This window comes from Dendropsophus ebraccatus, chromosome 15, assembly GCF_027789765.1.
Source record: "Dendropsophus ebraccatus isolate aDenEbr1 chromosome 15, aDenEbr1.pat, whole genome shotgun sequence".
NCBI classification, from domain to species: domain Eukaryota; kingdom Metazoa; phylum Chordata; class Amphibia; order Anura; family Hylidae; genus Dendropsophus; species Dendropsophus ebraccatus.
Genome location: NC_091468.1, coordinates 66,988,258 through 67,060,346, shown reverse-complemented (window position 1 = coordinate 67,060,346; position 72,089 = coordinate 66,988,258). Strand labels below are relative to the sequence as shown.

Sequence of the window (72,089 nt, the reverse complement as noted above, 5' to 3'; positions counted from 1 at the left end):
ACGTACAGGATCTGCAGCAGATTTGATGGTCCAGAATTGATTTGCTTTGAATCTGCGCCATCAAATCTGCTGCAGATCCTGTACGTGTGAACGCACCCTAACTGTGTTTGTTTCTAGTTTTATCGGAAGCAAAGGGTTAATGTTTGCACTTACATGCATGCGCATATTTAACTTTACTTTACTTTAGATTTGCCACTCTACATAGAGGAAAAAGAGGTTGCGTGCAGGGAGACTCTATCTCCAAGGGCGTAACTACCACTGTGGCAGCCATAGCAGCTGCTGTGGGGCCCTTGGCATCCGGGTGCCCCCTGGCCTGCTCCCTGAGCTGTCATCATTTGCAGCATCAGGTGGCTGAGCGGCCTCCTGGGATCTGCAAATACGCCTTTAGCTGAAAGCACTTCTGACTAGGACTTGCAGTGCAGTTATGACTAACTGCTTAGTGATCAGTCGCGAAGGGGGATGACATAAGTTTGCTATTGGGCCCGGCAATTTCTAGTTACACCCCACTATCTCTATCTCTCTGTGATGTGAAGAGTTAATCTTAGACCTAGGATCCAGGTTGTTCTGGCTCCTGTGAAGAACCAAATCCTGGTGCTCATCTCATCCTGGTCCTTCCTAAGAGCTAAAAAGAAAGTGAGATGGAATAGATAAAGGAGAAAGAGTCGCAGCCTGTAGGGAGAAGGTGTATAAGAGCCCAGAGCAGCACCCTAGGACCTAACAGGGCTTCAGGCTGGGCCTAGCATCAAGATACATAACCTCAGGAACCTACAGTTGGGATGTCCCGGTGGGATCCTGGAGCCCTTAGGAAATTTGCGCATGTCCACAAGTCTTCTATATCTCTCAGTTCCAATGACGTCATTGCCCTACTGGCGTTGCCCGCTCAGCACATGAAAGCAGTGACTGGCACCAGTACATATAGCTGTGAGAAGTGCCTGCTGTACTCTCTGGCTTGGCCTTCAGTCCATCTGTTGGTAAGAGACAGGCTCCCTTATAAGTCTATGGAGCCCAAACCCTGCCATCAGATGGACTAAGTGCTGCCACATGCGTCTCCTGGCTATAGCTAAAGATTGTGGCGGCCTCAGCACTGCCACCACAACCGACATATGGAAGTTTTTTGTTTTTTTAATGACCGTAACGTTTCTCAAAACAAACAGCTTCAGGGGCTGCAGTCAAACAGGTCTTGCCTGAGATCCAAAGGTTCACTGCCTTGGGGTTATGTATGACCCCTGACCCGCCCTTCATTCTTCACATACAATCCCTTTCACGTTCTTGTCCCCTGCATCTAAATAACATCTCTAAAGTCTGTCTCTTCCTGACTGTTGAATGAGCTAAAACTCATTGTTGCCCTGATTTATTCTTGTCTTGACAACTGCAATTCCCTACTGATCGGCCTCCCTTCTCTAAACTCTCCCCTTTCCAATCCATTCTTAATGGAGGAGCCAGGCTGATCTCCCTGACAGTCACTACACTGATGTCTCCTCCTCCCCCTGTACCAGTCACTACACTGATGTCTCCTCCTCCTCCTGTACCAGTCACTACACTGATGTCTCCTCCTCCTGTACCAGTCACTACACTGACGTCTCCTCCTGTACAGTCACTACACTGATGTCTCCTCCCCCTGTACCAGTCACTACACTGATGTCTCCTCCTCCTCCTGTACCAGTCACTACACTGATGTCTCCTCCTCCTCCTGTACCAGTCACTACACTGATGCCTCCTCCTGTACCAGTCACTACACTGATGTCTCCTCCTCCTGTACCAGTCACTACACTGATGTCTCCTCCTCCTCCTGTACCAGTCACTACACTGATGTCTCCTCCTCCTGTACCAGTCACTACACTGATGTCTCCTCCTGTACCAGTCACTACACTGATGTCTCCTCCTTCTCCTGTACCAGTCACTACACTGATGTCTCCTCCTGTACCAGTCACTACACTGATGTCTCCTCCTCCTCCTGTACCAGTCACTACACTGATGTCTCCTCCTCCTGTACCAGTCACTACACTAATGTCTCCTCCTCCTGTACCAGTCACTACACTGATGTCTCCTCCTCCTGTACCAGTCACTACACTGATGTCTCCTCCTCCTGTACCAGTCACTACACTGATGTCTCCTCCTGTACCAGTCACTACACTGATGTCTCCTCCTCCTGTACCAGTCACTACACTGATGTCTCCTCCTCCTGTACCAGTCACTACACTGATGTCTCCTCCTCCTGTACCAGTCACTACACTGATGTCTCCTCCTGTACCAGTCACTACACTGATGCCTCCTCCTCCTCCTGTACCAGTCACTACACTGATGTCTCCTCCTGTACCAGTCACTACACTGATGTCTCCTCCTCCTGTACCAGTCACTACACTGATGTCTCCTCCTGTACCAGTCACTACACACTGATGTCTCCTCCTCCTGTACCAGTCACTACACTGATGTCTCCTCCTCCCCCTGTACCAGTCACTACACTGATGTCTCCTCCTCCTGTACCAGTCACTACACTGATGTCTCCTCCTGTACCAGTCACTACACTGATGTCTCCTCCTCCTCCTGTACCAGTCACTACACTGATGTCTCCTCCTGTACCAGTCACTACACTGATGTCTCCTCCTCCTCCTGTACCAGTCACTACACTGATGTCTCCTCCTGTACCAGTCACTACACTGATGTCTCCTCCTCCTGTACCAGTCACTACACTGATGTCTCCTCCTCCTGTACCAGTCACTACACTGATGTCTCCTTCTCCCCCTGTACCAGTCACTACACTGATGTCTCCTCCTCCTGTACCAGTCACTACACTGATGTCTCCTCCTCCTCCTGTACCAGTCACTACACTGATGTCTCCTCCTGTACCAGTCACTACACTGATGTCTCCTCCTCCTGTACCAGTCACTACACTGATGTCTCCTCCTCCTGTACCAGTCACTATACTGATGTCTCCTCCTCCTGTACCAGTCACTACACTGACACCTCCTCCTGTACCAGTCACTACACTGATGTCTCCTCCTGTACCAGTCACTACACTGATGTCTCCTCCTCCTCCTGTACCAGTCACTACACTGATGTCTCCTCCTCCTGTACCAGTCACTACACTGATGTCTCCTCCTCCTGTACCAGTCACTACACTGATGTCTCCTCCTGTACCAGTCACTACACTGATGTCTCCTCCTCCTGTACCAGTCACTACACTGATGTCTCCTCCTCCTGTACCAGTCACTACACTGATGTCTCCTCCCCCTGTACCAGTCACTACACTGATGTCTCCTCCCCCTGTACCAGTCACTACACTGATGTCTCCTCCTCCTCCTGTACCAGTCACTACACTGATGTCTCCTCCTCCTGTACCAGTCACTACACTGATGTCTCCTCCTCCTGTACCAGTCACTACACTGATGTCTCCTCCTCCTGTACCAGTCACTACACTGATGTCTCCTCCTCCTGTACCAGTCACTACACTGATGTCTCCTCCTGTACCAGTCACTACACTGATGTCTCCTCCTCCTGTACCAGTCACTACACTGATGTCTCCTCCTCCTGTACCAGTCACTACACTGATGTCTCCTCCCCCTGTACCAGTCACTACACTGATGTCTCCTCCTCCTCCTGTACCAGTCACTACACTGATGTCTCCTCCTGTACCAGTCACTACACTGATGTCTCCTCCTCCTCCTGTACCAGTCACTACACTGATGTCTCCTCCCCCTGTACCAGTCACTACACTGATGTCTCCTCCTCCTCCTGTACCAGTCACTTTTTATAAATGAATAAAAAAATAATAACAACAACAACAATAATAAAAACAATAATAACAACAACAACAACAACTATACCAACAATTATAACAACAATAATAACAACAATTATAACAACAATTATTACAACTATTATTATTATTATTATTATTATTATTATATAAATACCTCAAACTTATTTGGAGCTTTAAATTCAATCAGTGGGACAATGGATGCCGGCGGCTTTTTGTAAGCTGCATAAACAATGCTGTGTAACAGTAACAAAGTCCAGTTGCAACCTGTAAAAAATAAAATAATAATTAATAATAATAATAATAATAATAATAATAATAATATAACAGATAACTAAATCATCTTTTCACAATTATTGCAAGCAGACAAGACATTTTAGACTTATACTTTACTTTCATTCACATGATGTTCTGGATCTCTGCCGCTAGTATACATCAAGATAATGTCGGCATGGTAGGCTTCAATAACCCAAATACTCTACTAGTGATTACATTACATACAGCATATGTTTCATTTGCAGGACACAAAATAGTCATCTATGTCGGAGTAGGAGTCACAGCGCCACCAACTGGAAACTACCACACTGCACCATGAGTACCACATTGCCCCACAGACTGCTGTGATTTTTTTTTTTTCTTTTTTTTTTTCCACTGAGGAATCTCTAAAACAGTACAAACACATTGGAATTTTTTCCCCCCAGATACTGAAATCTCCCAATGTGCATTTTTCTTGCAGTATTAGGCCATGTTCACATGGTGTAAGACACCGGCCGTTCTGTGACCCAGCCGAGTCACAGAACGGCCAGTGCAAGAGAAGTTCATCCCGGCCGGTACTGCGGTATTGGCCGGATGATCATCACTTTTGATGAATTGTGATGTGTGCGCCCGCATCTCAATTCCCCGCTGCACACAATGGAGCATGCGGCCAGAACCGCACGCTCCATTGTATGAACTGACAGGTTCTCTGCTGCCTATATTCAATGAAAAGCGGTCGCAGAAAACTGATGTTATTTTTTTTTTACGTGGCCCTTAGCCATCCTGGCCGGAGTGGATACTACGTGTATACACTCCGGCCGGGATTCCATTCATTGCAATAAAACGTATGTTGTGTATGAAAGACGGCAGTTGTTGCAAATTGCAACAATGGTCGTGATTTATACACAGTATACGTTGTGTGAACATGGCTCTACAATACATAAAGTCTCTTACAACAGGAAAGGCTACTTCTCCATTGTTATTAGACCACTAATAATGTAACCACTATTCATAAATAAATAGTATAAATAAATAAATAATAATAATAATAATAATAATAGTTGGATACATCTAGATTGGTAGGTGTTGATGATGTATGATCTCATTGACCTCTCGCCCATAGCTTCCCATAGTACTCACCACATTTGGGATATGAGACCATCATTAAATCCTCTTCACGCGCTTCAAAGGTTTCAATGGTTTTAAACGTTTCGACATCACAGTTTGCGTGTGGATACGTCACTCCTTTGTAGGTGAACATCAGGGCCTCTTTCGGCACCTTCTTGGCTCCCTCTATAGCTTGTTCAAATTCTTCAAGGACTTTTGAGTTGGCCATTGTGATATGAAGTAGGACTGCACAGGCTGCAGAGAACAGTCTACTGTGTGTATGTCCTATACGTTACACTCCTATACAGGTTACAGGCGGGGGATGAACCAAGGAGGGAAGGTATTTAGGAGGCTGTTCTGCTTTTGCTGCAGCTTTTAACCTCTTACACTCAGGTATATTATGATTACATAACTGCTGGAGCCAAATCATGGTTCAACCCAGATCATCTTTATAGGCAGGAACAACTATAGCGGTCACATCTACAGTGGGGGGTAATAAGTATTTGATACGTTGCCGATTTGGCAAATTTTCTCCCCTATAAAGAATGGAGAGGTGTGTAATATTTATCATAGGTTCAATTCACCAGTGAGGGACAGAATCTATAGCAAAAAAATTCCGTAAATCACATTGTATGATTTTAAATATTTATTTTGCAATTTATTGCATTAAATAAGGATTTGATACAAATGGAAAAACAGGACTTGATATTTGGTGCAGAAACCTTTGTTTGCAGTCACAGAGGTCGGACGTTTCCTGGAGGTCCTGACCAGGTTTGCAGACACTGCAGCAGGGATTGTGTCCCCCTCCTCCACACACATCTTCTCAAGATCTTTCAGGTTTCGGGGCTGTCACTGGGCGACATTGAGTTTCAACTCCCTCCAAAGATTTTCTATTCGGTTCAGGTGTGGAGACTGGCGGCCGCTCCAGGATCTTCTAATGCTTCTTACACAGCCGCTCCTTAGTTGTCCCGGCTGTAAGTATCCTCCTTAGTTGTCCCGGCTGTCTGTCTCCTCCTTAGTTGTCCCGGCTGTGGGTTTCCTCTTTAGTTGTCCCGGCTGTGTGTTTCCTCCTTAGTCGTCCCGGCTGTGGGTTTCCTCCTTAGTTGTCCCGGCTGTAAGTATCCTCCTTAGTTGTCCCGGCTGCGTGTTTCTTCCTTAGTTGTCCCGGCTGCGTGTTTCTTCCTTAGTTGTCCCGGCTGAGTGTTTCCTCCTTAGTTGTCCCGGCTGTGGGTTTCCCCCTTAGTTGTCCCGGCTGTGGGTTTCCTCCTTAGTTGTCTACCCTACCCGTGCCCTACGCTCCTCTAATGACTTACGATTAACATCCACCTTGATCCGCACCTCTCACTCCCGTCTCCAGGACTTCACCCGAGCTGCACCAGTTCTATGGAATACATTACCCAAGACTGTCAGGCTCACCACCAATACACAAAGCTTCAAACGTGCCCTCAAAACACATCTGTTCAAACAGGCTTACCAGGTTCCCTAATTTTGACTCAACCCTCAACCCCCCCTCCACACACACACACACACACACACACACAGACACATACATACACGCGCACACACACACCAAGCATTTAAGCACTTAGACCTGTGCATGCAGGCATTGGCTGGTGACAGGTTCACCCCCCCTTACCCGCACTGCCTTATTCATAAAGATGGCCGGACCATAAGAACAATGATGCACTTTGCCCCTCTGCCATTTTGTCTCGCACCCCCTCCTGATAGTGTGTAAGCTCATGCATGCGAGCAGGGACCTCACTCCTCATGTATGGATAATTATATGTATCTCTGTAATGTCGATTTTTTGTCTATGTATGTACCCCCAGAATTGTAAAGTGCTGCGGAATCTGTTGGCGCTATATAAATAAAAATTATTATTATTATTATTATTATTATTATTAGTTGTCCCGGCTGTGGGTTCCCTCCTTAGTTGTCCCGGCTGTGTATTTCCTCCTTAGTTGTCCCGGCTGTGGGTCTCCTCCTTAGTTGTCCCGGCTGTGTGTCTCCTCCTTAGTTGTCCCGGATGTGGGTCTCCTCCTTAGTTGTCCCGGCTGTGTGTCTGCTCCTTAGTTGTCCCGGCTGTGTGTTTCCTCCTTAGTTGTCCCGGCTGTGGGTTTCCTCCTTAGTTGTCCCGGCTGTAAGTATCCTCCTTAGTTGTCCCGGCTGTGTGTCTCCTCCTTAGTTGTCCCGGCCGGGGGTTTCCTCCTTAGTTGTCCCGGCTGGGGGTTTCCTCCTTAGTTGTTCCGGCTGTGGGTTTCCTCCTTAGTTGTCCCGGCTGGGGGTTTCCTCCTTAGTTGTTCCGGCTCTCGGTTTCCTCCTTAGTTGTCCCAGCTGTGTGTTTCCTCCTTAGTTGTCCCGGCTGTGTGTCTCCTCCTTAGTTGTCCCGGCTGGGGGTTTCCTCCTTAGTTGTTCCGGCTGTGGGTTTCCTCCTTAGTTGTCCCGGCTGTGGGTTTCCTCCTTAGTTGTCCCGGCTGTGGGTTTCCTCCTTAGTTGTTCCGGCTCTGGGTTTTCTCCTTAGTTGTCCCGGCTGTTGGTTTCTTCCTTAGTTGTCCCAGCTGTGGGTTTCCTCCTTAGTTGTCCCGGCTGTGTGTCTCCTCCTTAGTTGTCCCGGCTGTGGGTTTCCTCCTTAGTTGTCCCGGCTGGGGGTTTCCTCCTTAGTTGTTCCGGCTGTGGGTTTCCTCCTTAGTTGTCCCGGCTGGGGGTTTCCTCCTTAGTTGTCCCGGCTGTGGGTTTCCTCCTTAGTTGTCCCGCCTGTGTGTTTCCTCCTTAGTTGTCCCGGCTGGGGGTTTCCTCCTTAGTTGTCCTGGCTGTGGGTTTCCTCCTTAGTTGTTCCGGCAGGGGTTTCCTCCTTAGTTGTTCCGGCTGTGGGTTTCCTCCTTAGTTGTTCCGGATGTGGGTTTCCTCCTTAGTTGTCCCTGCTGTGTGTTTCCTCCTTAGTTGTCCCGGCTGTGGATTTTCTCCTTAGTTGTCCCGGCTGTGTGTCTCCTCCTTAGTTGTTCTGGCTGTGTGTTTCCTCCTTAGTTGTTCCGGCTGGGGTTTCCTCCTTAGTTGTCCCGGCTGTGTGTTTCCTCCTTAGTTGTTCCGGCTGTGTGTTTCCTCCTTAGTTGTCCCGGCTGTGTGTTTCCTCCTTAGTTGTTCCGGCTGTGGGTTTCCTCCTTAGTTGTCCCGGCTGTGGGTTTCCTCCTTAGTTGTTCTGGCTGTGTGTTTCCTCTTTAGCTATCCCGGCTGTGGGCCTTCTCCTTAGTTGTCCCGGCTGTGTGTCTCCTCCTTAGTTGTTCCGGCTGTGTGTTTCCTCCTTAGTTGTCCCGGCTGTGTGTTTCCTCCTTAGTTGTCCCGGCTGTGTGTTTCCTCCTTAGTTGTTCCGGCTGTGGGTTTCCTCCTTAGTTGTCCCGGCTGTGGGTTTCCTCCTTAGTTGTTCTGGCTGTGTGTTTCCTCTTTAGCTATCGCGGCTGTGGGTCTTCTCCTTAGTTGTCCCGGCTGTGTGTATCCTCCTTAGTTTTTCCTCCTTAATACCAAAAAGTTCTACTTTGGTCTCATTTGAGCACATGACCTCCTTTGTCTTCTCTGCATCATACAGAAGGTCATTGGTGAACTTCAGACGGGTCTGTACATGTGCTGGTGTAGGCAGGGGGATCTTGCGTGCTCTGCAGGATTTTAATCCATGACGGCGTAGTGTATTACTGTGGTCCCAGCTCCCTTTAAGTCATTGACTCTGGCCTCTTGTATCATTCTGGGCTGATTCCTGATCTTTTTCAGACTCACCCTAAGGGCCCTATTCCACAGTAACGATAATCGGCCGAATCGGCCCCATTCGGCCCGATTCGGCCGATTATTGCTCGGTGAAATAGAGAGAACGATCAGCCGATGATCGTGTCATCGGCTGATCGTTCATTTAGGGCCAGACCTAAAATCATCGTTCCACCACCGCACATCGCTACGGTTGAATAGCGGTGTGCGGCGGGCGACCGACGATTTGAGAAGCAGCAGCAGCATCATCATACATTACCTGTAAGGTCTTCTGCTCCGCTCTGTCTTCCTCTCCGGATCCCTCGCGCTCTATCTTCAGAATAGCCTGTCAGCTGACGGTGCGCTCAGCCAATCACAGGCCGGGACCCCCACGGCCTGTGATTGGCTGAGTGGCCTGTCAGCTGACAGGCCATTCTGAAGATAGAGCTTGCGGGACCCGGAGAGGAAGACAGAGCGGAGCAGAAGACCTGAAAGGTAATGTATGATGCTGCAAGAGCTGCAAGGACATCGGTAACGATGTCCCTGCAGCCCTCGCTCAACGATCATCGAGCCGTGGAATAGGCCCAGTAAACGAGCGGCGATCTAGCAGATCGGCGCTCGTTTACATCGTTGATCGGGCCCTCCTCGGCCCGTGGAATAGGACCCTTACCCCATGAGGTAAGATCTTGCACAGAGCCCCAGACTGAGGAAGTTTGACAGTCATCTTGTCTTTCTTTCATTTTCTAATAATTGCACCAACAGTTGTTGTCTTCTCGCCAAGCTGCTTGCCTATTTTTCTGGCAGCAGCTTGATAAATTCTGCAGAAAGATATACAACGTGCTCAAAAACACCAAAATAATGATTCAAAAAGAATGATACATATCTCCCTGAATTGTTTCATAAACGTGTATCTGCTGAATGCATTCATTTTTTAATCTTTGTTATTTATGAGTAGAAAACTTTTCCCATCTTCCACATTCCACAATATCCCTTCTTCCCCCTTTCCATATATCATCACTACTTCCGATCCTCTTTCCTAACATATACATTTTTAACATGCTTTTCTGTGCAACAACATAGTCATTGTGAAGAATTTACAAAAATTTTTTATACATTCAGAAACAGATATATACAGAAATATACATATACTGGACAGTTTGTAGTGTAATCCTTTGTCTGGTAAGGCCATTTGGAGCACTGGGGGCGGGGCTTACAGCCATCCCGCCGGGGGCGGACAGGTGCTAAGGGGGCGGTAGCCCTGCTCCGGGTAATCCAAAAGGACCTTACCAGCCACAGGATTATACTAAAAACTGCATGGAAATGTCGCCAAGGATGAGGGTAATAGACCTCCATTCTCAGCGCCCCATCTTACATTCTTCACCAGACCTTTTAAATCTAATCTTTCTTTATTCCTTCATGTATACCTGTGTATACTATAGTGTACCGCAGAGCTTTATTACTTCTGATCCTTCCTTTTACTTCTGATCCTTATACATTTCTCAGTCCTGTTAAATCTTCATGCACCAGAAATGTCGGGATTCATGGCCGGAATTTTTATTTTCTTCCCCATTTCCCCTGAGTCCAGAAATGTTGATGTTCTTAAGGGGCCCAAACATTACTGTGTCTAGTATTTCACACTCGCCCTGCTTCAAGGGGAAACGGAATGCCCAAGTCAGGAAGGAAAAATGTGGAAGCTTTAAATCGCACACTATTCTGAGGCATTCTATGTAATGTGACGTGTTTTTTTCTCAGTTAATGCCCTAAATATGATCAATGTAAATGTAGAATACTTCCCCCCCCCCCCCATTGACATTTTGAAAAAATTCTAGAACAACCACCATATAGACTAGGTCAGTGTTCCCATAGGTGTAGAACAAGTGAGGTCTCCTTCAGAGGTGTTCCCTGGACAAACCCACAGTAAGACCCCCAGCTCTATATAATGCTTCAAGCTTTACTTGTCATCAAAAAAAAAAAAAAAATTAAAAACCCACTGGTGAATCCGGCGCATTTAAGACTGTTAATCGCTTTTAATCATGGCCTAAAAAGTTTATGCGGTTTATACACAGAGCCCATTCCCTTCATGGTCTCAGACATGCCTAAATAGACCTGCGGTGGGGACTGATATTCACACGGATTGGCTTCTGTTTTTTCCCTGTGTATATACTGCATGAGCTGAAATGTGTCGGCCCGTCCGGTGATGTTTTTTAGATTGACTAATAAAGATTGAAAGTGATTTATGGAGCTGAGAGTCTTCTGCGTCAAAAGTTATTTCAAATGCCAGTAACACTTTAAAAGGCTTCTTAAAGGAGCCAACAATTGACTGAAAAGGAAGCTTCCTCCAGTAGATGGCACCAGAGAGCTATTTTGCAAATCCTTTCCAGTTTAACCTCTTAACTCCATATCCACTTTTGGCGTTGAGGAGAAAGGCCCATTTCTCCCAATGTCACCTGTTTCATTTTATGTGCTATAACTTTGTGAAACTTTTAACTTATTTAAAAGATTATGAGATTTTTTGTGACAAAATAAACTTCATGTTAGTAGTAAGTTTAGTGAAACAAGAAGTATTTTTTAGTGAAAAACCCTAAAATTTCATAGCAAAATGTAAAATTATAATTTTCCTAGGTTTAAAATTATCTGCTTGTAACAAGGATAGTCACACAGCACAAATAAGATAATTATTCAAGATTTATAAAATGTCTACTCTGTGTTGGCATCATTTGGTAAAGGTCCTTTTACTTTTTAGGATGTTATAAGGCTTTAGAAGTTAGAATTAGGCTGAGTTCACACTACGCTTTTGCGATGGAAAAACAGATGCAATTGTGTGCATCCATTTTGATCCATTTTTCCACTGACTTACATTTTAGAAAAAAAAAAAGGATCAAATTGCATCCTTTTTTAACATACACGAAAACATACTTGACCTGATTTTTCTGTACGTTAAAATGGAAGCTTTTATAATGAAAGTCAATGGGAAAAAAAACAGATGAAAACGGATGCACACAAAACGGATTGCATAAATGGATTGCAAAAACGTAGTTTGAAACCAGCCTTAGCAATTTTAAAAATTCACATACAGTAACAGCAGCAACAATCAGGTACAGCAACAAGGGCAAGAATTAGGTGCACTTACTGGCAACAATCAGGTGCGCTAATGGGCGGCAATGAATTACACTAACTGGTGGTGATAATCAGGTACTGCAACAGAGGAAAGGGAGGACAATCAGAGACAGCAACACAGGACAGGGAGGACAATAAGGTACAGCAACAGAGAACAGGGATGACAATCATGTACAGCAACAGAGGACAGGGATGACAATCAGGTACGGTAACAAGGGCAACAATCAGGTGCACTAATGGGCGGCGATGAAATACACTAGCTGGTGGCGACAATCAGGTACAACAACAGAGGAAAGGGAGGACAATCAGAGACAGCAACAGAGGACACTGTGGACAATCAGGTACAGCAACAGATGACAGGGAGGAAAATCAGGTACAGCAACAGAGGACAGAGATGACAATCTGGAACAGTAACAGAAGACAGGGATGACAACCATGTACAGCAACAGAGGACAGGGATGACAATCGGGTACAGCAACATAGGACAGGGATGACAATCAGAGACAGCGACAGAGGACAGGGAGAACAATCAGGTAAAACAACGGAAGGAAGGAAGGGCAATCATGTACAGCAACAGAGGACAGGGATAACAATCAGATACAGCAACAGAAGACAGGGACAACAATTGGGTAGAGCAAAAGGGCACAAAGGCAACAAGTAAATACAGCAACAGGGCACATAGGCAGCAAGTAGATACAGAAACAGAGGCCAGGGAGGACAATCAGGTACAGCAACAAAGGACAGGGAGGGGACAATCAGATACAGAAACAGGACAGGGATGACAATCAGGTGCAGCAACATCGGACAGGGAGGACAATAAGGTGCAGCAACTGGGCACAGAGGCAAAAAGTAGATACAGCAACAGGGGCAACAATCAGGTACAAGGGGTTAATTTGTAATGATAGACTAATCACAGCGATCCCCGCTTGAGGCCAGCAGTAATAGTCATTTAACTTATTCCTGTACATGTACATGGGTTTGCGCCAAAGTGGAGCAACCCCAGTTACACATATATCCTTTACTTCTGTATGTGACTTAAGAAAAGAGTTGTTCAAACAAATTTTACAATCGTTAGTAATTGCTAGCTGATTTTAAGGAAATTATAGCTTTACTGTAATTAAAAAATAATAAAAATAAAAAATATATATTGTTTAAAAAGATTATTTAGATGACAGGAAGAGTTTGTATTCAGGGCTTTAGCTATAGGGATCACAGTCACACCTGGCATTACTGCTGACTGTACCCAATTGTCCTTCTACCACATGGTTATAGGATACTAGTACAGATCTTATGGGCTCTGGTGCACTGGTAGACATGTCGGCAGAATGTTATTGAGAAAAGCAAAATAATCCTAATGAAGAGAACTCGGAGCTCTGTGAGTATAACATCTTGTGCTCTTATACATCAGGGTTAACACTGCTCAATACTTTTCTCCTCTTTCCTCTTGCTTTGGATTAGGAGCATAATACGTTCCGGGGCGGCGCTTGTAATCCAAATCCACTCTTAAACCAAAGCAAATTTTTCCTTAAGAAATCATAGAAATGCCGACAATTGGTTCCACACCCCAAAAATAATGATTTATTATTCAGAATAACATGTAAAACAGATGAAACAAACATTCAGATACAGCAGAATCTGTGATATTATAAGTTACTGTCCAGTAATGGAGAGGATGGGAAACACAAGGGCGGACAGAGACTGCAGGGAGCATGAAGGAATGAGCAGGGAGATGTGGGCACATACATGCAGCGCTCTCTGTGCAGGGAGAGAGGGGTTACAGCTATGGAGAGATTACCACCACAGTCCTGTCCCCTGATGTAAGCCCCAGCCTGATGTGGATCTGCTTTGATTTGGAAGGTGAGGGAGACTTCCTGGGTCAGAGTACAGGGCTGTAGACCCGCTATGCAGACCATGCCCCTCCCCCACTCCCCCTCCCACCCAGCACAGGGAGCTCTTACACCAAAGCAATGCTCTTACACCAAGTCACAATTTTGAAAAACTCTGAGCTCTTAAACCAAAACGCTCTTAAACCAAGTTACTCTTAAACCGAGGTACCACTGTATATGCCTGTACAACAGAGGAAAATAGTTACAGTGTGCCATGCAAGGTCATGATGTGAAACTAACCTTCTATTATAACCAGTACAACTGTATTGCATCATACAGTAAATGACACACCAGCTGCAATATGTCTGTAATAATGTCCAGTAAGGAATAAAAACTTCCCAGTCTGATGTAATATACCAGAAATAATCGCTAACAATGGCAGATGGAGCGGCCACAGCCTCATAGTATGGATCTACAGTTACATGGTGTGCCGCTGCCCACTGTTCTGCCTTCTGCATGTAGACGATGGGGCATTCACGTATCACATGTGCACGGACAGTATTCTGCAGACCAGACCTCAGAGCTCACGGCATCACAATTCATTACTATGCCGGGAGTGAAGTCCGGAGCTCTTCTTCCACATTTGGGTTGTTAGAAGGGAAATTTGTGAAGTTACTAAAGTGAATCTCATTGCTGTAATTCATATTCAAAACTGCTGACACTATGAGATTGTTGTTTGGCCATGGAGAAAAATGGTACCTATCCTATCATATACAGGACCATATTTACAACCTGTGCTGCCCTAGGCACTCGGACTTAAAGGGGTTGTCCAGCAAAACTCTTTTTCTTTCAAATCAACTGGTGTCAGAAAGTTATAAAGATTTGTAATTTACTTCTATTAAAAAATCTCAAGTCTTCCCATACTTATCAGCTGCTATATGTCCTGCAGGAAATGTTGTTTAATTTTTAGTCTGACACAGTGCTCTCTGCTGACATCTCTGGCCGAGACAGGAACTGTCCAGAGCAGGAGAGGTTTTCTATGGGGATTCCTATAAAACCGAGACAGAGTCTCGGCCAGAGATGTCAGCAGAGAGCACTGGGCCAGACTGAAAATAAAACAACATTTCATGCAGGACATACAGCAGCTGATAAGTATGGGAAGACGTGAGATTTTTTTATAGAAGTAAATTACAAATCTATATAACTTTCTGACACAAGTTGATTTGAAAGAAAAAAAAACCTTTAATACACCCCATTATGGTGATTTCACAAGCGTCAAAATGTTTTCATGCAGATCTGTTACAGCAAAACATGTTATGTGTGGATTTGGGCAGATTGTGGATGTCATCACAATACAAAGAAAATGGTAAAATTTACCATAAATCCACAACTAATGGACATGCTGCAGTGCAAATCTGCAGGGAAAGGTTTTTTTTTATTATTTTAAACTCACTGCTGTGCTGCCCCCTTAAAACCGCCGCCCTGGGCACAGGACCACTGGTGCCTAATAGCAAATACAGCCCTGATCATACATCTGTCTGTGCTTCCAGAATGTCGGAAAACATTATTATCAGTTTGGACGGCGAATTGCAGCAGACAGGTTCCCTTTAAAAAGATTGCAGGGCTTTCCGCAGCAGAGTGAGCTTTGAGACATGCAGGGAAGATGTGACCTGTGTCTATACAGATCAACGGTAAAACGGGTCTAATGTTACAGGAAAGGTGCTCACTGCTCACCTGTGTGTCTATGGTAAAGAGAAAAAAATAAACAAACAAAAAATAAATAAGTAAGTAAATAAATAAATAAATAAATAAATAGAGTTAACAGTAAACAAATAATAAAATGATATAACTAATAAAAATGTAACAATTAAAATGTAAAAAATAAAATAAAAAAACAAGCCCCCCCTTTTTCCAAAAAAAGTGCACAACTGACCAACCACACATATATATATATATATATATATATGTATATACACACACATATATACACACACACACACACACACGATGAATGAACAACCTTTGGCTGTGCTCACACAACGTATGTTGTCGTAAAAGTACGTCCGTTGTTGCTGATTACAACGGCAGTGATTAATACAAAGATATACGTTGTGTTGCCGTCTATGGAATCCCTAGCGGCGTCGCGAAAAAACTGACATATCAGTTTTCTGCAGCCGCTATTTATAATAGCGGCTGCAGAAAACCCTGTCAGTGCACACAATGGAGCATGCGGCTCCGGCCGCACGCTCTATAGTGTGCAGTGGGGAGTTCTTAAGCAGGCGCGTGCATAAGAACTCTGCGGCGCTAAATATCATCTGTCCGGTACTGCGGGATGATCTTTTCTGAGGCTGTTCCGTGACCTGGCCAGGTGATGGAACGGTCGGTCTCATACTACGTGCCCTAAAACATAGACATTTTTATTACCTTAAAAAAAATAAGAATAAGAATAAAATAATTAGGGAGCCCGCGTGTCTCTCAATAATGAAGACCAACAAATTGAGGCTGTCTAAAAAAATAAAATGCTGTTAGAAAACAATATTTTTCCTTTGGTCCCAAAGGCCCCAAATAACCCCGGTCATGAGAGGTTACAGGGTTAAAGGGTTACAGTCTTTCCTGTCACTAATTCATTTTCTACTCTGGATCATACGCTGCGACCTTTGCACACTCTAGTTCAAGCAGTGATGTAACAGGAAGATTAGACGTGCGAGAACTTTGTCATGCTAAGTCACAGTGAGAAGACAAATAATGGCCGTCTTTGTGCGCTCGTTTACTGTGCGGCTTCATTCATCATACAGGAAAGGACTGGTGTTAGTGCACATGATAGTGTTTATGTACATAGGTGTGTTACTTTATGACTCCTTTAGCCCAGTAGCTGACAGACTAGTGCAATGTTTCAAGGAGAGAATATCAGACCTAATGCGCCTGACGGAACGTGTAGTAAGGAATCCAGAAAAATAAAAGCTCTGTATCCTCCAGTTAATAATTGGTTCCCCATACCCAGCAGGACTATAATTCAGATGTCGCTTATATATCCCGTCCGCCGCGCCTCCTCTCCATATCCAGGAATGTTCAGCACGGCCAAGCTTTCCTGTATTCTCTATGGGAGGGGTAAGCTGCAGTGAGAGAATTTTTGCTGCGGCTTATCTCTCTCTGAACAAAGGGGTCAGCAGTGATTTTTCATCATGGCCCCTATCCCCACTGACATCATCGTTAGCTGTGGTTGCAGATGGCCCCTTCTGCTCTGTACCCACAATCTGTCCCCCCCCCAAAAACGTTTATACTGTCAGCTGCTTTTAATCCGAGATCTGTCCTGGGGTCCGTTCGGCAGGTGATGCAGTTATTGTCCTAAGAAACAACTTTTAAACTTGCAGCCCTGTGTCAAATTGGTGTTGCCTAGAGTGTCTGTGCCCTAGGCCTGCACCGCCTTTCCGTCCCTCCTCCCTGTCCTCCTCAGGGATTTTTCCTAATCATCATCTGAACACTGCACGCACGTGTGCCTTAAAGGGGAAGTCCACCCGAGAGCTAAAAAAAATTAAATTCTTCCAAACCTAGCTGGTCTTACTCACCAAGCTCCCCTGAGTATTTTGAGCCGTCTCCAGTCTTTCTAGCTGCCACCATTCCTGAGTTACAAGTTTTTCTAAAAATTGGTCTATATCCAAGATGGTGCCGGCCAGGAAACTACATTTCCCAGCGTGCAGTGCGCCTCAGAGCCAACTGCCAAGTATCTGTCTCATCTTGTAGTCAATCAGTCAATCACAGACTCAATCTGCTTCAGCTTCACACTGTAAACAAAATACTGTATATATCAATCTATCCGTATCCACAGCCACTCGTATGTGGGCTATTGTGAGTTCTTTGAGATTTAGACGCAGTGGGGGAAGGGGGGGCTAGGTGCTCACTGATTGGTGTGATGTCAGTGGTGGGCGGGGTTAGAAATGAGGTGTTACAGCTTGCCTGGCTACAGAAGAGACCAAGTTTATGTGACTTTGGTCTAAGAAGGGAGGGGGGGGGGGGCGGACAGAGGAGCCGAGACCATGTGGACCTTGTGCAGTGTTCAGACAAGTGGTGATTAGGAGAAATCCTGTCTGGGGCATTTCTAATGGTGAGAGGGCGGGATTAGGGACGGAGAGGCGGCCTACTCCTCTAGCTAGTTTTCACTCTGCCACCATGTTACTCACTGAAAACTCTTACACACTTACTGCAGTATTAGACAGCCCAAGCCACAGTGTAAATTGGCGCTGATCTGCTAAAGCCTCTTAAATGGCTCGAAACCGCCCGAAAAGGACCTATTATAATCCACTACTGCCCAGTACTGTCCCTGCCCTAGACTTCCCCCGGTACACCTCCCCCAGTAGTGTACCTACCCTAGACTTTCCCCAGCACACCTCCCCCAGTACTGTCCTTACCCTAAACTTCCCCCAGTACTGTCCCTACCCTAGACTTCCCTCGGTACACCTCCCCCAGTAGTATCCCTGCCCTAGACTTCCCCCGATACACCTCCCCCAGTAGTGTCCCTACCCTAGACTTCCCCCGTTACACCTCCCCCAGTAGTGTCCCTGCCCTAGACTTTCCCCAGCACACCTCCCCCAGTACTGTCCTTACCCTAAACGTCCCCCAGTACTGTCCCTACCCTAGACTTCCCTCAGTACACCTTCCCCAGTAGTGTCCCTGCCCTAGACTTCCCCCGGTACACCTCCCCCAGTAGTGTCCCTGCCCTAGACTTCCCCCGGTACACCTCCCCCAGTAGTGTACCTACCCTAGACTTCCCCCGGTACACCTCCCCCAGTAGTGTCCCTACCCTAGACTTCCCCCGGTACACCTCCCCCAGTAGTGTACCTACCCTAGACTTCCCCCGGTACACCTCCCCCAGTAGTGTCCCTACCCTAGACTTCCCCCGGTACACCTCCCCCAGTAGTGTCCCTGCCCTAGACTTTCCCCAACACACCTCCCCCAGTACTGTCCCTACCCTAGACTTCCCCCCGCACACCTCCCCCCGAGCAGACATGGGCAGCATTACCCTGCCACTATAGTTAGCTCTATCTTCAGGGAAGGGTGGGGTTAAACTATGCAATTCCAGCCTGTTCATAGGGAGGGGACCCTGCCCCCACCCGTCTCATGACTCTGTCAGCAGGTTTATGGTGTCCTATCTCAGGGTAGCATACACTAGTGACTTTATCACTTACATTGTTCTGTGCAGCTGATCCAGAGATCTCCCGTATAACATGGACAATAAGTAGTCCTTTCCATTATGTGTGTGTGCTCAGTAGTTCTGGATATTTATTAGCACCAGCTCCCTCTGCCCACCGACCGCTGATTGGCAGTTTTTATCTATACTAAGGATATATACTGTGTATATAAAAACAACTGTCAATCAGCAGCTGGAGGGAGGGGGGAGGGGTGTGAAAGAATCCTATTCTCCTGCATATTAGGAGAACGGCTGGACCGAATGCTGTAAGTAATACACCGATCTGTTCAGAATTTCTGTCACTAGTTTATGCTGTCCTCATTTAAAGGCCCTATTACACGGAAAGATTTTCCGCCGTATTTGGCAGATAACGGCCATTACGGCTGATAATCGTCCTGTGTAATAGAAGGCAATGATCAGCTGACAAGAACAATGTCGGCTGATCGTTGCTGTCGTTTGTCTATCAACATGTTGAAAGACAAATGACAATGATAGCAGCGATATGCTACCATCGCACCGAGGAACAGGAGCGACGGCAGCAGATTGCCCCTCTTCTCTATGGGCCGCCTGGATGATCTAGCGATCACCCGGGCAGCCCCCCCCCCCCCCCTTGTACGTCTTTACGTCTTTAAGGCACCATACACATAGTGACAGATTCCCTTTGAAATATCCTCCAAGTGCCAGTAATCCAATGAACAAAAAAAAAACACAACAATATAGCTGTAAAACTAATGAATTTTATTAAAACACTCACAGATTATGGGGATATAAAACATGAAGATTTTGGTTAATATGTACAATATTTCAGGTAGTTTATCTTCTCTCCGATTTTGGTTCCTGCAAGAAACTCCTCGAACTTGGCGTCTACCTCTTTGCTCTGTTCTTCAGTGAAAAGACTCTTCCAGTCCCCAATTTCTCCTTAGGAAAAAAAAAATAATAATAGTAGTCAGTTCATCAAATGATGCGGCTAACGGAACAGAAAAATACATCACACGTCAACGGTGGAATCATCCAGGAGCACAATTTGTTTATATAGAATTATTTATTTATATATTTGATCCTATTTTTTATGATGAAATATAACATAAATATATATATATATATATATATATATATATGACAATTATCTCCAGTTACAGTAAGAAGCAGTAAAACAGTAGAGGTCTGGGTGACAAGTATTTGGTGTAATTATATCTTTGCACAGTTTGGCAGATATTCCACCATTATGCTGATAAGGTAATCTCCAAGCCGAGTACACACCTGAGTCAATAGGAGCAGGAACTTTACCTAAGTAGCTGGCGCCACAGATATTAAGAGCAGTGCCCGGTATATCTAGATATTAGGACTCTATTTAGCTTCTCTAGTCCCAGGTTCAGTACTATACATCTTACCTGAACCTAGAGGCACCTTTCCAAATTTGTTGATCGAGACCATTGGAGGCGATTTATCAATTATCATAACTTTTTTTGTGTGTGTTTGTGTAGGCTTTAGCATAAAATAGTCACAAATGTTAGAGCAATTGCTTATTTTTTAAAAAAAAATATGCAATTTTCCCTGTGTCTTGTGCAATAAATTGAGAACATTGTGCACATACTGACGGTGTTGAGCTCAAACACTTTTTATACTAATCTTCTGGTTAAAGTTTTGACAGATTTTTCCCTTTATTTCAAAGGTAAAAAAAAAAAAAATCTGCATACATATGGCACCATCTTACTATCTATATTGGAAAATAATCCTAAAATATTACAGTTTTCATTCTTACCTTTAGGCCTAAAACTAGAGATGAGGAAATTTAGGGCCCTAATTACACGGGACGATTATTCTACGGAAAACCGCTATATCATTCAAATTTAAATGACAGTAAAGTAATACAGTAATATTACAGTAATAACTAGGGATGGTCCGAACCTGCCGAGGTTCGGGTTTGTATGAACCCCAACGCTCGGCATCAGATTCCCGCTGGGAACCATTTCCGAAGGTTCGGGTTCGTACAAACCCGACCCGAACCAGATTCGGACCATCTGTCCGGCCGCAGAACTCTGATGCGGGCGCATCAGCGTGCGCCCACATCAGAGCTTCCCATAGCCCAGAGTGAAGCAAGCGTCCGGAGCCGCTCACTTTACTGTGTGAACTGACAGGTCTTTCTGCGGCCGGAATTCATTGACATGTCAGTTTTTTGCGGCCCCGCATGGGCTCCCGGCCAGAGCGTATACAATGTGTGTACGCTCCGGCCGGGATCCCATTCATCAATAGGCATTGTTCCGTAGTTGTACGTTGTGTGAACATAGCCTTACAGTGATAGGTGACACTGGTAGAAAGAGAAAACAATGTTGAAGAAGGTGGCATGGATACAACCACTACATTGTTGCACTCATGGATGGTAAGATCAACTGAAGAAGAATATCTGGTCTATATTCACACAGGGTGAGTGCCGGGACCTATATTTTCTTCTAAGTAATACATTTCCTTTAAAGTCAATGGGCACTTGTGTATAAGTGGGGAGAGTATGGGCCCGTTATAAGGAGCGAGCGAGCGTCGACCTGTAAGATCAGTGGTCGCTTGCTCTTTGTTCCCTGCTTGTTGTCAGTGCTTACACAAGGGCGAGTGAGGGGGGGCAGGGAGCTGTGGGACCATCTTTAAATCATCCAGTAAGTCCACAGGAGATAATGGCGATAATGGCGGTCTGCTGCTGCCACTGTTCCTATTACACAGAGTGACGGCCAGCAGATAATTGCTATCGTTATCGTTATATTTTAGGTCATGCTTTAAATCAACGATCAGCCAACATTTGTGCCAACATGACCTATCACAAAAAACGATTATCAGCCGGAACGGCTGGTAATTGGCCAAGTATGGCCGATAATCACTTTGTGTAATAGTACCCTATCTTTGTATGTATGATGACGGAACATCTCAACGATAATGTGACGGAATGGTAAAAAGGCAAAATAAATGCCCCTCCCCCACTCCCCTCCCACCCAGTACAGGGAGCTCTTACACCAAAGCAATGCTCTTACAGCAAGTCACAATTTTGAAAAACTGTGAGCTCTAAAACTAAATGCTCTTAAACCAAGTTACTCTTACACCAAGGTACCACTGTACTTATAATACAACTCCTTATAATCCATATAACTACTTACCCTTTCGGAAAAAAACATTGCCAAGATTTCCATGCGTAGCTCCGGATTTTTCTTTCATGGACTTAAAAGTTGTTTTTTCCTCAACTTGCAGGATTTGCTCATCTGTCAGATTTATCCCATAGAAGTCACAGATTTTTCTTATGTTTGCAGGGAGATCCTTTAAAATGAATAAGCAGCACAATGACTTTAGAAGAAACAACTCAATCGAGTAAGGGTGCGTTTACACAGACAGATTTATCTGACAAATTTTGGAAGCCAAAGCCAGGAATGGATTTGTAAAGAGGATAGATCCCAGTCTGATCTCTGTTTACAGTCTGTTCCTGGCTTCGGCTTCAAAGATCTGTCAGATAAATCTGTCTGTGTAAACGCACCATAAGTCCCTAAAATATTCCTATATGGCAGAGCAAAAAATCTCACGATGCTTCTGACCGACCACTGTGGCAATTTGGTTAAGTTAATAAAATTTAAGTGACTCTGTACCCACAATCTGACCCCCCTCCCCCCCCAAACCACTTCAGATATCTGCTTTTACTCCAAGATCTGTCCTGGGGTCCGTTCGGCAGGTGATGCAGTTATTGTCCTAAAAAACAACTTTTAAACTTCCAGCCCCGTGCCCTACGGCCGCGGCTTAGAATATCTGTGCCCTAACTTTGCACCACCCCTCCGTCCCTCCTCCCCACCCTCTTCATCATTAGGAATGCCACTGGAACATTTTCTCCATGCTGAACATTTTCACAGGTGTCTTAATGATCCAGCCCATGTGCCGTGCTGACACAGCTGACAAATAGTAGGCAATCTGCCTGGAGCATTCCTAATGATGAGGAGGGCGGGGAGGAGGGACAGAGAGGGTGTGCCAGCCTAATGCATAGACAATCTAGGCCACTCTCGTTGGGCACGGGGCTGCCAGTTTAAAAGTAGTTTTTTAGGACAATAACTGCATCACCTGCCGAACGGACCCCAGGACAGATCTTGGATTAAAGGTAGCTATCTGAAGGTACAAGTGTTTTTTTTTTTTTTTGGGGGGGGGGTCAGATTGTGGGTACAGAGTCTCTTTAGCTAGAGAAACGGCCATTACATTTTGTGTTGGTTGGGTTTTCTGGGTTATAGTGAATTCTGGGCCGTCCTCAGGATAGGCCATCAGTATGTGACCGGTGGGGTGCGGACAGACCCTTGTCTCCATACATTGTGTTGTGGCCTTGCAGGGTTACTTCAGCTCAGCTACCATTGATGGGAATGGGAGTAGTTACGGCTTGATTGCATAGAAGCAAACTGTGTTTTCTTATGAATTTGCAGGTTTGCATGGTACAACAAGAGCCACAGGCACCTTAATTTACAATGTGAACAAGCTTTACAGGGGAACAAATCTAACCTGCTGATATGTCCCTATTGCAATTAGCCGTGTAATCCTCAGTCCAGTGAGACCGTTAGGAGCACTGCCCGCCCCCATAGCGCTGACCCACCCACAGTCAGACCACCCCTTTTTATTGATAATGAATGGAGCGGGCCAGCAGGGGTGGATGAAGGTAATAGACATACTATAAGAGACATACCATAAGAGACATACTATAAGAGACATACCATAAGAGACATACCATAAGAGACATACTATAAGAGACATACCATAAGAGACATACTATAAGAGACATACCATAAGAGACATACCATAAGAGACATACCATAAGAGACATACTATAAGAGACATACTATAAGAGACATACTATAAGAGACATACTATAAGAGACATACTATAAGAGACATACCATAAGAGATATAGCTTCCTCCTCGGTGTCTCTTGTGCAATAGGGACATATCAGCAGACTAGATTCATCCAACCTGCTGATTGTTCCCCTCTAATTTGAGTGACATCTACAACATCTTGTTTCTCAGCAATTATTGTAGGCTGTTTTTAATATTAGGGGTAAAGACAACCCAGAATAGTCTCTTCAAGGTAGAACTGATGAACATAAACTCTTATTTCTGATACTGGCTTAGTATTAGGCTATGATGACGCACTGTAAAATCATACCAAAATACAGCTGTAATTTTGAGGTGCAAATACGGCCGTATTTTCAGCGTTATAATGCGCTATTGAAATCAATGGGAAATTGTCGGGCTACAGGACCTGCAGTGCGGCTACTGTCAACAGAGATTAGAACTTATCCACGCTGAGGGGCTATTCTCTTCTAAGAACCCTGCAACTTCAATGAGCCAGCAGATAAGAAAGAGACTTCAACCAGCAAAAGCTGGATACAGGTATTTCTTCTATCAAGTATACACCAGGGACTACCTACCTAACAGACGTGTGCCTGGGACCCAGGGAGGGCATATACTACTCTGAGCCCCGTGACAAGTGCCACAGCGGTAATGCACAACCTGCCCTTGGAAACAACAGCTAGGGTTACCACCACACTCTGTATAGAATAACGGCCATAATTGATTTCGACAGTCAAAATAAAGTACAAGTTCATTAAATACCACATATACCAACGGCTTTTGAAAAAAAAAAAAAATAATTTCTAAAATAAAATTTTTAGCTATTTACATTGTTTTGATTTCACTCAATGTATTTTGCATTTATTTTACTGTGTGTGAACATTGCCGCGTATCAAACACTCTACTCACCAGTTTCATCTCCTCGAATGTTAAGAAAAGGACATTTTTATCGTCACAGAATTTTTCCCAGCCAAGAGCGTGATCAAAGTACGAACCGTAGATTACTAAGAGAACAAACAGATCGTCATTTACTAAAGTACACAATCCTGCAGCGTGAGCAGAATGCACATAACATCACACACAAGGCTATGCTCACACAGTGTATCCTAGCCTAGCCTTATGTATAGCAGTATATGGTATATGCTCACACAGTGTATCCTAGCCTTATGTATAGCAGTATATGGTATATGGCCACACAGTGTATCCTAGCCTTATGTATAGCAGTATATGCTCACATAGTGTATCCTAGGCTAGCCTTATGTATAGCAGTATATGGTATATGCTCACACGGTGTATCCTAGCCTTATGTATAGCAGTATATGGTATATGGCCACACAGTGTATCCTAGGCTAGCCTTATGTATAGCAGTATATGGTATATGGCCACACAGTGTATCCTAGGCTAGCCTTATGTATAGCAGTATATGGTATATGGCCACACAGTGTATCCTAGGCTAGCCTTATGTATAGCAGTATATGGTATATGCTCACACATACAATTTCCGTCAGTCTTTTTTCAACCAAAATAAGGAGTGGACCTGACATTGCAAAATTAGGCTATGTTCACACAATGTATCTTTCTATAAAAGTACGGCTGTTGTTGCAATCGGCAACAACGGCAGTACTTTTTATGAAAAGATAAGTTGCCTAGTCTTGTATGGGATTCCGGCCGGAGCGTATACACATAGTATACACTCCGGCCGGGATGCCTAGCGGCGCTGTAGAAAACTGACATGTCAGGATTAGTGAATAGCGGCCGCAGAAAACCCTGTCAGTGCACACTATGGAGCAAGCGGCTCTGGCCATGCGCTCCATAGCGTGCAATGGAGAATTCTGATGCGGGTGCGCACGGATGCGCCCGCATCAGAACTCTGTGGCTGCAAAGATCATCCGGCCGGTACTGCAGTTTCGGTTGGGATGATCTTTTCAGAGACCGGCCGTTCTGTGACCCGGCAGGTCTCTTACGATGTGTGAAGTAATTTTTGGCTGTTTGACTGACGTTTTTTTGGACGGCTGTGATTGTTAGCCCAAATAGTGGCCATTATTACAGCTTATAATGATGGCCATTAAAAAAAATGGCCGTCAGATGGCCAAAAGAGGATATTGTGTGGTGGTGGCCTGCGTCTCAACAGGGATTTACTAACCAGCAAAATAGTAAACGAAACAAGAAAATGCAGAATGCAGTCAGCATCTGGGCCAATCAGCAAACAATAGTACATTTATGTGCATGATATCATACATTACTCTTATTCATTATTAGTTCCATTGACCACAATAGTAAAATTGCACACACAAGTTAATATTACAGCAGCAGTTTTTATGGCTGTGAAATTAAGTGGCATGTCCTTTTTGGCAGTTTTATGTGTTCAGCCATCTAAATATACCCATTCAATCCAGTTTTCTCGTAGTATTAAATCAATGTACAAGCCCCTTTTTTGTACAGAACCTGAGACTATTTCCCCCTTTTTCCTGTTCATGTCACTTTTTACAAAATATACATTGTGAATTATAGTAGGGATCTACTCCAGCTCCCACCAGTAGTAGGCTAGGTTCATTCTATGTAAAAATGGCGTCCGTCTTTCATAAGGCAATGTCCGTGATTGTGCAAATCCTGTCTGCTATTTAAAAAATGATGGAGGTTATCTGCGGAATGAAGAGCGTTATTATGAAAGACGGCCGTCATTGTGCGAACCTAGCCGTATCTTTTTAGAAAAGGAAAGGCTTTCTATAGGAATCCCTATAGAAAACCACTCCTGCTCTGGGCGGTTCCTGTCTTGGCCAGAGATGTCAGCAGAGAGCACTGTGTCAGAATGAAAATAAAACATTTCCTGCAGGACATACAGCAGCTGATAAGTATGGGAAGACTTGAGATTTTTTAGTAGAAGTAAATTCCAAACCTACATAACTTTCTGACACCAGTTGATTTGGAAGAAAATTTTTTCCGCTGGGGTGCCCCTTTAGGACTGGTATGTGACATGCTAGCCTTTAATAAATTCCCTCCCAAGAGTCTATCTGTGTAGTTACATAGTACATTTATTATTACCATCTCCTGTAATAAAAGCCTTGAAAAATGCATCCCAGGAGCTGTATGTGGGGAGCACTGGGTTGTTTTGTGAAAAATGGAAATAAGAGACAGCGGTATCTTTTGGATTCCGAAGAATTATCAAGATCTGCAATGAGAACACACAGTATTATGTCATGTTATTATCAATGTCTACTTAAATAATATCATTAAAGGCGAAAATTTTTATTAAAGTATTGTATTGCCCCCCAAAAGTTATACATATTACCAATATACACATATTACAGGAAAGGCTTATAAAGTGCTTTTTCCCTGCACTTACTACTGCATCAAGGCTTCACTTCCTGGATAACATGGTGATGTCACTTCCTGGATAACATGGTGATGTCACTTCCTGGATAACATGGTGATGTCACTTCCTGGATAACATGGTGATATCATGACCAGACTCCCAGAGCTGTGCCTGATGGAGAGGATGATGGCAGGGGGACACTGACGGACACAGGGCACTGGAGGGACACTAAGCATCCCTCTGCCATCATCCTGTCCAGCAGCCACAGCCCGCACAGCTCTGGGAGTCGGGTTATGACATCACCATGTTATCCAGGAAGTGACATCACCATGTTATCCAGGAAGTGACATCACCATGTTATCCAGGAGGTGACATCACCATGTTATCCAGGAAGTGACATCACCATGTTATCCAAGAAGTGACATCACCATGTTATCCAAGAAGTGACATCACCATGTTATCCAGGAAGTGACATCACCATGTTATCCAGGAAGTGACATCACCATGTTATCCAGGAAGTGACATCACCATGTTATCCAGGAAGTGACATCACCATGTTATCCAGGAGGTGACATCACCATGTTATCCAGGAAGTGACATCACCATGTTATCCAGGAAGTGACATCACCATGTTATCCAAGAAGTGACATCACCATGTTATCCAAGAAGTGACATCACCATGTTATCCAGGAAGTGACATCACCATGTTATCCAGGAAGTGACATCACCATGTTATCCAGGAAGTGACATCACCATGTTATCCAGGAAGTGACATCACCATGTTATCCAGGAAGTGAAGCCTTGATGCTGTAGTAAGTGCAGGGAAAAAAGCACTTTATAAGCATTTCCCATGATAAGTGTATATTAGGGGTTTGTAAAACTTTTGGGGGGGGGCAATACAATACTTTAATACAAATTTTCGCCGGACTACTCCTTTTATCTTTACATCCACAACTATTATAGATGTAATATTAGAGTGTAGTAACTTAGGGACGTTTTCCCATTAAAAGCGTCTGACTTCAGTCCAATTGAGGAAAAAATGGTGTAAAAAAAGATGTAAAACGGCTAAAAAAAATACAGTTCAAAAAGTATGTGTGCGAATATCCTTATTCTATCTGTAATATCTCATATATTAACTTATCATCTAAACCTGAAACGTGTGGAAGCAGAAGTGTGAGAACACCAGTGTGTCACCAGTTTATATCACATGTTAAATAAATCTTCTGTAAAACTTGAAAAATTTTCAATAAAATTTTCAATAAAAACTTATTTCACCTCAGGTGTGCACAGTGTTGGCTAGGATAACTTATATTCACTATTGTGGAGTTTTCCTAAAAGGTCATTTTAGAAGAAACATATTTTAAGTTATTTGTGTCCATGGAGAAGGGGATTGTGATTGATAGTTCTTCAAGAGGAAATACTCGGTTACTCCCCGACATAAAGCGTCCGGACTATCGAGATAGGAACTAGAAGGAGGATAAGGAAAATATACGCGTATGTGCAATTTGGACTTCACTTGTAAAATAAATAAACACATAATACTGTAGAGTCTATAGGCACATACAGCACACCCAGTTGTTATACATTTAGGGGTTAAACCATGAAAACAATGCAAAACCAATTTTCATGTATTTTTATATAATTTGCAGTATGTAATGTTTTTCTTAAAATAACTTAATTATACTAATGAAATGTGATTGGACGATACTCTGTAAGGGCGGTGAAAGTTTTCTTATAAATAAACAGAGCTTTCCGGAACCCCTCCGAGAGAGACTCCATAATACACCAATCTGTGGCTCTGTGTTTCCCTCTCCCCAGTGTTCCCAGTCTAGATTTGTGGTCAAGAAGCCTACCTACGAAGTACAATAACAAATGTGTAAGGGGAATTTTTAACGTTGATGTTACTGCAAGTGGATGAAAATTCCAGTGCATATGGCGGCCAATGGTCCCATGTAGTCCCGACACCATCACACGGCCATGGACAACCACATGCTAGTATGTAGTAGCTGCAACATTTATAACCTACCCATAGCAGCCTAGAATTGCTACCACAAAGACCCAGGTCATTAATATTTGACCCGCCATACAAAGTATCGGATGTTCCATAAAGATACTAACTATATAGAATCAGCTACTATACCTTTGTCTTTTCAAAGAAAGTTTTCGGGGTATTCTCATAAGTCAGATGTGAGGACATCACCCTTGGGGAAGGTTGCTGATTCAAGTACTGGAAAAAAAATCAGGAGACATTAGTAGACGGCTAAGGCTATGTTCACACACTGTAAAATCAATGAAAAATATGGTCAGAATTCTCAGGTCAAAATACAGCTGTATTTATAATATAAAGATGCACTCTATTGTAATTAGGAGGAAATTACTGGCAGTGCACACAGCTGTAACAGTTGTAAATTTTACTCAATATAATTTAGATTTTCTTTTACTGTATGTGAACCTAGCCTAAGGATGCATATGTAGTGTGGAAGAGCTACCATACAGGCAGACCACACAGCTGCTACGGGGTCTGTGCTCTAAGGGGGCCTACAGGCCTCTGGCCCTTTAACTGAGAGGGTTCATGATAAACGCTCACAGTTAAATGCTGCAGAACTGTGACTGACAGAGCAAGGCACCATTAACTTCCGCCCTGAGAGCCTTTCTTGTTGTCGGAGGCAGCATTGCACCTCCAGCCACAAGAGGCCGCTCTCTGTCCAAGCTCCTCGGCACAAGAGGGACGCCACTCGTGAGCTTCAGACCTGGGAGAAAGAAAGTCTGTGCCGAGTCAGGTGAGTATGTGAATGGGGGTATATACAAGGTTACAGTAAGAGAAGGATCACGTGTGTTTGTGCACTGTGAATTTTTTACAGAACATTTTTGTGTAGAAATATTTTTCCATGGTTTTTTTTTCAGTTTACATAGCACCAAATATGCAACTCACGCATGGCTTTAACAATTGTATACCACTTTACATAATGTATTTACTGTACCTAATATATCTTTATTGAAAAAAATATATAATTTCCTATTTAAATAGCATTCTAAGGTGAGTGACAACATTAGGGGGCAACACGGGTCTCTCTGCTGCCACCAATGTTTGTACTGGGAACTGCAGGGTTGCTTAACTGATAGCAATCACTGCTCATTTTGCAAAGGCTACCACATACACAGTGCAACTGACATACAGCCTCCCCCTGTACTGTACTGTATATAGTTCTATGTAAGAATATATAGTGCACAGGATGGGGCAGAGCTTCATCTGAGAGGGACAGCCCTCCGCCCTGCAGTTCCCGACGCAAATGTTGGTGGCAGCAAAGAGGTCCATGTCACTCCTTAGCACTCAATGTCACACACAGGGACAGTGCACATTAGTCCTAATCCCGCAGGTCACACCCAGGGTCTAACATTCAATGACAAAATAATCTCATAGAATGTAACAAACCTTGTATTTTTCTGGTTTTCCAAACTCAAACATGGCCTGGTCCAGCGTAGGTTCTTTGTCGTGAAGCTGAAAAAGCATTTCATGAAGTATCTGTATTGTCCAGTTTGTTCCTGAAACGCAGATATGCGTCATTGTTTTAAATATAAAAATGGATAGAATACACAATGTATACAATGTTTCCTTCAGTCAGGGTATTGTGTGCTCCAATAGGAGATATCCGGAGAGCAGGCGGAGTGCTGGGGAGGAGGAAAGAAGTACTATGCTCTCACCTCCCCCGCTCCAGTGCTGGTGCCGGGATCCCGCAGCTCTGGTCCCCCAGCCCTGGCCATTTCTAGGTCTTAGTGGGGACCTGGGATGTGACGTGTTAGGCCCGCTCAGCCAGTCAGGGGCCAAGGCGGGACCCCGCTACATCAACAAGTCATGTCCCAAGTCCCCACTCAGACCCAGAAGTAGCCAGGACCAGGGACACCAGAGCCATGGGATACCGGCACCAGCACTCCAACCCAAAGTACTCCTTTAACCATTTATTTTCTAGTGCAGCAGGGTGTGGTAGAAACAAAACATAGAAGTTCAGCCTGGATTTAGCCTAGGTCACAGGCCAAGGTCATAAACATGGATTCAGCCTAGGTCATAGGCATAGGTCATAAACATGGATTCAGCCTAGGTCATAAGCATAGGTCATAAACATGGATTCAGCCTAGGTCATAGGCTGAATCCATGTTTTCTAGGTGGTAATTGAGCTTTATACATCTTCTCCACAGAGCGTAAAGACAGCGGGATTCAACTGCCCGAACCTCGTCCAGCTCGCTCATCTTTAATACTTAGTTTTGCTCTTACAGCCTCTGCAGCTAAATGTGTGAGCTTTATTTTCTCTCTATAGTTATACACAGGCTATACGATTCTCCAATACAAACCACCTCTTGTTCCCCAGACTGAGTGAGCTGTCCTCTAAGAATTCTCTCCTCCCATTCACTCTCTGAACTGGTGTGTACATCACTCCCTCTCTTTGCCGAACCTGAACCTCGTCCGGCTCGCTCATTTCTACTAAGTATTTTTATGTATTTTAAATATTTTTATTGCACCATAACAAACAACAGGCAAAAATGAAAACTGAAAAAAAAAAAAGTTTTTCAAATGTGTCCATAGCCTTTATATATATTTTGTGTTAACATTTTTATTAAAATTTGTGAAAGTTACAAGGAACAAAGGTCTGGGCGCAATGTATTTACCTTTGGAAACTGTATTTATGCAGCTTTTTCCGACACACAGGGATGTAAATAGTGGAGAAAAGTCACGGTCCAACCTTCATTGTTTACTTTGATAAAGCCAGCAACTCTTTGAAACTACACGGTACAATGTTTTATAACTACTACAATCAAGATTTCCATATCAAACGGCATTCCTCAGAAGGTAATGCTTAACTCAACCAGGTTAACCAGGGTTACATATACTGTAATCCACATAAAAATGTAAAAAACTTGGGAATATAGTATTTTATTATATGGCTATGTCTCCACTCCATATCGGTGAAGGCGGCCATCTTGTTAGAGCATGATCATTATTAGCATCCGTCTGTTTAACAAGATGGCCATCTTTCAGCTGTATTATTATTATTTGTTTGTTTTTGAAAACTGGGTAAACAGACTGTAAAATAAAAATAAATAAAGACCTAATAATAGGTATAAAAAGCCATTGTTCTCTAAATCTACTAATGTGTTCTATTAAAGTCTATGGAAAAGTGGCCGTCAGTGCAAACATTGTGTAAAAGCTGTTTTCATTTCACATTTCTACAATTCTCCTATTCTCCTATTGATCTGATGGGACTCGCAGAATGACCTGTTCCTGCTCCCTCAGATGAATGTAACTACTTTACATTGTTTACAACAAATCTGCCACATGTGATTTTCGCTGAGCTCCCATAATGTAGGAGAAGACGTAAATCAGATTACTCTGCCTGATGGAAAAGTTATAGTTTTCAGAATTTTTTCAGATTTTTGCGGAATTATACACGGATTTATGTTTTGTAAATTGGAACCTTTACTTAAGAAATAAAATATTTTATGAGCATCTAGTTACAGTCTATGGTTACACAAGCCAAGTGTTACACAAGTCAGAAGTGGATATTATGGGAAAAATTCACCATTGGTCACTGGACAAGTTTTTTTGTTATTACTAGAAATTGGTGAAGTGAATTCAGCAAGTTTGCAAAAATTTTCTTTGTTGACTTTTTGGAAGCTTTGTCAAAATTTGTGATTAAAAAATTATATACTCACCAGTTTGTGCTCCCCCGAAGAGTGACAGCCAGCTCAGCCAATCACAGGCCGTGGCTCTGTCTCATCTCAGTCCATATTTGGCTGAGTGGGCTGGAGGCGGCTGAAGACACCGTACACACAATGGAGGACACCGGGGGGAGCATAGAAGGGTAAGTATTGTAGTGTGAACAGTAGAACTGCACCAAAACAATTTTGCTGATTTGTTGCAGTTCCTTAAATTTTGTTTTGCAAGTTTGCAAATTTTACTCCAAAAATTTATGAAACTGGCAAACTGATTTTTTTAAAACTTCAGTCATCTGTGGTTTTTACACATTATTTTTGGCACATGTTATGACTAGAGATGAGCGAACTTGCCGGATTTCTGGTTCGTATGAATCAGAAATCTTGGCGTCTGATTCCCGCTGTCTGCCGGCTCCGTGCAGCGGGTGGATACAGCGTAAGAAACGCCTGGAAAACTGGATGAAATCCGGCAGGTTCGCTCATCTCTAGTTATGACCCACATGTTTACTATCATCATGCATCTAAAAATCCGACTATTTGACCTCACAATGACGGACATCCAAAAAGACGGCCATCGAATGGCCAAAAAAGACTTTGTGTGATCCTAGCCTTTCTGTGTTTTTTTTCTATTTAAAAAACTCCAGTACTTATCAGCTGCTGAATGTCCTACAGCATGGGTCTCCAAACTGTGGCCCTCCAGCTGTTGCGAAACCACAACTCCCATCATGCCTGGACAGCTTTGGATTTGGCTATCCAGGCATGATGGGAAATGTAGTTTTGCAACAGCTGGAGGGCTACAGTTTGGAGACCCATGTCTTACAGGAAAAGGGGTTTTCTTTCCAGTCTGACACAGTGCTCTCTGCTGCCACCTCTGTCCATGTCAGGAACTGTCCAGAGCAGGAGAGGTTTTCTATGGGCATTTGCTCCTGCTCTGGGCAGTTCCTGACATGGACAGAGGTGGCAGCAGAGAGCACTATGTCAGACTGGAAAGAATACACCACTTCCTGCAGGACATACAGCAGCTGATAAGTACTGGAAGACTGGAGATTTTTAAATAGAAGTTTACAAATTTGTCTGACACCAGCTGATTTGAAAACCAACTTTACCCCTTTAAGGCTATATTCCCACTATGGCATAACATTGTGGAAAGGCAGATGCCTCATAATATTGATAGCCGCAAATAATGATCATCATTTACTTTCTGAAACCAGTTGATTTGAAAGAAAAACAGTTTTGCTGGATAACCCCTTTAAGATATAAAGTCTGAGCTGTCATAACCAGGCAGTTTTATGTGTCCCCTCCACTGTGTGAATAAAGCCACAGATCTGTTGTAGCAGTAAGGAGGCTGCAGAAGCCCTGAGGCCGTGTTACGGATAGCAGACTGGTATGTGTGCTGCTACTTCATTGAGATTCCTGTACTCCCTCCCGGCACTCACCGCACTTGGGATAGGTTACAATGAATACATCATCTTCTCTGGCTTCAAACCCCCCCATCGCCTGGAAAGTGGCCTCGCTGCACATGACGGAGGGGTACAGAATCCCCTTATAAGTAAACTGCAGCTCCTCCGGGGTCATGCTCTTGGCCTTCTCCACCGTCCTCTTCATTTCTTCTCGGAATTTCTCCCGGTTGGTTTTGTTGTGGTCCTCGGATTCCGACATCTTTCTGCTGTGTAAGAGGGATATGAATGAGCTGCTCTCATAGACACTCCCTTCTTATGTGAGGCACTAGCAGGGAGAGTTCACACAGACTGTGCACGCACACCCACTGAGCTCAGGTTATTGCATCCAGCACAGAGGTCAAATGAGAAGTGGGTTTTATATTGATTTATGGATTATGGACGTATTCAGCTTATATCTTACTGTATGTGAACCTTTCCCAAAAATATATAACCACCTGTTCAGCCCTTCAGGCTCTATAACCTGATGATAATTAATGAGACAGTACTTTCATGGTGACAAGTTCCCTTTAAATAACAGTAACACTTTAGATACTTCATAGACTCATGTCAAAGGCCCCCCACTGATGACTAGAGGCTGAGACCCCCACTGATGACTAGAGGCTGAGACCCCCACTGATAACTAGAGGCTGAGACCCCCACTGATGACTAGAGGCTAAGACCCCCCACTGATAACTAGAGGCTGAGACCCCCACTGATGACTAGAGGCTGAGACCCCCACTGATAACTAGAGGCTGAGACCCCCACTGATGACTAGAGGCTGAGACCCCCACTGATCACTAGAGGCTGAGACCCCCACTGATGACTAGAGGCTGAGACCCCCCACTGATGACTAGAGGATGAGACCCCCACTGATGACTAGAGGCTGAGACCCCCACCAATCAGAAGTTGAGACCCCCACTGTTCACTGGAGGCTGAGACCCCCACTGATCACTATACGTTGAGACCCCCACTGATACTAGAGGCTGAGACCCCCACTGATACTAGAGGCTGAGACCCCCACCAATCAGAAGTTGAGACCCCAACTGTTCACTAAAGGCTCAAACCCCCACTAGTCACTAGAACGAGCAGGAAATAGAGAGATGGAGGGGGAAGCATTTCCCAGCTGTGCACATATCTCTGCTCATTCCAGTGGTTGGGGGTGGGGGGAGCTCATTTTGTATTTTCCAGGCTGAATAGTGTATATTTAGGATGCAGAAAATTACATTTTGATTACTATGTCACAAAAAAGTTATTCAAATTTATTCAGTTATATAAACGCCGAATGGCAACTTTTAAAAATTCAACTTGTCCCGCAAAAAACAAACCCTCAAATGTTCATAAAAAAATATCTCACAAATGGAGATGAGTGAAGCAGTCAGAAATTTGTTTTGCAAGATTCGTGAAAGAGTAATGTTTTGTACAACAGCTATTGCTGTGACAGTGCCAAAAGTGACAAATGTAAAATGTAAAAAAATGATAACAAAACATCACGAACCGTAAGAAAAGAGTAAAACCGTTGCATCCCCACACTCCACTAACAACCAATAAAGTTATATCTACAATGTGTCATACATTTATTTTATCTAATACTTATGCTGCGTTTACACGTAACGATTATCGTGCGAATTTGCGCGATAATGATCAAATTCGAACGATAATCGTACGTGTAAACGCAGCAAACGATCAAACGACGAACAAGAAATCGTTCGTTTTGATCTTTCAACATGTCATCAAATTGTTGTTCGTCATCCGCAAAAAATTTGCCGATAGTTCCGTGTAAACAGTCGTCGCGCGCCCCCCGCGCCGGCTCGATCGCCACCCTCGCCCCGCCGCAGCTGCTCTGATCGCCACCCCAGCCACTGATTGGCTGAAGAGGGGAGCCAGGAATTTCAAACGGCAGGTAACGTATGCTTGCGGGCCGGCGGGGGCGATCGGAGCAGCGGCGGTGGCGGGGGGGGGGGGGGGGGTGGCGACCAGAGCGGCGGCGGCAGGGCAACTGGAGCGGTGGCGGGGGGCGATCAGAGCAGCGGGGGCGGCGATCAGAGCGGCGGTGGGGGTGGCGATCGAGCCGGCACAGGGGGCTGCGGATGAGCGGGGGGCCAGGCTGTGAGCGGGGGGACGGGCTGCGGGCGCGTGATCGCAAAACGATTTTTCCGTACGATATATCGTACCGTCTAAGCGCGGGTCGTTATGAATCGGTAATCGTACGATCGGGCCAATTATCGTTTCGTGTAAACACACCATAACCCTAACATATTAATAAACTACATACACTACTATATACAATATAAAACTTGTACATATAATTAACCTATATAACTAACTAAACAGATTTCACTACCCCTGTGCCCAATGTTAAAGCGACTCTGTACCCACAATCTGACCCCCCAAACCACTTGTACCGTCAGATCTGTCCTGGGGTCCGTTCGGCAGGTGATGCAGTTATTGTCCTAAAGAACAACTTTTAAACTTGCAGCCCTGTGTCAAATTGGTGTGGCCTAAAGTGTCTGTGCCCTAGGCCTGCACCGCCACTCCGTCCCTCTTTTTGGGTGGCCATGGGCCCCCAGGAGCTCTGGGCCCAGGGGCAACCGCCCGAAACTGACCTATTATAATCCACTACTCAATGTCTCCACAAAGTGCCCCATGCATCCCGTACCCCAAGAACAAAATTATCCAGGCACTAATCCCCATGACTATGTTTCTAAAAGAGGACCTTTCCCTTCATGTCCCCATAGCCGAGGGGTGTCTAGTCACGTCCACCCAAGGAATAGTAGCAGTCACGTCCTATTTTTACGGACACGCATGGTGACCGGCTGATAACTGCTCTTGGGGTTGTTACAATATCAGGATGATAGATGTCGCAGAGGCTTCTTATTGTGCGAGGTTATAACGGCTCTCATGACTTCCTGAGTGGTATAAGGCTATAGGAAGGGTTCCTATATATCGCGGAGGATGATGTCCTCTAACTATGATATAACAACCTTCTATATCAGGGATAGGGAACCTTCGACCCTCCAGCTGTTGCAAAACTACAATTCCCATCATGCCTGGGCAGCCAAAGCTTTTGCTGGAGAGCCAAGGTTCCCTATCCCTGTTGTAAAGCTACTACCAGCAGCAAGTAAATTTTGGGGTGGAAGTTGTTTTTTTTTTTACTTTTTGTGCCAATGTACCTTGGCATATATTACAGGGTGTATACGTCCAGCAGCGCTTTGTCTGGCTGATCCCCCTATGTGCCGAAGTGCCTTCTGTGTTCTGCCACCGCTGAGCGCTGATCAGTGACACATTACTGATCAGCAAGTACTCTTTTTTGGGGGGTAGTTTTTTTTTTATTCATAGAAAGTAAAAAAAAAAAAAAAACAACTCACTACACTACATGTACACTACACATATAAATAAATTTTACATTGTGAAAATTGCAGTTTCTACTTTTCACCCAGTGTAGCAGATGCAATCCGAGAAAATTCATTTTTGAAATGCTCATGCCCCCTACACCCCTAAAGACATTTTTGAGCAGTGTAGTTTCTGTAATAGGATCCTTTTTTGGGTCTTTCTTAATGTATCTCCTGGGAATGTCTGCAACTGTCAGCCAATGCCGTACATATCTCCTATTTTTTTCTCCTTTAACCCCCCCTTTTTTTTTTTTACCCCCATTTTTCTTTTACCACCACTTTATCTGATATAAGTGCCTGTCACCAGTGGGGTCCATATGCCCCCTACATCTCTTGTTACATTCCTTGAGGGGCGTAGTTTCCCGAATGTGGGGGGCTCTGTAAATGCGATATGGCCTCCGTCCTCCATTCTGGCCAAATCCAGCTTCCAAAAGCAAAATGGCGCTCCTTCCCTTTGGAGGCTTCCCTTGTGCCCACTTGGCACTTTACGTCCACATGTGGGGTATTTCTGTTCTCGGGCGGGAATTGCTCTACATTTTTAGTGTTTTTTTTCTCTTTTCACCCTTTGTGAAAATAAAAAATTTAAGGTTAGACCAACATTTTAGTCTAAAAAAATTTTACTTTTCATTTTCAGGACACATTGTTCCACATTTTTACCAGTCACCAGTGGGGTCCATATCCTCACTGCACCCCTTGTTACGTTCCTTGAGGGGTGTAGTTTCCATAATGGGGTCATGTGTGGGGGATTGCCACTGTTTTGGCAGCACGGGGGCTCTGTATACTCAACATGACCTCCGTCCTCCATTGCGGCCAAATCCAGCTTCCAATATCCAAATGGCGCTCCTTCCCTTTGGAGGCTTGTCCTTGCGCCCACTTGGACTAAACATCCACATGTGGGGTATTTCAGTACTCGGGAGGAATGGCTCTACACGTAAAGTGTTTTTTTAACCTCTTTAACCACTCTTTTAGCCCCTTGTGAAAAATTATGAAAAATTAAAGGCTAGCTTATTATTTTAGTGTAAAAAATATAATTTTTCATTTTCATAATACATTGTTCTGAAAATCAGTGAAACACTAGTGGGGTCCAAATGCTCAACGTACCCCTTGTTACATTCCTTGAGGGGTGTGGTTTCCTAAATGGTGTCCCTTTACTGATCTTTTTTTTAATTTTTTGGCACCCCAGAGCCTTTGGAAAAATGGGCAAATGTAATGGAGGCTGCAAAATTCACTAGGAGCTCCTTTATATCTGATGTTTGTGGTTCAAATAGCGCAAAATGGCCACATATGAGATACTTCTATAAACTGCAGAAACAGAGCAATAAATATTATGGAGATAGGTTTTCTATTATGAGAAATATTGGATTACAATATAATTTGTGCACAGAAAATTTTAATTTTCAGTTTTCTTACACACTTCGCTTTTATTTTAACCTAAAGGGTTAAAAAAAACTTTATGGAAATGATCTTGAACTTGGGTTGTTTCTGAAATGGAGTGTTTTGGGGGGCTTTCTAACATACAGTCCCCTCAAATTCACTTCAAACCTGAACTGGCCCCCCCCAAAAAAAAATTGATTTTAAAGGTGAACTCTAGGTAGAGGTTAAAAAAATGAAACTTCTGCAGAAGCATATATCATTACTTACATATCTATCCCAGTTTTGAAACTACCAAAAATCCATTTGTTTGGGAGGTTTTTGCTCTGTATTTTGTTTCTGTCCTTCCTGGTTGACCAGTTCCCAGAATGCAATGCTTTCCCACAGCTGATCATCACAGTCTTCCACCCATCACAATCAGTAAAATTAGTTGTGCACCTGTTTCTCGCTGGTCTGAGATGGTGAATCACTCAGGGGATTGGGGGAGCCAGCCGCGCCTGCCCCCTGTCTGCATCATCAGCCTGTGCTCAGCAAACACACACAATGTGAGACAGAGGCATGGAAGATTTGTCTCCTAAGGGGGGAGAGCAGAGGGAGCAGGAGACAATGTGGGTTGGCACAGAGGCCATTTTTCTTCACTTCCTGGATTTCTATCAGCTATCGGTGTGGCAGAACCGCACAGATACAGTAATACATTGTATAGACACATCTATATAACTTTTAATGTATTATTTACAGAAAACAAGTTTTTTTATCCGGAGTTCCCCTTTAAAATTTTTACAAAAATGTGGAAAATTGGCTGCTAAACATTTAAACTTTCTATTGTCTTTAAAAGTTGAAAGCAAGTGTAATAAATGCTGCCAACATAAAGTAGACATATTGCTAATGTTATTTAGTATCTAATTTATGTGGCAAAATTATTTTCCTTACGGGCTGAAAATGTCAAAGTTAGAAAAATGCATTTTTTCACATTATTTTGTGATTTTTCATAAAGATTCAAAACAAGTATCCACTCAAATTTACCAGTAATATAACGTATAATATGTCACGATACGTCAGAATCAGCCGGATAGGTAAAAGCATCCAGAAGTTATTAATGAATAAAGTGACACAGGTCATATTCATAAACTTTATACTGCTCCGCTGGGTAATTTCAGGCTTTGTCATGAAGGGGTTAAATTGCATTGTATTAAATGGTAAGATGGCTTTCAGTTCCCGTTCTTAATTAGAAGACGTCTTCTGGGCATTTGCTGTACATAAAATATGGACGGAAAACAGCTGGAGGAAACAGAGGATGTGGACAGCTGAAATTGCCAGAAAAATATCTGAAAGTTTGACGATCACTCAAAATACTGCGAGCTCAAAGCCAAGAGACCAAAGTGTGATTATCAGGATTTTACAACAAAATCGTGTAACTACTGCCACCTTCTTGTGCTTTGGTGATGTTACAATGTGTATACCATGTAAGCAACAAATATATATATATATATATATATTTTTTTTTTTTTTACAACTTTATACGTTTTTCAAAGTCCACAGAAAGGTTGTTAATGCATTGATGTAAACTCGACAATATTCTGGATCAATTACAAAACTACCCGAATTCCAATAAAATGACATCAGGTAATATTACATTAACTTTTTGTTAAAAAAATAATAATAATGTCTACAGGCGCCATGACCTGGTGCACAGAGCAGGGGGAGGGTTGTTACACAGAAGATAGGGCAGCATTTAAAGGGGGTTTCCAGGAAAAATTATCAGGTAAGTGCTGCCATCTGCCACCCTGGCCAATCAGGGTGAAAAAGAATAGACCACTTCCTGCAGGACATACAGCAGCTGATAAGTACTGGAAGACAGGAGATTTTTAAATAGAAGTAAATTACAAATCTATATAACTTTCTGAAACCAGTTAATCTGAAAAAAAAAAGATTTTCACCGGAGTACCCCTTTAGTAGAGGCTGAGCTGCAGTAACACAGCCTGGCCACTACACAAAGCACGGCACTGTTTGCTTCTTGTTCTGTTTTACTGTAAATGGTGGTGGCTCTCATCAACAGCTGGGTGGCAGGGTGGCGATATACATGTCATGCATTGAAATAAACTACTGAGTGTTCACGGACTGGTGAGTGCCTCATCCTTTTATCTGTTGCAAGATTCTTGTTTTGCTGCATATTTTATGCAAAAGATAAGTCTGCCATTTTGTGTCACAAAAAATAAGGGCTCATGTGGGTCTGTAGGTAAAAAAAAAAGAAATGCAAGCGCTATGGCCTTTTAAGCACGGGGAGGAAAAAAACTAAAGTGCAAAAACTTAAATTGGCTTGGTCATCAAAGGGTTAATTTGCTGAGAGATTCCCATAAGGCTTTGTTCACATACATAAGAGAAACAGATCACTGATCTCAGGGAGACCATCCAAACGATAACACTGCCGGCTGCTGCTTAAATCGCTCAATGCAGTGACATCCTAGGTGCATTGCCCCCTGGGAAACATGCAAAAGAAGAGCCCGTGGAGCCTCATGGAAGAGTCTCAAAACACAGGACTAGCCAGATATCCCTCCGGGAAGGACCCAGCCAAGGGGCGACTCCTGTAAGGAGACCACCAAAACCACCATATTAAGTGGCCCTATAAGTCAATGTAATGACAAGGGGTAAACCAAGGCTAGGTAACCATCCACAGACATGCATATTTATGTTTCCCAGGGAACAATGCACCTAGGATTTCTCTGCATTGAGCTCTTTAATCGGCAGCCGGCAGTGTTATCGTTTGGCTGGTCTCCCCGAGATCACTGATCTGTTTCCTATGTGGCTCTACTAGGCATTGCTCCCACCAAGCCAGAATCCTGCTCCACACTGATGAGGGTCAACACCGCTATACCAGACCTGACCAATACCGCCATACTGTGACTGGATAACACTGCCATATCAGACCTGACCAATACCACCATACTGTGACTGGATAACACTGCCATACCAGACCTGACCAATACCACCACACTGTGACTGGATAACACCGCTATACCAGATCTGACCAATACCGCCAACACTGTGACTAGATAACACTGTCATACCAGACCAGACCAATACCACCATACTGTGACTGGATAACACTGTCATAACACACCTGACCAATACCGCCATACTGTGACAGGATAACACTGCCATATCAGACCTGACCAATACCACCATACTGTGACTGGATAACACCGCTATACCAGACCTGACCAATACCGCCAACACTGTGACTAGATAACACTGTCATACCAGACCAGACCAATACCACCATACTGTGACTGGATAACACTGTCATAACACACCTGACCAATACCGCCATACTGTGACTGGATAACACTGCCATACCAGACCTTACCAATACCGCCATACTGTGACTGGATAACACTGTCATACCAGACCTGACCAATACCGCCATACTGTGACTGGATAACACTGCCATACTAGACCTTACCAATACCGCCATACTGTGACTGGATAACACTGTCATACCAGATCTGACCAATACCGCCATACTGTGACTGGATAACACTGTCATACCAGACCTGACCAATGTCGCCATACTGTGACTGGATAACACCGCTATACCAGACCTGACCAATACCACCACACTGTGACTGGATAACACTGTCATAACACACCTGACCAATACCGCCATACTGTGACTGAATAACACTGCCATACCAGACCTGACCAATACCGCCATACTGTGACTGGATAACACCGGCATACCATACCTGTCCAATACCGTCATACCCCCCCCCCCCACCACCACCACCTCGAAAAAGATACCAGATTTACTGGCAAGTCTGAACAGGAGGTGGGAGACAAAAAATAAAGAAAAAAAGGTGTTGTTTTTAGTGGACGCTAGTGGACTGCAAATAATGGCCGTCTTTTGTTAAGTGATGGCCAGCCACTAACAACTGTTGTCATGAGAGTGTGTGAACATGGGCTTAAAGTGTACCTATTGTATCTTTTTGCCAACGTAGCAGGATACATTGTCCTCTTCTGAATAGACTGAACTACCGGAAACGTCATAGACTACATTGTATGTAATTACAGTCTGGATATTAATGGTGACCACTGAGCTCCCAATGTGACTGCAGAATGACTTACACTGATATCTCTAGAAATAGGCAAATATTTGTTCCTATGTATACATGTATAGTATATGCCAGTCTATATATCAGACATAACTATAACAATGGGGGGAGGGGCTTCATTTATATTGTATGACAACATCCTCATCATATGAGACAACTAGAACACATGAAGTCTCACTATGATGGTCTCCATCCTCATTGTTATACAGATATATTCATGATTAGGACCCATTTGGGAAGGATCCAGTATATGGATATTTGAGGAGATGCACAATGTATGGAGTGAATAATACCACATGGCACATTGAGGAGATCATCAAACACCGTCTAGAAGAAAAACAGAAGAGCAGAATAATAAATGACAGCAGATAATACTAGTCAGAAATAATATCAATGCTACAAACTCGGAGCCTGTGGATTATCTATATCCTATACAAATAAGAAACACGTTTTAGTGATGGATATATAGGTCCTATGTATGAATACAGACTTTGACCTTACTGTATGTGGTATAAATACTGGATGTTATTTTTAAATTGTCACTGTTGTTTACATTTTTTTTGCAGAAATCAATAGTACAGGCGATTTTAAGAAATGTTGTAATTAGGTTTATTAGCCGAAAAATGCATTTTTATCATGAGAAAGCAGTTTGAAGCTCTCCCCCCTGTCTTCATGATTTTTTATGGAGAGGGGAGTGGTGGAGGGAGATGAGGCACCAAAACAGGACAATAAAGGGTTAACTTACAGCTACATCACCAGGCTATCTCCTCTGAAAGTCAGCACTGACCTCTCTGACCTCTGAATACCGGCTTTCATGCAGCTCCCGCTGTGTAATCCTCTATTCTCTGCTCCCTGCTGGCGACTAATCTCCCTCCTCCCCCCTCCCCTCTCCATAGGTTACACAGGGCCCAACTGATGTTAAAGAGTTGAGATTTCCTGATAACAAGCAGTGGATGAGAGAGATGAGGGAGGGGGGGAATCTGGGGAAAGACGTTTTGAATGCAGATAATTAAATATTTGCCTAATAAACCCAATTTCCGCATAAAAAATTAAACGACAGTGACACTTTAAATAAAGGATGTTATTTGCACAATGACTGTTATGAAAGACTGTTATGTCATTTTTACATAGTGTGGACCTAGCCATATGATACTATTCACTTTCTGTCAGTTTAATTGCCATTCTCTAATTTTCCTGAGCTCAGATATTTAAAAGGGTTGTTCACCCAAATTTTTATTTCTTTCCAATCAACTGGTGCAATAAAGTGCCAAGAGATTTGTAATTTACTTCTATTAAAAAATCTCAAGTCTTCCAGTAATTATCAGCTGCTGTATGTCCTGCAGGAAGTGGTGTATTCTCTCCAGTCTGACACAGTGCTCTCTGCTGCCATCTCTGTCCATGTCAGGAACTGTCCAGAGCAGTAGAAAATCCCCATAGAAAACCTCTCCTGCTTTCCAGACTAGAAACAATACACCACTTCCTGCAGGGCATACAGCAGCTGTTAAGTATTGGAAGAATGGAGATGTTTTAATAGAAGTAAATTACAAGTCTCTAGCACCAGTTTTTTTTTTTTGTGAACTATTCCTTTAATGTTCATTGCCCCATGCCCATGGTCAAGTCCTCACCAGATCATCAAGTCACAATCTGTCGCTGCATGGAAGCTAAAGATAAGTGAATTTACAGTAATAACAAAGCAAAGCGCTTTGTTACACTCGGCCATCGGCTTTTAGGCTGCTTTGGAACTCCGCTCCGGGTGCCTGGAAAAGCTGGATGCAGGCTTGGTTGGGAGACGTTTCCCAGGACTGCATCCAGCTTTTCCAGGTACCCGGAGCAAAATTGTAAAGCAGCAGCCTGAAAGCCGATGGCCGAGTGTAAAGAAGCACTCCACTGTATTACTACTGTAGATCCGCTTATCTCTAATTGGAAGCCAAGGTTTCCAGTTTTTTTTTCTTTTTTACTATAGAAATATAGTTTATTATAGTTTATTAAAATTATTTTATTGACTAATAGAAGGAACACATAATAATGATGCGGTTATATAGGCCCATTTTTTTAATCCAGTCTAGTGCGAGTTTATGGTCCGGTATGGTCTGATGTCTCTAGAACTTGCAGTACTTCTCGTAGTTCAGCATTTCTCCCAGCTTAGTTCCAGCAAGATATTTTTCAAACATTGCGTCCACCACTTTACTCTGATCTTCAGAAAAATAATTCTTCCAGTCTCCAATCTCTCCTATTTACCAAAAAGTCCCAAAAAAAAGTTACCTTCATGATCACACACTGTAAAATACGGCTGTGGCCTGTGGCAGACTCTATCAGAAGATTGGACTGAGTGGAGGTAAGGAGTGTACCTCCGGCAGTCAGGCAGTGCGATCAGGACCCCTCCAAACATGCTGCAGGGGTCCCGATTGGTAAATGACAGGAGATCCTCCTGTCACTTACACTCAAACGCCGCTTTTAGGGGTTAATGGTGGGCGGCCGCGTGCTCGCAACGGCCTGTCATTAACAGTGGGGGGCCCGGCTGCTCATTGCAGCCGGTCCCCACCTGCTAGAAAGCGAGCTCAAAAGCCCTGGCGGGGCATACATTAATGCCCCTTTGCGTTAAGGCCCAGCCTGCAAGGGCGTAAATGTACGCCCCTGGCCGTTAAGGGGTTAAAGAGAATCTGTCATCACCCGGGCCCTACCTGAGGTGCTGACAGTGTGCTGTAGCTGGCAGTCCCCTAGTGAGCATGGTGCCTTTTGGTAATTTGTTCGTGCAGCGGGTTATGCACAATCTCAAATCTCCTACTGTAATGAAGAGTCAAAGAGGAGCTGTGGCTCAGTGTTTGTGCAGCACTCTGGGACACCTCACCACTCCTTCTTTCTCCCTCTTCTTCATAAATAATCAATGCTTGCTCAGCTGTCAGGCAGTATCGGCCAACAGAGGGATTGTGTATTGGGGCCATGGTCTTGGGGTAAATCACCTGTCTAGAGGCTAGCAACATTTTTTTTCTTTGGTTCGATTCCCCTGATAGAAATGAAATATAGGTTTGGGTTTTTTTTGTTTTTTTTTTCAATCAGGTCCAAATAATTTTTAAAATATGTTTTTTTTAAAACAATGATGAAAAAAAAAAATATATATATATATAGGGGGAGATTTATCAAAATAGCGTAAAGTAGAATTGCCCCTAGCAACAAATCACATTCCACCTTTCATTTTTCAAAGAATCTGTGAGGAATTCTACTTTACACCAGTTTGATAAATCTCCCCCATAAAGTTTTATTATTTATTATCATTGTATTAAAAAAACTATGATAAGAATAAAAAAAAAAATTAACAAAGGGGGAAATTTATCAAGGTCTTTGCGCCTATTTTTAGGTGAATAATTGGATTTTTCTCCCATTTTTGGTTTAAGTTCTATTTATGAACCAGTATTCGACAGAACCAGAGATTTTTTTTAAATCTCCCTTTTCAGAGTAATCACCCAAAAGTTTACATAATCCAGGATTAGCGTACAATTTATCATTTGTGACTTTTTAAAAAAGCCGTACAAACAGATGCAGGCCTATGTCTGCAGGCCTATGTTTTGCAACTTTTTTTTGTGACTTTTTACTTAGATGCATTTACTATAGCAGGGCTACATTTTAATAAATCAGTAACAAGATATTGGAACAAAATATACACCACCACATTAGAGTCACACAAATCAGACTCCTTAGTAAATGTCTCCCTGGATGTTTAATTTTAAAACTAATTGGACCTGACAGAAAAAATAAATAAATATATTTTATTTTAATTAGGGGAATCAAACCAATGAAAAAAAATGTTGCTGGTCTCTAGACAGATGATTTACCCCTAGACCACAGCTCCTATACAGGCTAGGAGATTCAACTATATCAGTCCTCTGTTGGCAAATACTGACTGACAGTGTGAGTAAATAGGAGGCCACGCAGCAGACATTATTCATGAAGAAGATGGAGGGGGAAGGAGTGGTGAGGTGTGCCAGAGTGCAGCATAAATGCCACAGCTCCTCTTTGACTCTTCATCACAGTAGGAGATGTGAGATAATCCACTGCACGGACAAATTACCAAAAGGCACCATGTTCACTAGGGGACTGCCAGCTACAGCAACTTGGGTAGGGCTCAAGTGATGACAGATTCCCTTTAATCTTAAAAACTTTTCATATGACGCAATTTCCACTTTTTTGTCATTTGCATTATTGACCCACCTTTTCTGAAGAATGAGTCGCCTAGTTTTCCATGAGTATTTTCAGATTTTTCTTTCATAGAGTTAAATGAAGTGTTTTTTGCTACCAAACGGATTTGTTCCTCACTCAGTGGAAGCCGAAAGAATTCAGATATTTTTCTCACTGTAGTTAGAAAATCCTTAAATATAAAAAATAATAATGAAATAACTTTGTTCTGTTTCACACGTCATTTAAGTGAACGATATTGGTATTTAAAATTCTGTATCGCTATTTATTTTATTTTTTTTGTATATCAGTATTTCATTCCATTATTTAAATGATTCATGAGATATATTAATTGACTTTAAGGTGTACCTATAATTTTGTGCTGGTGGTGTGCTGCAGAATTCTTGTCAATGTAAATGTGTGCAGTCATAGTACTGAAGGTGTCACAGAAACAATATTTATGGGGCAGATATGTCTCCAAAACATCATAATGTTTACAAGGAGAAACATATGACCTGATTTATTTATGTCTATAAGGGCTCGTTCCCACTGAGCAAAAGCAGCTGAATTTCTGCGCTGAATCAGCGCTGAAATTTCAGCCGTTAAAATAGGTGCAGAGCTAATTTCTATTGTGTTGAATGGAAATTCTGCTCTGCAGTTCACACAGTGGAATTTCCGCACTGAACTAATCCGCTTTCCGCCAGAAGAATGAACATGTTCATTCTTCCGCTAGCGGAAGCCTATACAAATCAATGGGGCTCTGATTTTCTGTTTCAGCGCGGAATACGCGCGTATTCAGCGCGGAATACAAGCGTAATACAAGCGGAAATTACTCGCTGAATCAGCGCGGAAATGGGGAAAAGGGGGGGGAGGAGGATTCTAGTATATGTTCTGGTATAGTCTAGTTTACTCACCAAATACTTGCTGAATTTCAGCGCTGAATGCATGCGGATTCAGCGCGGATTCCTCGAGTATTCCGCGCTGAATTTGTCAAGAGCTGATTACGAGCTGAACACTTTCCTAGCAGAATACGCAGGGATTCTGCTTACATTCTGCTTATATTCTGCTCGGAATTCAGCGTCAGTTGATTTCAGGCGGAAATATTTCCTTGCGTAATCCGCTCCTTTTGCTCTGTGTGAACGTAGCCTAAGCTCGTATGACGTTAAAGGAGAAGTGCCGTGAAATGTAGAAAGACAGGAAGAAGGGGGGAGGAGTGTGCAGTAAAGAAATAAACTAAGTAAACTTACCTATCCTCTCTCTTCCAGCTGCTCAGCCAATCAGTGACTGGGGCGGGACACCACCTTAGTCACTGACTTGCTGAGCAGACAATCGCTCAACCGGGCCTTGACGTTGCAACTGGAAAAGGCGATACATGACGTACCATCACGTTATGGAGCGAATTCGAGAAAGGGGCGGAGCCTGTGTCTGAAATACTATTCATGATTATACCCGCTCGTATTACATTCCAAGGGGGAAAGCAGTAATGCGCTCCATCCCACAGGGAGCAATACCTATATTGAAAATGTATAGTAAGTATATTATTATATATATATTTACGGAGCAAAGACATATTACAGATGGGTTTTTGACAACTATTAAAAGATTAATGCGTTCCACCATGGAGCACATCCTGACGGGAGGACGTTATCCAAATCGTAACCTTCCGTCCAAAAGGATGCACACTCGGGTCACATTCAGAAGAGAGGGCTGTGATACCTTTCACCATGGGGCGCGTACCACAATGGGCGTTGCTGGTATCATGGTAAGTATATATAATAGAAATGTGTTAATATATATGTATGCGCAATAAGGATAACGTAAAGATGATACAAAAAGCAAAGGTAAGCGGAGGTATGGCTATCCACAACACATGTATGTGTCAATGCCTAACCTAGATCCTCAACACAAGGCCAAGTTGACCTGTCATTGGCTACAGCAGAACAAAGTGAAGGTTCTGGATTGACCATCTCAGTCTCCTGAGCTCAGTATCATTGAGCCGCTCTGGGGAGATCTGAAGCGCACAGTTCATGCAGGACAGACCAGGCCTAGAAGAATGGGCGGCTTTATTATTTCAGAAAATAAAGGGCCTCATCCGCAACTACCACAAAAGACTTTGTCATTGATGTCAGAGGGGGCATTACACCGTATTAAGAACTGGGGTATATCAACTTTTGATCAGGGTGATTTGGATGTTTTATGGTTGTTGTTATGATCTAAAAGGAGAAAACACAGTGGTGTGACAATAAACGGCTTCACCCGACCACTAACCATGAGTGGAAAAAGATTTTTTGTGTTATTATTCACATTCTTTGAAAAAAGGACACAAAAGCGAAAACTCCGCTGGGGTATGTAAACTTTTGAGCAGAACTGTACCCATGTGGTGGATAGCCATACTTTTACCTCTGCTTACCTTTGCTCTTTATATAATTTTTACATTATCCTTATTGCAGATACATATATATTTACACATATCTATTATATATACTTACCATGATACCAGCAACGCCCCATTGTGGTACGCGCCACGTGGTGAAAGGTATCACTCTCTCTGGCCCTTCTAAATGTGACCTGAGTGTGCGTCCTTTTGGACAGAAGTTTTCGATTTGGATACCGTCCTCCCGTCAGGATACGCTCCATAGTGGAATACATTAATGTTTTATTAGTTGTCACGTGAAACCTTTTTTCTGTTTAGACAATCCGCCTGTAATATGTCCTTGCTCTGTAAATATATACATAATAATATACTTTCCATACATGCCATTCAATATAGGTATCGCTCCCCGTGGGATGGAGCGCATTACTGCTTTCCCCCCAATCTTCTTGGAGTGTAATACGAGCGGGCATCACCTTACATAGTAGTTCCTACACTGGCTCCGCCCCTTCCTGGAATCCCGCTCCGCTCAGTGCAGAGGGAGGATACCGCCCGGGATCTATGGACGTCCCCCCAGAATTGCTGCAGAACTTGTTAAAATGATTATTATTATGAAACATTCAAAAAAGCTTGTACGATAATAAAAAGACTGCGTTCACATGTACAGGATCCGCAGCAGATTTCATGGTCCAGATTGGATTTGCCTTGAATCTGCAACTTCAAATCTGCGCCATCAAATCTTCTGCAGATCTGCTGCAGATCCTGTACATGTGAACGCACCCTTAAGGGGCTTTATTTACATAAAACCAGAAATGTCCTTTAAGGGTGTGTTCACACCTACAGGATCCGCAGCAGATCTGCAGCAGATTTGATGGTGCAGATTTGATGCTGTGTTCAGTTATTTAAATGAAATCTGCTGCGGATCTGCTGCAGAAAATACGCTGCAGATCTGGTAAGTGTGAACGTACCCTAAGGGAGAGAAAGCATCACTTACTAGTTTCATTTCTTCAAATGTAATTGCCATCATAGTCTCTTGATTGAACTGTTTCTCCCAGGCCGAAACAAAATCAAAATAGTCCCCGTAACACACTGCACCAGGAACATAGAAAACTACGTTATTCCTAAGACAAGGGTCTTAAAGGGGAACTATCATCAGGTCGGACCAATCTAACCTCTGCTGATAGCCCCCTATAGCGACAGGGACGGTGAGAAGGAAGGCAAGTGTGTTACCTTTCTCCTTAGCGCTGGTTCCCCGCTGTTAGTCGGGGTAAATGCTCTGGAACACTGCCACCTGCCCTTCTAATGATAATCAATGGGGGGTGGGCTGGATGACACGGCAGTGCTCCTAAGGGTGCTCCGGAGCGGCATTTACCCTAACATAACTTCCTCCTCACTGTCCCTGGCGCTATAGGGGACTAACAGCAGGTTAGATTTCTCTTCCCACCAGGAAACTATTAACCAACATCATATACAAACCTAACATTCTCATCACTGTGTAGGTGTGGGGAGGTGTGGTGGAAAGACCCCAGTCACTGTGACAAACCGGCGACAGCCAACGACTACAACCTCCATCTTCCAACAATGTGTTACGGCCGCGGCGGCGTCCCGCGTTCCGGGCCGCCGCCGCGACCGCTACCTGCCCTATGCAGCAGCCGGTGTCCATAGTCGGGGACCCGGCGCTGCTGTCACCTCGGCCCCGGGGGGCGCCTCACCTCTCCACGCTCCTGTCTCCCGCTGTGCCGGCCGGCGCGCGCGTCCCCGCCTCCTCGGGCGCGCGCGCGCCGGCTGTCTCAGATTTAAAGGGGCAGTGCGCTCCTAATTGGTAGTTGCACCCAATCACTCCCCTATAAATCCCAGCATGCCCTGTCCTTAGTGTTGGAGCCTCTACATGCTTCCCATAGCGTTTGGCCCAGCCCCTGTTGTTCCTGAGTCCTATCTGTTACCTGGTCCCAGTCCCTGTTCCTGAGTCCTATCCGTTACCCGGTCCCCAGTCCCTGTTCCTGGTTCCTGTTTCCCAGCCACTCCATCTGTTCCTGCGTTCAGCCTGTCACGTGCGCTCTCACCTGCAGACCTTTGCCAGTGCCATCTCCTGCCTACTGCTCCTGCCACGCCTCGCCTGCCGTCACCAGCAACCAAGCCAGGGGTAGCGACCTGGGGGTCGCCCGCCGCAGCAAGTCCATCCCGCCTTGCGGCGGGCTCTGGTGAAAACCAGCGGCCCCTTAGACTCCGCTCCCTGGTGAGGTTTGTGCCATCGCTGGTGCCGGTCCAGTGGATCCACTACTCCAGGCGTTACAGTAGGCTCCAACCATGGATCCCGGCGAGGTGCCAGATCTCCGTGACGTCGCCAGAGTGGTCGCGCAACAGGCTCAACAAATCCAGAAACAGTCACAGCAGATCCAGCAACTCACTGCCGCCTTACAGCAGCAGACTACTGCCCAGCGCACACCATCTCCTGACGCTGCTTCTTCACTCCGACTGGCCCTCCCAAGCAAGTACTCTGGGGACTCTAAGTTGTGCAGAGGATTCCTGACTCAGTGCACCATGCACATTGAACTTTTGAGTAGTCAGTTTTCCACCGAGCGCTCTAAAGTGGCTTTCATCATCAGCCTATTAGAGGGTAGAGCCCTGGCCTGGGCCACGCCACTGTGGGACCGTGATGATCCTGTTGCTGCCAATCTCCGGGCCTTCCTACTCGAGTTTCGCTCCGTCTTTGAGGAACCTGCCCGTGCTTCTTCAGCCGAGACTGCTCTCCTCAACCTCTCTCAAGGCAGCTCCTCTGTTGGTGACTACGCCATCCAGTTCCGCACCCTGGCAGCTGAATTGGACTGGAACGAGGCCGCCCTATTGGCCACCTTCAAGAAGGGCCTGTCTAGTCGTGTGAGAGACGTGCTCGCTGCCCGAGACCTGCCTACCTCCCTGAACGAACTCATTCTACTGGCCACCCGAGTTGATACTCGTTTTTCGGAGAGGGAGGAGGAGGTTCGGCATGAACATTTACTAACCCGTTCCCGTCGCCATCCCCAGCTGGCGCCAGTTTTCCAGAATCCTGACCTTTCGATGTCCCAACCCTCTCCTGAGATTTCTATGCAGGTGGAACGGGCTCACCTGACGCCTGATGAAAGAATCCGGCGCCTGGAGCAGAATCTCTGTCTCTATTGCGGTGGTTCCGATCACTTCCGGCTGGGATGTCCCCTACGTCCCCAAACATCCGGAAAATGCTCGCACCTAGGTCCGGTGGGACAGGTGTCCCTAGGTGTAAATGCCACCATTCCAAGTCTGTCTATGCCAGTTTCCATCCGGACTCCCTCAGGACAAAATCATCTGACTACTGCCTTCCTCGATTCGGGGTCAGCAGGCAGTTTTATTGCGGCAACATTGGTCCAAAGATGGCGGCTACCCGTGACCCGACTAGCCAGGCCCCTGACTATCTCCTCGGTCACGGGCGAAATTCTTACCGACCGTGTGTACTACCAGACCGCATCTTTAGTCCTCCAGGTGGGTCCTTCACATCAAGAAGAGATATCCTTCTACGTCCTGCCCCATTCTTCCCCCGCGGTCCTCCTGGGACTCCCGTGGCTACAAGAACATGCCCCTCAGCTGGACTGGAGAACCGGGGAGATTCTCAGTTGGGGTCAGGACTGTTCCCACCAGTGTCTCAAGTCACCTCAGACCAAGTGTATTATGTCATTTCCTGTCCCGGCCAAGCCTCTATCCGGCCTACCGGCAGAAGACCAAGACTCGGCGGATGCCTTCTCTGCCGAGGTGTACCCTCTCCCCGTACCCAAGACTAAGGTCGTGTCCTCTCACCACCGGAAGAACTTACAGAAGGTCCCTTGCCACGTTATACCGCCTGATCGCCTAGTACCAGTCGTCACCTCCACTCTTCAGAGAGTACCCCCCGGAAAGACTCATGTTCACCCTGCGCTTCGAAGAGGTATTTTGAACTGGGGACATTCCTCGTTGGAGGCCGGGCACCCGGGAGTCCGTAAGACCGGCCAACGGATCTCTCGCCACTACTGGTGGTCCAGCCTATCCCAAGATGTCAAAGACTTTGTGGCTTCCTGTGCCATTTGCAGGCAAGAAAGAGGGGGAGGCCAAAGGGGGGGGGGTACTGTTACGGCCGCGGCGGCGGCCCGCGTTCCGGGCCGCCGCCGCGACCGCTACCTGCCCTATGCAGCAGCCGGTGTCCATAGTCGGGGACCCGGCGCTGCTGTCACCTCGGCCCCGGGGGGCGCCTCACCTCTCCACGCTCCTGTCTCCCGCTGTGCCGGCCGGCGCGCGCGTCCCCGCCTCCTAGGGCGCGCGCGCGCCGGCTGTCTCAGATTTAAAGGGGCAGTGCGCTCCTAATTGGTAGTTGCACCCAATCACTCCCCTATAAATCCCAGCATGCCCTGTCCTTAGTGTTGGAGCCTCTACATGCTTCCCATAGCGTTTGGCCCAGCCCCTGTTGTTCCTGAGTCCTATCTGTTACCTGGTCCCAGTCCCTGTTCCTGAGTCCTATCCGTTACCCGGTCCCCAGTCCCTGTTCCTGGTTCCTGTTTCCCAGCCACTCCATCTGTTCCTGCGTTCAGCCTGTCACGTGCGCTCTCACCTGCAGACCTTTGCCAGTGCCATCTCCTGCCTACTGCTCCTGCCACGCCTCGCCTGCCGTCACCAGCAACCAAGCCAGGGGTAGCGACCTGGGGGTCGCCCGCCGCAGCAAGTCCATCCCGCCTTGCGGCGGGCTCTGGTGAAAACCAGCGGCCCCTTAGACTCCGCTCCCTGGTGAGGTTTGTGCCATCGCTGGTGCCGGTCCAGTGGATCCACTACTCCAGGCGTTACACAATGCCATTGGACTTCCGCCACCTCATGTCCCCCTTGGGCTGCTGCACCATGTACTAGACACATATTTGTCTACCAGGACTATACACATTGACAGCAAGTGTGCAATGGTGATCTCACACAGGGGCATGGCGTTTCATTCTAATTGGAAAATATTTATGTTTTGTGTGATCTAACAAAGAAACATCATATGGTATGTCACCATGAGACAACCCTTTAAAAAGACTCTGTCAGTAGGTTTATGGCGTCCTATCTAAGAGTAGCAAAAACTAGTGACAGAGACGCTGAACAGAATGATGGATCACTTACATTGTTCTGTGCAGCTGATCCAGAGATCTCCTCCTGAATAACATGGACAATAAGTAGTCCTCTCCATTATGTGCATGAGCCCAGTAGTCCTGGATATTCATGAGAAGCAGAAAACTCCACCCCAGCTGCTGATTGGCAGTTATCTATCCATGCTGTGTATAGACAGTCACCTGTCAGTCAGCAGCTGGAGGGTGGAGGGAGGGGTGTGGCAAGAATCCTATTCTCCTGCATATTAGGAGAACGGCTGAACAGAGTGATGTCAGTAATACACTGATATGTTCAGCATTTATATCACTATTTATGGTGCCCTCGTTTAAGGCACCATACACCTATAAACATACACCATACATATATACATACAGTACATACCTACCTACATACACTATACATATATATATACAGTACATACCTACCTACATACACTATACATATATACATACAGTACATACCTACCTACATACACTATACATATATACATACAGTACATACCTACCTACATACACCAAACAAACCTAGTGACAGATTTTCTTAATGAAAAATAACAGCTATGAGCAACTGATCCACCATTTGTTTGCCCTGGCTTCTATGGATTCTTGTTGACCAACATCATGTATAACATGAGCTTTATCATTTATGGTCTCACTAAGTGTAGAATAAATACCGTTTCCGTCTATATAGTCCTTAAAGAAAGAGTCCCAGCAATCATAGGAAGGAAGAGACGGCAGATTATTGTGAAAATGATAAAATGAGACAGCCGTGTCTTTCGGGTTGCGAAGAACCAGCAACATCTGTAAAGACACAAAAATTAAATATTGAAATATCGTATTTTTGTCGAATTTGGTTATGACATATTTTATAAGCTCTTGTGGGGCAGAGTGATTTTTTCTTTCAACGTGTTATTTTTTGCACTGACGTTACCCATATAATGCATAGAATTCTCTAATCTTGCACCATCTGCCCACTTTAAAGCCAATGTACCATCATGCTTTAAGTTGTGCACATGTGTAGAACGGTGCCAGTGCGGGAAAGCCGGTGCCGCAGTCCTTTTTTTGAACCAGGGCCCAGTTCCTGTGTACCGCGTCATTCTATTCCAGGGCACGACCATGGCTATGGTGCTGGAGGTGGGCGCCCACCCCCAGTAGGAGGAACCCCCCACTCCTCTATGATGGGGCTCCAATAAATCTAAAGGCCAGCCCGCCTCCAGTGCTTCAGCACGGGCCGTGCCCCAGAATAGAACGGCGCTGTACGCAGGAACTGTGCCATGGTGAAGAAAAGGACCGTGGCATCAGCTTTCCCGTGCTGGCGCCGTTCTGTATGTGTGCAGAACTTAAAGTGGATGTTCCTGATGGTACATCCACTTTAAGATGCATTTATGTCTGGTATGAAAGTTTACTACAACTTCTTCTCATGTAATCGAAAGGGTCTAATCCACACTACCAGGAATAACCACCTCTATAAGTACAGAGCTGTGTCTGGAAAATGATGATGGTCACCAGAATACCATGGACCTTACACACAGCTGATTCAGGAATGGGAAACCTTCAACTCTCCAAGCATGATGAGAATTGTAGTTTTGCAACAGCTGGAGGGCCGAAAGTTCTCCATCCCTGAGCTAATTGGTGAGGGTGGCAAGAAATGGGACCTCCACCAACCTAAGAAAAGGCCATCATTTTTTAAGAATGAAAAGCTCCTTTGGGCTATGATCCCACAACGTCTTTTTTTGGGGCCATTTCACAGCATAAAATAGTCCCGTTTTGGTGCCAAAAAGACGGATGTCCAAACGGCCTCTTATTATTTCCTTCCCGCCCTCCTCATTATTAAAGAATACCCCCAGGCAGCATTCCTCCTATTCATTGCTTGTCTAAACACTGCAAAGGAGCCGCTCGAATCGTTAAACCACATGTGCAGTGTTTAGACAAGTGATGAATAGGAGAAATCCTGCTGGGGGGGGGGGTTCATAATGAGGAGGAGGGCAGGGAGGAAGAAAGGAAAGAAGTCGCAGGTCTGAGGCACAGACACTCTAGGCCACACCACATTGACTCGGCTGTTGCAGATTAAAAGATAATTTTTTACCCCAATCAAGGCTTTGGGAGCATTATAAAAGACACAATTTGGAAGGACTGACTCTCATCAAAAGACTGTACCAGCATTTTGGGGGAGTGGGTTGGTGAATACAATATTTCGGTCACACATCACCTATTACACAGAACAATTCATGGGCGGCGCTGATCTTTAAACAGGTATGTCTCTTACCTTCATCCCCGGCGCTGTTACGGTGCAGTTAGTTCTCTGCTCCACAATCCGGTAAGACCATTAGAAGCGCTGGGGAACCCATTAGGGACACAGCCCGCCATCATAGCACCAATCCCACCCGCCCCTGGCTGGTCCCCTTGATGGATTATCATCAGCTGAGGGCAAATTGGCGCCATGGGGTGGGCAGTGCTCCTAACAGTCTCTTCAGACCGTGGAACAAACTACTAACTGCATCAGAATGGCGCAGAGGATGAAGGTAAGAGATATGCTATTAGAGACATACCCTCCTCCTCTGTGTCTCCTATACAATAGGGACACATTAGCAGGTTAGATTCGTTTAACCTACTGATAGTTCCCCTTTAATATGATGCCTCTGTAAAGCTCCATATTATAAAGATATTCCTTTAATCTGGATTTTTATTGTAAGGTTTTAGGCATAACATAGAAAAGAGACAGTACAATATCAACCAAGTGATGTTCCATCGTATAAATAAAAAAGAATCAACAAGAAGTCCATTAGGTTGTAAAGTTTTCAGAGGAGACACAGATCGCACCAACAGTGCCTATCAGGGCCGGCTCCGCAGTGCGACATGGCAAAGGACAGCGGGTGATATATAGTGCCCAACGCCCAATGTGCTCAAAGAAGAAGGAAAGGAAGAAGAAGAGCGAGATAGAAGGCAGCTATCTAAGAAGGAGAGAAGAGCGAGATAGAAGGCAGCTACGATGTGTGTACGCTCCGGCCGGGATCCCATTCAAAATAAAGCTATGTCCCACCCCGTAGTTTCACGTAGTCTGAACATAGCCTTAAACTTGGAACCGAAAAAGAACTAGACTTCTAAGGGTTCAAAGTTATGTCTTGTACCTAGCAGGGAAATATAATAAGTCGATGTGAATAAACCATAAAATGGAGATGGTAAAAGCAAATAACTTTGTGCAGTTCATACATTACTCTTTCTATTTATATGCAGTTTTAGATTTAAACTTTGTTCCCGTTTCTTAATACTTGGCATGTATTTTAGCATTGGTGCCAGGTGATAATGACAATGATTTTTTTTTTATTGGTTTAGAGCACAGTAAACAGCCTAGGTGCAAATATGCTGAAATCCGGCTGTGATGCTGACCATTGCTCTGAGCCCGGGGACACGGCCCCGCACTGTCAGGGAGAAGGGTGAACAACAACAACCCATCACTCATACGCACATTGTACACAGTGGGCGACTTATCAGGAGGCAGGAGAGCTGGATCAGTCAAACCTCCTTTTGACCCTTTGGCTTTATGTCTGGCATCTCTCCTGTTTTCTGATTTCAATTTTACATGACCATTTGATATTGACTTACCTGTGCACTTAACCTGGTATAAGGACAATCGCCGAGCTGGGCTGCACTCATCCCGACCTTAGTCTGCAAATAACACTGCAGGGACACCATGTGTCTCGATGTCAGTGAGCTAGCCAGACCTTCCCCCGGGAAGGAATAACCAAGCCAAAGAATGTCTTCAGTCATGGAAACCACCCAAGCCAGGTATCCATCCACAGACAGCTGTTTCAGGGTATTTGCCTCTCATCAGTGTGGAGTAGGATTCTGGCTAGTGGGAGCAATGCCTAGTAAGTGCATGCAAAAGGACGCTGGTTGACCTCTGGGAGAATAACCAAAACACCGCAGAGACACCCTCACGTGTCTCGACGTCAGCGTATTCTAGGACATTGCCCCCTAGAAAATCAAATATGCAAATAACACTGCAGAGACACCATCAGGTGTCTCGGCGTCAGTCAGCTAGCCAGCTGCTTGAGAAAGGCTACACTATGAGCCGAAACATTGCACTGGTGTGATTAAAAAGTATCTTCATTTTGGAAGTGGGGTCTCCATCGTGTTGCTTGGATATTCATACGAATACCCGGGTCCGGTTTGGTGAGACGTGCACCCATACTTGACGTCTTGTGCAGCTTAGACTTTTTTGTTGATTTACAACACCAGCCAAGCTACTCCGGCTTACGGCACAATTTTTTTTATTTATTTATTTTTTTAACAATGGGAGTTAATATCTTATTATGCAACTTCCAGTGCATAAAAGTTCAGGCCACCTGACAAAAATAGACTTTTATCCACTGGAGATAAAGAGCGAAGGCTCCTACTGATGTTGACATTTTGAACACCCTAAAGAACATATACAGAAGGTTTATTTATCATAGTTAATAATCTTGAAGTGTTTATACCTCTTTAAGGCTATGTTCACACATAGTATTTTCATCAGTATTTTGGTCAGTCTTTTTTTCACCCAAAACCAGGAGTGGGTTAAAAAACACAGAAACAGCAAATCTTTTCATTATAATTTTGCCCTGTCAGTTCCACTCCTGGTTTGGGTTGAAAAAAGACTGGCGGAAATACTATACTATGTAAATGTCACTTCAGACCTGAAGAAGAATGTAATGGTCTTCCTCTCCGCACCCACCTTGACTTTCTTTTCAAAAAAAGACTTTGGAATGGCTTTGAATTGCAAATGTGTTGAGAATATCCTCGGTGAAAGTCGGTCTTTAAATCTCTGCATAGAGAAAATAATACGTTTTATGTTACATAGACAGATCGGCATGGTTTTAAGTGAAAATTTACCAGATTTACTACTGGAATCAGGGCTGGATTAAGGTTGGTGGAGGCCCCGGGCGACAACCCCCCCCCAATAAATAAATTAGCTATGCCACGACCTATACAGATGGCAGCGTACTGTAGGCGACTTAGCACAGGCCCTCTTCACTCCTGGCTGTATGGCTCAGCATCCTCCTCTGTTGCGCACGTGATGGTCACTAGAGGCTGCAGTGCAGAGGAAGATGCCAGATCCTAGAGACAGGAGCGGGGATGGCTAAGTATCAGAGTGTATTTCCACATTGTGTTTGTGTTAATAAATGTGAGAACACAGCACTTTCTGTGCGCTGTTGCCCACCGATCTACTAGGGTTCCTGCTGGTGGGGGCCCTAAGAGGTGGAGGCCCCGGGGCACGTGCCCGTGGTGCCCCTCCCTTTAATCCGGCCCTGACGGGCATGCATCATTTTCTGCAGTATTGAGGAATGTGTCCACCAACCATGAGGTGGCATAAGGAAGAGAAACTATCAAGCTGCACCAAATATACTACATGCAGTACTTATAGGCTGCTGTTGCATTTAATTTTTTTTGGATCCAGCAGTAAGCAGAAGTCCTTCTTTTATATGTCCCATTGAATCTAATCTTAGTTTTGGCCTAAAAACAGCCATGTATGACAGCAGTCATATAAACTTTCCCCCCCCCCCCCAACCGCCAACTTCCCCACCCCCGCAGATACATACTCACCTGGCCCAGCTCAGGACCTTCCTTATCCCAGTTCTGCAGCACACCAGTCATGTTACTCGTGTGCTTGGGAGCTGGGACAAAGAGCGGCCTCTTGTGGCTGAAGGTGCAATGCTGCCTCCGGCCACAAGAGACACTGGCAGAGTGGGAAGCTAAGGGCTTCTTGCTCTGTCAGTCAGAGCGCCGCAGCGTTCATTACAAATGTTCACAGTTAAAGGGTCAGATGCCATTTTGGGTCTGCGGGCCCCCTTAGTGCACGGGCCCCACAGCAGTGGCGTGGTCTGCCTTTATGGTAGCCATTAGTTTTAGTATATCTGGGTCATTATATAAACTAGCATCCATATTACTGATTTATGGTTCACTCACAGCAATTACTTCTGGACTTCCAAATTCAATCATTGTTGCGTCCAGCCCCCGCTCCCTGTTGTGAACTAAGGCCATGATTTCATACAGTATCTGGATTAACCAATTTGTTCCTGAAATTAAAAAAAAACAAAACATGTATATTAAATATAACAATCTATGTTAAATATCTCTTTCCTTCCAGTCATTGTCCTATATTTCTGTATAAGGCGCCATGGATACAATTATGTTTGTACTATTTGATATACACCGTCCCAGTGTCACCAAGTCGAAACTAGCGCAAATAAGCTGAAGTTCACATTTGTAACTGTGTAGAGCTAGATACGTATCTAATAACTTATATATAACTTACCCAGTCCTGATATAGGAGTGTCCTAAAATCTGTGGTGGTGTTACCCAGTCCTGGTATAGAAGTGTCCCCCAATCTGTGGTGGTGTTACCCAGTCCTGGTATAGAAGTGTCCCCCAATCTGTGGTGGTGTTACCCAGTCATGGTATAGGAGTGTCCCCCAATCTGTGGTGGTGTTACCCAGTCCTGGTATAGGAGTGTCCCCCAATCTGTGGTGGTGTTACCCAGTCCTGGTATAGGAGTGTCCCCCAATCTGTGGCGGTGTTACCCAGTCCTGGTATAGGAGTGTCCCCCAATCTGTGGCGGTGTTACCCAGTCATGGTATAGAAGTGTCCTCCAATCTGTGGTGGTGTTACCCAGTCCTGGTATCGGAGTGTCCCCCAATCTGTGGTGGTGTTACCCAGTCCTGGTATAGGAGTGTCCCCCAATCTGTGGCGGTGTTACCCAGTCCTGGTATAGAAGTGTCCTCCAATCTGTGGTGGTGTTACCCAGTCCTGGTATAGGAGTGTCCCCCAATCTATGGTGGTGTTATCCAGTCCTGGTATAGGAGTGTCCCCCAATCTGTGGTGGTGTTATCCAGTCCTGGTATAGGAGTGTCCCCCAATCTGTGGTGCTGTTACCCAGTCCTGGTATAGGAGTGTCCTCCAATCTGTGGTGGTGTTACCCAGTCCTGGTATAGGAGTGTCCCCCAATCTATGGTGGTGTTATCCAGTCCTGGTATAGGAGTGTCCCCCAATCTGTGGTGGTGTTATCCAGTCCTGGTATAGGAGTGTCCCCCAATCTGTGGCGGTGTTACCCAGTCCTGGTATAGAAGTGTCCTCCAATCTGTGGTGGTGTTACCCAGTCCTGGTATAGGAGTGTCCCCCAATCTATGGTGGTGTTATCCAGTCCTGGTATAGGAGTGTCCCCCAATCTGTGGTGGTGTTATCCAGTCCTGGTATAGGAGTGTCCCCCAATCTGTGGCGGTGTTACCCAGTCCTGGTATAGAAGTGTCCTCCAATCTGTGGTGGTGTTACCCAGTCCTGATATAGGAGTGTCCCCCAATCTATGGTGGTGTTATCCAGTCCTGGTATAGGAGTGTCCCCCAATCTGTGGTGGTGTTATCCAGTCCTGATATAGGAGTGTCCCCCAATCTATGGTGGTGTTAACAAAAATGGAAATGTGAAAACACAGGCTTAGACTATGTTCATTCACCATTGGAAATGACAGCTGTATTTACTGGACGTCCATCATTTGCTGGCAAATAATGGCCATTATTTTATAAGTACACCCATATCATATGAATAACGGGCGTTATTTTTTGCTAAATGATGGCCGTCCTATAAAAACGTCTGTCATGTTAATGGTGTGTGAACATAGCCTTAGGATGCAACATCATACAATCATTTCATAATAAAACATGGAGCATAGTTCTCTCTCCTTTCCTTCCATCTTCCCTCCATACCTGCTGACTCTCTTCTCCTCCTTCCACCCCAGCTCCTCACAGTCTGATGCATGGGCCAAAACAAATATTTACCTATCACCTTCCATCTCTAATTCCCTTTAATCCCCGATAATTGCATCTCATGAAAAAGTGGCACTGCGAGTTGTTCAGATTTCACTGTAGAATTTACATAGAGAAGGACACCTGTGCAAGAAAAGATCAACCTCAAAACTACGTGCGTATATTCACGGTTCGCACTACGGACGGAAACATACGCAGTGTGAACGTAGCCTTAGCATGCGCATAGACTGAATCTGCATTATGCTAGAGGTGAATACAAGCAGGATAGCTTTGTATCATGTGATACAGATTCACATTATTACATATGACTCCCATTGTATGGATTGTACAGTAAACCATGACCTACACACAGTGTCGGACTGGCCCACTAGAGGACCAGAGGATCCTCCGGTGGGCCCCCAGCTTTAGAACTTGCACTAACACTGACTGACATGGCTTTTCTCACTGGTTCTTCATTGGTGGGCCCCCAGGATCATTCCCTCTGGTGGGCCCCCAGGATCATTCCCTCTCCAACACTGCCTACACATGTACTTCTCCAGGCTAGAAGTGTAATATAAAAGTTATAGTCCTGTTTAGTAGAAGTTGTGATTCTCCTAGCGCTATTCTTAAAGTGAATAAACCAGCAGGTACATTGCTTTCAGATTATGACATCAATAGACTGGCACCGGTGCTGGGATGCCATTGCTGCCGTCCTTTTCTTGAATTGCAGTCCGGTTCCCGCAAATGGCAATGGTCTATTCGCTAGCACTGGCCCGGCCTGAAGCAGTAGAGGCGGGCCCGTCTCCAGTGTGACGTACCGTGGAGCACACTGATTGGCTGAGGGAGACGGTGGGAACCCCCAAAGCAAGCTGGATTGCGGGCTGGGCCACGAGGGGGTTAAAGGGGCTGCTTTTGCATCTTGTCATCCTGCTGCGAGTATGTAATCTCATTGAAAGTGACAGGGAAGAATCCGCAGGGGATTTGGCTGTGAAATAGCAGTGGGAAATCCACCGCGGATCTGTTACGTGTGAAACCAGCCTGAAACTGCATATTCATGGAAACAAAATGTATGCCCCTTTTGAAAATATCAACAGCAGGAGCGGCACCCAGCAGCCCCTCTGTATGTGTCTCTAAGTACTTAAAATTTACTTAAAATTTTAACATACAGCCTTGAGCCTTGGGTGGCCCACTAGGAATCTGCCCAGCCCAGCAGATTGTCAGTCCGCGCCTGGGCTGTAACCAGAGCTGTTTTTACTATGTGGCAAATTGAGTTCATTGGTCAGGCAGCAGATTGGTAGAGACGTCAGATTTTATGGAGTGGCCATAAATGATACTGTCTGCTACACATCACTGACTTCATTGACCCCCATGACCTGCAAATAAAACCTGGACACATCCATAGAATGCAAGGAAGTCAGGACTGCAAACACTCTGCATGTGTGGATGGCTCAGGTCTTTCGAAACACTCACGTATTTCGAAACAGAGCCACTCATATGGAGAATTTCTTTTTATTAGCCTACGGGCCACGACCACACAACGTCTTTTTTGCCCTTTGACGGTGGGTTTTTGGCAAGTTGGCCCAAATAACTGCTGTCAAATGACCAAAAAAAGACGTTGTGTGGTCGTGTCTATTGGATGACGTTCTGAGTAGTAATGGACATGGACTGGTGGCGTTGTCCGAAGCCTGTTTGAATGGAAGCAGGAGATTTTTGAGCTTTGCTACAATAAAACGCAGCTATAACCATTATAGAGATACATTGCAAGATCATACACTATAATCTAGATAGATACAACAGGAGGTTCCGAAAGGTATGACAATGACATTGCAACAACTCAGTCATAATGCAGAAGCAATGTTCAAAATATATCACATTGCTTGGAGTAGCAGTATGGCAGTATCACCTTCCTGTGCTGTTTATTATAGCCCTTTATGTATTACGCCTTAGTGAAGATTTGACCGCCATGTGGTGGGATTTATAATCCTTCCAGTTACATTGGCGTGCAATACCACAACACAGAAAAAAAATCACTTTAACTGAAAACAAATTCCGAGCATCACCATAATTCTATTCTCCCACCACTCACCATTTTTGGGATAGGTCACAACCAATAAATCATCTTCTCTGGCCTCAAATACCTCCAGAGCCTGAAACGTCTCCAAACTGCAAATAACACTTGGGTATAGGATCCCCTTATAAGAAAAGAGCAAGTCTTCAAATGATGTTTTAGTAGTGGAATGAATCATTTCCATCAATGCCGCTCGGTCATTTTTGCTTGTTTGGGTAATATCCGCCATCTTTCACCTGTGTGATCCTGACCTGGACTCTCTACTCTCGTCTACTGCTCCGAGCTTATATAGAGAACAGCAGTGTGTAAATAGTGGAGTCTATGACAGAGGGCAAAAATGCACATAATCTCTGCCAGTGTAACAAAATATTCCTGGGAAACAGCAGAGAGTTTTTAAAGTGTCCCTGTCGTCATACCATACATTTTTTTTTTTAGTTATCATGGAACTGAACCTGGATACAGTAAGTATAGCTGTTATATAGCTGCCTTCAGGTGACTGGACCTGGATACAATTAAGTATAGCTATGATATAGCTGCCTTAAGGAGACTGGACCTGGATGCAAGTAAGTATAGAAGTTATATAGCTGCCTTCAGGAGATTAGACCTAGATACAGTAAGTATAGCTGGTATATAGCAGCCTTCAGGAGACTGGACCTGGATACAGTAAGTACAGCTGTTATATAGCTGCCTTCAGGAGACTGGACCTGGATACAGTAAGTATAGCTGTTATATAGCAGCCTTCATGAGACTGGACCTGGATACAGTAAGTATAGCTGTTATATAGCTGCCTTCAGGAGACTGGACCTGGATATAGCAAGTATAGCTGTTTTATAGCTGCCTTTAGGAGACTGTACCTGGATACAAGTAATATAGTTGTTATATAGCTGCCTTCAGGAGACTAGACCTGTATAAAAGTAAGTATAGCTGGATTTGTTTTACACTATAAGAAAAAAAATAATTGTAAATTGCAAACTTGCTTTATATCCCATCTACTGTTGATTTAGATTTTTAAACTTTTATAACGACTGGGAAACTTTACAGAATTCTATTCATTTATTAATCATTTATTAATTGCCATGCAGCAACCCCCGGACCAGGACTGCAGATGTCTGCAGCCACTGCTGCTAGAGACACTCAGCGTGCGTACTATCACAGAGTGTATGACGGCTCTTCTGGCACTGCAACAGCCGTCAAGCCCAGCCATAACCTCTCCTTGTACTGCACCTTACCTCCTTGAGGAATCCAGCTACCTGGAGGAAACGCGTCGGAGGGTAAGGGACCTGCGTTATTGCTTTAGTGTATAATAGGGCTTTTTCATCCAAGGGGTAGTTCAGGGTAAGGGTCGCCCTTTTTAGGGCGAGTGCCCCACTCCCCCCTGTGCGAGAAGGGGTAGATAACACGCAACACTCGGCTAGGGTATAATAGGATGAAGAGGTCCCTACCCCGAGTGTATCCTCCTACCCTGTCTGTTTTCTTGAACCTTTGACCAATGCTAACAAAAATTAGACAGATAGCTGTAATCTGGTCATTGTCCTAATTTAGAGTGACTGCAATTGTGTTTTTCTTCTTTTTTGTTCTGTGTATTGGTTTGTTTATGTGGGGTATTAAATTCATTATAAATTATCTAATAAAAGTTAGGTTTTATATTTATATGTGCCTCCCCACCTGTGATTCATGAGAAATTAATTAGATTGGGTGCAACTGATCACGATTCCTACTGTGGATATGCGCACTGTGTTTACACTCCTGGTTTTGGTTGCAAAATACAGAGCAAAATACTGTGTGGGAACATGGCCTAAAGGTGCATTTCTTTCCATTTAAGTTTCTCTCTGTGTCAGTTATCCTGGTTCTGGTTAAAAAATACTAACCGAAATGAGGGTCACACACTGACAACATACATCCAAAAAGTCTGTTTTGCATCTTTTTAAAACATTTTTAAAATGACCCTTTAAAATACATTGTATTAAATGGTAAGACGCCTTTCAGTTCCCATTCACAATTAGGGGACGTCTTCTGGGCATTTGCAGTAGTCAAAAAGTGGACGGAAAACAGCTGGAGGAAACGTGGATGTGGACAGCTGAAATAACAACGCCAGAAAAATGTCTGAAAGTTTGACGATCTCTTAAAATACTGTGAGCACAAAGCCGGGAGACCAAAGTGTGACCATCAGATTTTACAACAAAATCGTGTAACTACTGCCACCTTCTGGTGCTTTGGTGATGTTACAATGAGTATACCATGTAAGCAACAAATATAGATGTTTTTACAAAAACTACAAAAATGTTGGTAATGTTTTGATGTAAACGCGACAATATTCTGGATCAATTACAAAGGTACCAGATTTCCAATATAAATGACATCAGGTAATAATTCTCCAACCATTGACAGAATCTGGCAAAATTCACCACCTACATTGAATCCAGAAATCTAGTGCACAAGTTCTTGGCGTGTAGTAATATCTCAGTATCCATGCCCAGTGGCTGTGTGGTTTATTTATTTTCCTAGTCCCTGGTTAATCTTCAGCCATCCATTGAGCTATGTCTATGACTTGAAATACAGGCGCCATTACCTGGTGCACAGAGCAGGGGGAGGGTTGTTGCACAGCAGATAGGGCAGCATTAAAAGGGTTTTCCAGGAAAAAATGATCAGATTGGTTAAGTGCTTCCACCTGCCACCCTGACCAATCAAGGTGAAAAAGAATACACCACTTCCTGCAGAACGTACAGCAGCTGATAAGTACTGAACGACTGAATATTTTTAAATTAAAGAAGTAAATTACAAATGTATAGAACTTTCTGAAACCAGATCATCTGAATGAAAAATATTTTTGCCGGAGAATCCCTTTAATAGAAGCTCAGCTGCAGTAACACAGCTTGGCCACTACACAAAGTACGGCGCTGTTTGTTTCCTGCTCTGTTTTACTGTGAATGGCGGTGGTCCTCATGAACAGCTTGGGTTGGCAGGGTGGCAGGTGGCAGCAACCAGTATGTCTGATGGTAAGGTTCAGAGATTAGTGAATCTACAGTAGGAACTAAGTGATTCTCTCAGTTTCCCAAAACTGGATCCATCTTTGACCAGCACCCAGGGAGGAGCAGCATTCAGTGGAGCAGCCTTCAAAGCCAGCAGCTGGATGAGCAGAATGCAGACAGGAATGAAGCAAGTCACTTTGTTCCTACTGTAGATTTGCTGATCTCTATTAAGGATAAGTCATTAATAAATTTTGCTTGCAAATTCTTTAACCCCAAGGCGACCCAGGGCATTCCTGTTATGAACCGTACGGCTCCTGGCTGCTATCAGCAGCCAGTGACCGCAGGGATTAGCTGGCACGGCTGATCACCGCTCCTGGCTAATTAACCATTTAAGTGCAGCTGTCAAAGCTGACAGCTGCATTTAAATGGCTATTTTCCGCTATCACAGAGGGATGATCCCTGCTTGTTACCAAGCTGGGGCTCTGCGCTGTAATGGCGCTGATCCCAGCTTGGAAATCCATTGCTCTGGGCTCCAGCAGGCCAGAGCAATGGATCACTGATCTAATAGATCTATGCAGTACATATGTTCTGCATAGATCTCTATGAGAGAGCAGTTTATTTGAATTTACCATAGGAATGATAAAAAAAAACTCTCAATCCTTTTATTGGCATTATTTTATTGACTAAAAGAAGAAACACATAATAATGCGGTTATATATGTGCTTTTACTATCAGTTAGTAATAATCGAATATGACTCCAGTCTGGTGGGAGTTTATGGTCCGGTATCGTCTGATATCTCTAGAACTTGCAGTACTTCTCGTAGTTCAGCATTTCTCCCAGCTTAGTTCCAGCAAGATATTTTTCAAACATTGCGTCCACCACTTTACTCTGATCTTCAGTAAAATAATTCTTCCAATCTCCAATCTCTCCTATTTACCAAAAAAATAAAAACAAAAAAAGTTACCTTCAGGTTATGTTCACACACTGTAAAATGCAGCTGGAATTTTGAGGCAAAAATACGGTTGTATTTTCAATATAATAATGTGCTCCATTAAAGTCAATGGAAAAAGGGGCACACACTGTGTAGAATAACGTCCGTTACTGATGACCATTGTCCATATGATGGACATGCTCGTTATTTACCATCTCCTTTCGCAAAAAATGACTCAACATTACAGTAGTGTTTCACTTTTATTTTATCCTGTGTGAACCTAGCCTTAACAAGAATTATTTAAATCAAATTTTTTTATCCCTACAACTTTTCCATCGACATAGCTGTATGAGGACAATTTTTTGTGCCATAATCTATAGTTTTTAGCTGTCCCATTTTGGCATAAATCAGATTTTTTTTTATCTAGCGCTATAAAAACATGGCCATTTTCTTCCAGAGACAGCACCGCTCTTGTCTCCAGGTCAGGTCAATAGAACTGAGTTACAAATAGACTTATCAACAGAATAATGAAAGGCACTCACCATGGCTTGTAAGTCATACCATCCGGCATTTTTGCAACAACGCAGGGATAGCGGGGGAGACAGGAATGGGTGACAACAGTTTCTAGTGCCCTGTTGATGAACCCTCTCCCCAGCTATCTCTGTATTTTTACAATAAAGCCGGATGGTCTGACTTACAAGCGATGGTGAGTGCCTTTCATTATTCTGTTGACACGTCTATTGGTTACACTTGTGCATTCAGAAAAGAGCACCACCTGTGTCTGGTCCAGTTCACACTACCAGTGTCCGAGGTTGGAGAGCCAGGCAGTACCATCATCTTTTTTCTTTTTTATTGATTGAGTTACAAAACCTGCACCCAAACTGGAGACGAGAGTGGCGATGTCTCTGGAAGAAAGTGGCCACGTTTTTGTAGGTTTTTTTTATTCACTTTTATTTTCATGTTTTGTGATATATGATGAGACAAAAATAATGTAAATCATACCAAATCTTGGTATTGTTTTTACGTATACAGTTTGTATTGCACATATTTAAAAAATGGGGGTAATTTAAATGTTTAATATAATAGTTTTAGTTTTAAAAACATGTATATCCTTTTTGTACCTTGTTTAGGTAACCTTTCGTTGTATTGATTTATCAGTGATCTGCTGCAAAGGCCTGACAGACTGTAAGAGTAGATAAGTCATGGCAGCCGTGGAGATCGGAGATCACTCATGCCACTTAATAGCAGAGACCCTCAGCTATCAAATGCAGCCAGGAGCCGCCAGGAGCCGCCAGGGGCCGCCAGGTATAGGTTACGCCATGACTATCAGAGTAAGCCAAATATACTACTACTTTATTGGTTAATGATAAAACGTATGTTTTAGTGGTTGAGAGGAGGTAAGCAGGGGGCTTATTTGGGTCATTGGCCCTTTGTAGTGTTGAGTGTATTGCTAGAATACATACTATCATGCATTGGCCCCAACCATGGTCCCGAGTGCACCCAAGAATCCCCAGTGAACTTTCTCAAAAGCCCATTCTGCATCCACAGATGAGAGAAACAAGAGGGGTCCCTGCATGCAAGATAAGACACCAATAAAACTGTCTTCATCATGTTGTCCCTAGATTCCCCACCAGGTCGAAAACCAGACTGTACTCCATGTACTGTAAGAGGGAAGAAATTAGTGTATGGAGAAATCAAGTATTTGAAATGGAATCTGTTAGCATCCTGCCCCACCACTGGCGCCTACAGTGTGCTGTACCTGGCAGTCCCTAGTCAGCGTGGTACCTTTTGGTAATGTGTCAGTGGATTATTCACAATCTCACGTCTCCTACTGTAATGAAGAGTCAAAGAGGAGTTGTGGCTCAGTGTTTGTGCTGCACCCTGGCACACCTCACCACTCCTTCCTCCTCCGTCTTCTTCATAAATAATCAATGCTGCCTGGCCTCCTGCTCGCTCAGCTTTCAGCCAGTGTCTGCCGACAGAGGACTGATCTGCAATCAGATATAGAGTTAAAGCCATGGTCTAGGGGTAAATCACCTGTCTAGAAACCAGCAACAGTTTTTTTTCTTTGGTTTGATTCCCCTGATGGAAATGAAATGCAGTATAGTCATTTTTTTTTAACAATGATGAGAAAAAATATAGTTTTTTTATTTTTTTAATTTTTCTCATCATTGTATTAAAAAACTATGATAATTAAAAAAAATAACTTTATATTTATTTTTTATTTTTCTCATCAATGTTAAAAAAAATTATAATTTTAAAACTAATTTGGACCTGATTGAAAAAACAAACAAACTATATTTTATTTCCATCAGGGGACTGAAACCAAAGAAAAAAAACGTTGCTGGTCTCTAGACAGGTGATTTACTCCTAGACCACTGCTCCAACACAGGATAGGAGATTCTACTATTTCTGATTGCAGATCAGTCCTCTGTTGGCAGATACTGACTGACAACTGAGTGATCAGGAGGCCTGGTAGCAGACATTATTCATTGAGAAGAGGGAGGAGGAAGGAGTGGTGAGGTGTGCCAGAGTGCGGCACAAATGCTGAGACACAACTCCTCTTTAACTGCATGGACAAATTACCAAAATGTACCATGCTCACTAGGGGACTGCCAACTACAGCACACTGTCAGCACCTCAGGTAGGGCCCGGGTTCTGACAGATTCCCTTTAATTTAAAAAACTTTTCATATGACCCAATTTCCACTTCACCTTTTTTGTCATTTGCATTATTGACCTACCTTTTCTGAAGAATGAGTCACCTAGTTTTCCATGAGTATTTTCAGATTTTTCTTTCATAGAGTTAAATGAAGTGTTTTTTGCTACTAAATGGATTTGTTCCTCACTCAGTGGAAGCCGAAAGAATTCAGATATTTTTCTCACTGCAGTTGGAAAATCCTTAAATATAAAAAATAATAATGAAACAACCTTGTACTGTTTCACACGTCATTTAAGTGAACGATATTGGTATTTAAAATTCTGTATCGCTATTTATTTCTCTCTTTTTTTTTTTTTTTTAATATCAGTATTTCATTCCATTATTCACATGATTAATGAGATATATTATTTGCCTTTAAAGTGTACCTATAATTTTTGCTGGTGGCAGGATGGGCTGTAGAAATCCCACCGGTGTTCTGTCAAGGCGCACATCATGCGCTTTAGCGGCAATTAAAAAAATCTTAAAGGAGAAGTACAGCAGATTATAAAATCCGTCAGGAGCCGGGGGGGAATTGATTACATGTACTGGCTTACCTCTCCCCGTGCCCGTGGAGAGCGGCACAGTTGGCCACGAGACCCCCGCCAGAAGGTATTTTCCTGGGAAAAGGCCTGTTGTGGCTGATGGACAGGCTGCTCAGCCAATTAGTGACTGGAGCAGTGTGTCATCGCAGAGCCCGGCAGGGGTCCCTAGGGCAGTCCAGCTGCTCAACACAGGCACAGGGAGAGGTAAGTCAGTACATGTAATCAATTTATTTATTATTTATCAAACATGGTGTAAAGTGAGACTGGCTCAGTTGCCCCTAGCAACCAAT

At 44.3% G+C, this 72,089-nt stretch overlaps 4 protein-coding genes across 6 annotated transcripts in view; all 4 read right to left on the bottom strand.

Annotated features, from left to right (window-relative positions):
* Window positions 1-5,427, bottom strand: part of LOC138773928 (sulfotransferase 6B1-like) — a 12,039-nt gene extending 6,612 nt beyond the window's left edge. Inside the window, exons 1-2 of the mRNA XM_069954416.1 lie at window positions 5,153-5,427; window positions 3,915-4,024 (exon numbers count right to left, since the gene is read on the bottom strand). Of these exons, the coding sequence (XP_069810517.1) occupies window positions 3,915-4,024; window positions 5,153-5,348 (306 nt within the window). The 5' untranslated portion in view covers window positions 5,349-5,427. The remainder of the gene's footprint in view (window positions 1-3,914; window positions 4,025-5,152) is intronic.
* A 14,266-nt stretch (window positions 5,428-19,693) lies between these two features.
* LOC138774567 (sulfotransferase 6B1-like) lies at window positions 19,694-34,570 on the bottom strand. Its single transcript, XM_069955566.1, has 7 exons — window positions 34,285-34,570; window positions 30,576-30,685; window positions 29,283-29,369; window positions 26,872-26,998; window positions 24,739-24,833; window positions 22,117-22,273; window positions 19,694-19,894 (listed from the first exon to the last, which is right to left on the bottom strand). Exons 1-7 carry the CDS (start codon window positions 34,505-34,507, stop codon window positions 19,764-19,766), a joined length of 930 nt encoding a protein of 309 aa, XP_069811667.1. The 5' UTR covers window positions 34,508-34,570; the 3' UTR covers window positions 19,694-19,763.
* A 10,557-nt stretch (window positions 34,571-45,127) lies between these two features.
* Window positions 45,128-64,941, bottom strand: LOC138774210 (sulfotransferase 6B1-like). Of its 2 annotated transcripts, XM_069954900.1 has the most exons (7): window positions 64,675-64,941; window positions 60,761-60,870; window positions 59,529-59,618; window positions 55,489-55,615; window positions 50,692-50,786; window positions 47,363-47,519; window positions 45,128-45,386 (listed from the first exon to the last, which is right to left on the bottom strand). In XM_069954900.1, exons 1-7 carry the CDS (start codon window positions 64,883-64,885, stop codon window positions 45,256-45,258), a joined length of 921 nt encoding a protein of 306 aa, XP_069811001.1. In that variant the 5' UTR covers window positions 64,886-64,941; the 3' UTR covers window positions 45,128-45,255. The 2 variants fall into 2 exon arrangements, with proteins under 2 accessions (XP_069811001.1, XP_069811002.1); XM_069954901.1 differs by lacking the exon at window positions 59,529-59,618.
* Window positions 64,942-68,282: 3,341 nt separating this feature from the next.
* The window catches only part of LOC138773770 (sulfotransferase 6B1-like), a 25,190-nt gene continuing 21,383 nt past the window's right edge, over window positions 68,283-72,089 (bottom strand). For both annotated transcript variants that reach the window (XM_069954144.1, XM_069954145.1), the window contains exons 6-7: window positions 71,301-71,457; window positions 68,283-68,555 (exon numbers count right to left, since the gene is read on the bottom strand). In XM_069954144.1, coding sequence (XP_069810245.1) covers window positions 68,425-68,555; window positions 71,301-71,457 — 288 coding nt within the window. In that variant the 3' untranslated portion in view covers window positions 68,283-68,424. The remainder of the gene's footprint in view (window positions 68,556-71,300; window positions 71,458-72,089) is intronic.

Excerpts from the sequence above, each read along its gene's own strand:
- LOC138774567 (XM_069955566.1), bottom strand. The coding sequence starts at position 34,507 with ATGTCGGAATCCGAGGACCACAACAAAACCAACCGGGAGAAATTCCGA. Across the intron at positions 29,370-30,575 it reads GAAAACCAGAAAAATACAAG|TACTTGAATCAGCAACCTTC; the intron begins GTTTGTTACATT and ends TTTTTTTTCCAG. Across the intron at positions 19,895-22,116 it reads CAATGTTTTTTTCCGAAAGG|GAGAAATTGGGGACTGGAAG; the intron begins GTAAGTAGTTAT and ends TTTTTTCCTAAG.
- LOC138774210 (XM_069954900.1), bottom strand. The coding sequence starts at position 64,885 with ATGGCGGATATTACCCAAACAAGCAAAAATGACCGAGCGGCATTGATG. Across the intron at positions 59,619-60,760 it reads GAAGTCCAGAAGTAATTGCT|AGATTTAAAGACCGACTTTC; the intron begins GTGAGTGAACCA and ends TTCTCTATGCAG. Across the intron at positions 55,616-59,528 it reads TTTTTGAAAAGAAAGTCAAG|ATGTTGCTGGTTCTTCGCAA; the intron begins GTGGGTGCGGAG and ends GTGTCTTTACAG.